This window comes from Arachis stenosperma, chromosome 2 (genome assembly GCF_014773155.1).
Source record: "Arachis stenosperma cultivar V10309 chromosome 2, arast.V10309.gnm1.PFL2, whole genome shotgun sequence".
Taxonomy (NCBI): Eukaryota; Viridiplantae; Streptophyta; class Magnoliopsida; order Fabales; family Fabaceae; genus Arachis; species Arachis stenosperma.
In genome coordinates, this window is record NC_080378.1 from 96,271,009 (window position 1) to 96,331,956 (window position 60,948).

The 60,948-nt window shown below is 36.5% G+C and overlaps 1 protein-coding gene and 1 pseudogene across 1 annotated transcript; one reads left to right on the plus strand and one right to left on the minus strand.

Annotated features, from left to right (window-relative positions):
* Positions 1-22,627: 22,627 nt before the first annotated feature.
* LOC130963217 (aldehyde oxidase GLOX-like) lies at positions 22,628-24,386 on the plus strand (annotated as a pseudogene).
* Positions 24,387-29,625: 5,239 nt separating this feature from the next.
* Positions 29,626-41,034, minus strand: LOC130963218 (uncharacterized). Its single transcript, XM_057889354.1, has 5 exons — positions 40,247-41,034; positions 40,099-40,126; positions 39,444-39,855; positions 29,918-30,552; positions 29,626-29,823 (listed from the first exon to the last, which is right to left on the minus strand). Exons 1-5 carry the CDS (start codon positions 41,032-41,034, stop codon positions 29,626-29,628), a joined length of 2,061 nt encoding a protein of 686 aa, XP_057745337.1.
* Positions 41,035-60,948: the final 19,914 nt, after the last annotated feature.

Below are 60,948 nucleotides of genomic sequence, written 5' to 3' on the forward strand. Positions count from 1 at the left end.
TACGCGAGTAAAGGTCGATCCACGGAGATTGTGGTATGAAGCAAGCTATGATCACCTTGTAAATCTCAGTCAAGAAAATTCAATGGTTATAGATGATATATGAATAAAGCATAAGATAAAGATAGGGATACTTATGTGATTCATTGGTGAGAATTTCAGATAAGCGTATAGAGATGCTTTGTCCCTTCAGTCTCTCTACTTTCCTACTGTCTTCATCCAATCTCTTACTCCTTTCCATGGCAAGCTGTATGTGGGCATCACCGTTGTCAGTGGCTACAGTCCCGTCCTCTCAGTGAAAATGTTCAACGCACCCTGTCACGGCATGGCTAATCATCTGTCGGTTCTCAATCAGGTTGGAATAGAATCATTGATTCTTTTGCGTCTGTCATAACGCCCAGCCTTCAGGAGTTTGAAGCTCGTTACAGTCATTCAATCATTGAATCCTACTTAGAATACCACAGATAAGGTTTAGACCTTCCGGATTCTCTTGAATGCCGCCATCAATTCTAGCTTATACCCACGAAGATTCTGATTAAGGAATCCAAGAGATAACATCAAGCCTTGTTTGCTTGTAGAACGGGAGTGGTGTTCAGGCACGCGTTCATAAGTGAGAATGATGATGAGCGTCACATAATCATCACATTCATCAAGTTCTTGAGTGCGAATGAATATCTTGGAATAAGAATAAGCTGAATTGAATAGAAGAAACAATAGTAATTGCATTAATACTCGAGGTACAGCAGAGCTCCACACCTTAATCTATGGTGTGTAAAAACTCCACCGTTGAAAATACATAAGAACAAGGTCTAGGCATGGCTGTGAGCCAGCCCCCAATGATCTAAGAACTAAACGTCCAAAGATGATCCTAAGATCTAAAGATCCAAAGATCCAAAGATGAAAATACAATAGCAAAAGGTCCTATTTGTAGAGAACTAGTAGCCTAGGGTCTACAGAAATGAGTAAATGACCTAAAAATCCACTTCGGGACCACTTGGTGTGTGCTTGGGTGAGCATTGAAGCTTTCATGTGTAGAGACTTTTCTTGGAGTTAAACGCCAGCTTTTGTACCAGTTGGGCATTTAACTCCATTCTTGTGCCAGTTCCGGCGTTTAACGCCAGGCAGTTTTGAGCTGATTTGGAACGCCAGTTTGGGCCATCAAATCTGGGCAAAGTATGGACTATTACATGCTGGAAAGCCAGGATGTCTACTTCCAACGCCGTTAAGAGCGTGCCAATTGGGCTTCTGTAGCTCCAAAAAAATCCACTTCGAGTGCAGGGAGGTCAGAATCCAACAGCATCTGCAGTCCTTTTCAGTCTCTGAATCAGATTTTTGCTCAGGTCCCTCAATTCCAGCCAGAAAATACCTGAAATCACAAAAAAAACACACAAACTCATAGTAAAGTCCAGAAAAGTGAATTTTAACTAAAAACTAATAAAAATATAATAAAACTAATTAAAAACATACTAAAAACATACTAAAAACAATGCCAAAAAGCGTATAAATTATCCGCTCATCATCAGCCGTGTTCTAAATGATGCGCAGAAGAACTACACAACAACAGAAAAGGAATTGCTTGCAGTGGTTTACACCATTGACAAGTTTAGATCCTATTAGTAGGATCAAAAGTGATTGTGTACTGACCATGCTGCTCTTAAAATCTACTCACAAAGCAGAATTCAAAATCCAGCCTCATAAGATGGGTGTTGCTTCTGCAAGAGTTTAATATAGAAATAAGAGACAGAAAAGGGACAGAGAATCAAGTAGCAGATCACTTGTCCCGAATAGAACCAGTAGAAGGGACGCCCTCCCTTTTACAGAGATCTCTGAAACCTTTTCGGATGAGCAATTTTTTGCCATTCCGGAAGCACCATGGTTTGAAGAACTTCATGATAGTGACTCTAACAAAAGTTCATTGTTAATGGGCAAAGTCAAGCATTATCTGAAGGTAATGTTGAGCAAGAATGCTCAAGACTGAGACTGGATTAAAGCTCAGTAATATTCCAGCTAAAGACAATAAAGAAGCGCTTATTGGGAGGCAACCCAATTTTATTTATCTATATTTCTATTGTTCTCTGATGTTTGTATTAGATTTAGATCATGTGGAGTCACAAAACAATTGCAAAATTAAAAACAGAATAAAAAATAGCAGAAAAAAAGTACACCCTGGAGGAAGAGATGTCTGGCGTTTAAACCAGAAACGTGCATCTGTCTGGCATTTAATGCCAGAAACAAGCACCAAGCTGGCATTTAATGCCAGAAATAAGAATCAGGCTGGTGTTTAAACGCCAGAAACAAGCTACATTGGCGTTTAACAAGAAACAAGCAGCAGTCTGGCGTTAAACGCCAGGATTGCACTAAGAGGGCGTTCTACACGCCTAAATGGTGCAAGGATGAGAAATCCTTGACACCTCAGGATCTGTGGATCCACAGGATCCCCACCTACCTCACCATTCAAATTCAAATTATTCCCTTCCCAAACCCACCTATTCACACACCTCCATCTCCTTCACTTCTCCTACTCCCTTCTTTCTTCTTTTGCTCGAGGGCGAGCAATATTCTAAGTTTGGTGTGGTAAAAGCATATCTTTTTTGTTTGTCCATAACCATTGATGGCACCTAAGGCCAGAGAAACCTCAAGAAAGAGGAAAGGGAGGGCAATTGCTTCCACCTCTGAGTCATGGGAGATGGAGAGATTCATCTCAAGGGTCCAAAGCTCAGTAGTAGAGTATTTGACTGCACATCAAGAGGGCCCACTCATGGACCTCAACAAGAGCATGAAAAATTCGTCATCAAGAAATCCCTGAGATACCTCAGGGGATACATTTTCCTCCACACGATTATTGGGAGCAACTAAAGATAGGAGCACCAAAATCACTAGGGATCAAGCAACAGAGGCAAGGAAGAGACATATAGGAGCTCAAAAACATAGAGGAGCTCAAGAACACCATTGGTCCTTCAAGAAAAAGGCGCCACCCTCACTAAGGTGGATTCATTCCTTAACTTTCTTGTTCTTTTCTCTGTTTTTCGGTTTTATGCTATATGTTGTTTATGTTTTGAGTCTTTACACATGATCATTAGTATTTAGTAACTATGTCTTAAGGCTATGAATAATTCCATGAATCCTTTACCTCTCTTAAATGAAAAATGTTTCTAATACAAAAGAACAAGAAGTACATGAGTTTCGAATTCATCCTTGAAATTAGTTAATTATATTGATGTGGTGGCAATACTTTTTGTTTTCTGAATGAATGCTTGAAACAGTGCATATTTTTTATCTTGTTGTTTATGAATGTTAAAATTGTTGGCTCTTGAAAGAATGATGAACAAAGAGAAATGTTATTGATAATCTGAAAAAATCATGAAATTGATTCTTGAAGCAAGAAAAAGCAGTGAATAAAAAAAAGCTTGTGAAAAAAAAAAAAACAAAAGAAAAAAAAATAAAAGAAAAGTAAAAGCAAGCAGAAAAAGCCAATAGCCCTTAAAACCAAAAGGCAAGGGTAAAAAGGATCCAAGGCTTTGAGCATCAATGGATAGGAGGGCCCAAGGAAATAAATCTAGGCCTAAGTGGCTAAATCAAGCTGTCCCTAACCATGTGCTTGTGGCATGTAGGTCAAAGTGAAAAGCTTGAGACTGAGTGGTTAAAGTCGTGATCCAAAGCGAAAGAGTGTGCTTAAGAACTCTGGACACTCTAATTGGGGACTTTAGCAAAGCTAAGTTGTAGAACTATGCACAATTATCAAGAGGGGGGTGAATTGAGTATTGCAACAACAATTAATCTTTTTACGAAAGTTAAAGACAATATACAAAAAGTGTTATTGTACTAGTATTTTTCCAAGAGCTTAACTCAATTGCTAAGCATTATAAGGAGCTTTTACTTTCAATAGGCACTAACTCAAATAAATTGATCAAGCTTTTCACCAATCGGACTTAAGCCACTCCTTAAGTACTTACGAAGCTACTTTTCGATCACAATTTATTTGCTCAAAGGTAAAAGACAATAATATGAAGAGATGAGTTTGGAGAGATGCAAACGCTTATTTAGAGTGGTTCGGCACAATCCTTGTCCTACGTCCACTTTCTTTCTCAATCGCAATTGAGAAGTTCCACTATTGCCAAGCTTCAAGGTGCTCGCGCAAAACCTTTTACAATCGGAGTCCTTAGTTTCTAACACCTCACGGTATATGATCACCACTCGTATACTAACCCACTCCACTTAGAGATACCTCTCTAAGATTTGCCTTGAGTACTTAGTATACCTCTTTGGTATCCTCACGACTATAGTGTTTATAACTCTTGACTCAACCTTGGAGATCACACTCCAATTACAAGGTGTACAAGAAAACAATTCTCAAAGAATTGTTGAGATGAAATGAGTATCTCTAGAAGAGTGTATGATTACAAGTTTGGCACTATTGAACCAATTGATATTGCTCTCACAAATTGTATTATATCACCTTAAAAAAGTGTAGAATGAAAGAATATGACAAGATAGTTCCAAATGCTCAAAATTAGTGAAATAAGGCTTCAATCCATCTATTATAGATTCCCCAAACTTTAGAAACGTTGGGGAATTAATGGGATGAAGCCTTATGTCAAAACTAGCGTTTTTTATGTTTTTGAATATTTGCATCGATGCATAACACTTTGCATCGATGCAAATGTGTCTTTGACGCTGAAATTTGAATTTTCAGCTAGGTTGCATCGATGCAAACATCTTTGCATCGATGCAACAAGTCGTTGCATGCTTGCATCGATGCAAGATGAGTGTGCATCGATGCAACCTTAAAGAATGGCTTAAAATCACTTCAAAATGCTTAGGATTGATCTCAAAAATTGTTTGGAGTCAATTCCATGCTTTGTACCTTTGAAAACAAGTTTTTAAACCTTTTGGCTAGCATCGAATTGCAAGATGCATCAAAACATTTGTGAGTGGTGTTGAGAGATTTAGCAATGGTTCTTAACAAGAAGTTACCTAAGTCCTAAGACACTATACTTGTCTTCAAATGTTGTGGACTTGAGTCTTGTTGTTGTTGTGTTGCTTTCAACTCTTCATTGTTCATTCAAGTTGTTTGTTGGTTTGTCTTTCATCTCGTTTGTTGGTTTGTCATTCATCAAAACCTACGAATACAAACTTCGCATACAAGCACATGATTTACAATTTCCCCCTTTTGATAATGACAAACCAATTTTGAGGATATGTATTTATAAATGATTTTGAAAGCAACAATAATGCACTTTGTTTATAGAAGCTTTGGAGAAGACTTTAAAAAATTTTTTGCAAGAGTTCCCCCTAAATATGTGCATTTGTTCCTTTAAAGGGCGTTATCAAAGAAAACGATTTAGATATCAAAGTTTTTGCTTAGCGGAAGTCTTTTTGAAATCATTGTTTCGCAAACTTATTTCTTCTTTTCAAATCCTCAAAAAAGTTCAAAACTTCAAATATTCTCAAACTTTTCTTCCTTTTTCAAAAGTTCAAAACTTCAAATATCCTCAAACTTTTCTTCCCCCTTTTGACATTATCAAAAAAAGGGAGTTTGAAATGTGTAGAAGCATGCATAATTCCCCCTAAATATATCAAGGCATGCACATTAACTTAAAATAGGGGTACCAAGCCTATTTTGAGTTATTCACCAAATAAGCATACAATCATTAATCATTAACAAAATTATGAAGGAAATATCAAAGTATTTGAACCATAATAAAATCCTTAACTTACTAGGAGTTAGTTTAACAATTCATATAATCAAATAAGCATAAAGCAATAAAAAGTGACTTGATGAAGAGGAGACAATCAATCTTGGTCTTCATCATCATCAGTATCCTCTTCATATGGTAGGTGGATGTCGAAATGCTCATATAAGTCATCAATACGACGATCCAAGCGACCCGTGCGATGATCTACACGAGAACACGATGATTAAGTGCTTCAAGTTGCCTACCATGCTCTACTTCAATCCTTTGGATGTTTTGGTTGATGGATTGTAATTCTCTCATTACATCAACCAAGGAGGGTGGTTCTTGAGCTTGAGGTGCTTCTGGAGGAGCTTGCTCTTGAGGATCTTGTTCATCAACATTTCTTCTTCCCATTTTATTGAGAAGATGAGTGTTGATACAAGATTGAGGTGGTACTTCCTTGGCAATCTCATTTGATACATCAATACCAACATAATCAAAGACTTTAGACCATAGGCAAAGGAATCCTAATCCACCATTCCTATCCTTCATCTTGAGCCTAATCATATGTTGTACTATAAAGTATGGCCAATTAATCTTAATCCCATTTATCATAGCCCACATGACAATCAAATCTTCATCATTTACATTCGCATGCCCGGATATTCTAGGTTGCAATACATAGGTGACTAGATATAACAAAGTTCTATGTTCCGCACTCATTGAATTGCAACTAATTTTGGAGTGAGCTCCTTGTACAAGGTTTAACAGATGCATGGCATTTTCCTTTGAATAACCCCATTCATCAATTGGGGTTTTACCACCTTGAAACACGTCACCTTGATTTGGTAACTCCCAAATGGTGGCTAACTCATCACCATCTAGCCTATAATCCTTTCTTCCTATCTTGAAGAATAATGTGAAATTTGATTCATCTTCCTCATCAATCTCAATCATGAGTGTACTATAGGCTATGGCAACTAAATCCGGATAATATTTACTCTTAATTTGAACAAAATCCATGAGGCCTTGTTGAACTAAATAGCCTTAAGAGTATCAAACTTATGAATGACAAGAAGGGTCGGATCCAAATACCTCGGAGGAATTTCCTTTCTTCCGGCGAGCCTTGCCTCATAGAATTGAAGATCTTCATTAGAAGCAAAGTACCTTGCCAAAGGATGATATTTGGAGGTGGAACCACACTGGAAGAGCCTTTTGACTTCTTCATGGTTCTCTTGATTCTAGGCATTGTGATGATTTTGTTTTATGGGTTTTGTAGAGGAGAATGTGGGGACTTCAAATATGTAGTTTGTTTGTAGTGGGTATCAAAGTTTTGTGAGTTGTATGAAGGATATGTGAGCTTGTTTTGGAGGTTATGGAGGTTTGAATGTGGGGATATGAGTTGTGAGGTTGAAGATGATGAAAAAGTGGGGTTTTGTTGCTCAAAAATGCTAAATTCACGTGTTTTTGTGCAATTTGGTCGAGTTTACATCGATGCAATAGGCTTTGCATCGATGCACATAGCACGTCGTGTGCTTTGCATCGATGCAAAGCTTGGTTGCATCGATGCAACATACATCATTTTGCCCAAAATCACCAAATTTTCATCCTTTGGTGGTTCTTTCTTCAATCCTTTGAGTTTATCATGTATATACTCACTTAAATCATTATAAACTTCAATTTGTTGATCCTCCATTGTTTATAATCTTCAAATTCTTCAATCTACCTCAAGATTAATCACTCATTCATCAACTCATAAACCTACAAAACAATGGCTAATTGGATATCTCCAATGCTTAAGTTAGTAAGAGATACAAAAGAAAAAAAAATAATATGAATACAATGAATTCAAACAAATCATATTAGATTAGAATCCAAGATACCAAGTTCATTTCGGATGTTAAAAAAACTTTCTTTACATAAAGGTTTAGTGAAGATGTCCGCTAGTTGTTTACTAGTTTCGACAAATTCAATAACCACATCACCCTTTTCAACATGGTCTCTTATGAAGTGATGTCTAATCTCAATATGCTTGGTTCTTGAATGTTGAACCGGATTCTTGGTTAAATTTATTGCACTAGTATTATCACATTTGATAGGAATGTGATCAAGCATGAGTCCATAGTCCATAAGTTGTTGTTTCATCCATAAAATTTGGGCGCAACAACTACCGGCGGCTACATACTCGGCTTCGGCGGTAGACAAGGCTACACTTACTTGTTTCTTACTATGCCATGAAACAAGAGAGTTTCCTAGCAAGTGACAAGTGCCGCTAGTGCTTTTCCTATCCAATTTGCACCCGGCAAAATCGGAATCGGAATAACCAATCAAGTCACAAGTGGATCCTTTCGGATACCACAATCCAACATTTAATGTTCCTATGAGATACTTCATAATCCTTTTTACCGCACTTAAGTGAGATTCCTTAGGATTAGCTTGGTATCTCGCACACATGCATACACTAAACATGATATCTGGCCTACTTGCCATTAGATAAACTATTCCTCATGCCTCTATCTTCCATCTATGCTTTACCTTGTTCTGTCAAGGTAGCAAGTAGTGCTCATTGGTGTGTCCATTGCCTTAGCATTGTCCATTCCAATCTTTTGAGCAGTTCCTTGCAATATTTGGTTTGGCTAACGAAAGTTCCTTCTTTTCCTTGTTTGATTTGAGACCAAGGAAGAAGTTGAGTTCGCCCATCATGACATTTCAAATTCACTTTGCATGAGGTTTGAGAAAAACTTGCAAAGTTAGTTGAACCAAATATTATGTCATCGACGTAAACTTGTACCAAAAGGATATTTTGTTTTCAATCAAGATAAATAAAGTTGTATCAACCTTCCCTCTTCTAAAACCCTTTTCTATTAAAAACTTGCTCAAACGTTCATACCAAGCTCTTGGAGCTTGTTTAAGACCATAAAGAGCTTTCTTGAGTTTAAAAACATGATTAGGATTTTCATAATCCTCAAACCGGGAGGTTGTTCAACATATACTTCTTCTTGAATGAAACCATTAAGAAAGGCACTCTTAACATCCATTTGATAAAGTTTGAAGTTATAAGAGGATGCAAAAGCAAGTAACATCCTAATTGCTTCTAATCTACTACGGGAGCATAAGTTTCGTCATAATCAATGCCTTCCTCTTGATTATAACCTTTGCTACTAATCTAGCTTTGTTTCTAACAATTGTACCATTTTCATCGAGTTTATTTCTAAAAACCCATTTTGTTCCTACAATTGTTTGATTACTTGGTTTAGGCACCAATTCCCAAACGTCATTTCGTTTGAATTGGTTAAGCTCCTCTTGCATTGCCATAGCCCAATGTTCATCATCAATTGCGACTCAATGGTAGATGGTTCAATTTAGAAACAAAAGCACTATATGCAAATAAATTTCTAAAAGTGGATCGAGTTGTTACCCCTTTCGAAACATCACCAATGACGTTGTCTAGAGGATGATCCTTTGAAGTACGCCAATCCTTTGGAAGTGCATTTATTTGTACTTGTGATGGTTCAATTTCTTCAACTTGAACACTATCCTTTGTTGAGCTTGTAGAGGCTTCATTTAAATCTTTTCTTGTCTTCACCATTCAAATTTAGTGAATCAAAGTTTTCTACATTTTCATCAAAATCTTTTCTAGCACAACAACGGTTAGTTTCATCAAAAGCGACATGAATACTTTCTTCCATAGTCATGATGCGTTTATTATATACTCTAAAAGCTTTGCTAGTTAAAGAGTAGCCTAAGAATTCCTTCATCAGCCTTAGCATCAATTTGCGTAAGTTATCTTTTCCATTATTTAGAATAAAGCATTTACAACCAAAGACGTGAAGGTGGGAAATATTTGGCTTTCTTCCTTTGTACAATTCGTACGGTGTTTTCTTAAGAATAGGTCGAATGATAATCCTATTCATAACATAACACGCGGTACTACCGCATCCGCCAAAAGTACTTAGGAATATTAGCCTCATTGAGCATAGTTTCGCCATTCTTCTAAATGACGATTTTCCTTTCAACCACACCATTTTGTTGTGGTGTTCTAGGAGAGGAAAAATTATGCTCAATGCCATTTTCTTCACAAAAAGTTTCAAAAAGATTGTTTTCAAATTCTCCACCATGATCACTTCTAATATGATATGCAAATTCTTTTCATTTGAAACTTTGGCTAATCTTTTGAATGCTCGAAATGCATCACTCTTGTTTGCTAGGAACAAGGTCCATGTAAATCGAGAGTAATCATCAACAATAACTAAAGCATAGTAATTGCCACCAAAGCTCATAGTCTAGAAGGACCAAATAAATCCATGTGCAAAAGTTGTAATGGCCTTGTTGTTGAAACAATGTTTTGGATTTAAAAGAGGCCTTTACTTGTTTTCCCTTTTGACATGCGTCGCAAAGGACGTCTTTTTCAAAACGTAGCTTTGGTAAGCCAATTACTAACTTTTAGAGACAATTGTAAGATGGTCATGTTAGCATGAGCTACTCTACGATGCCATAACCAAGTTTCATCATTTTTACTAACAAGGCATTTCATCATTTGAGAAACTTCATTTAGATTAATCATGTATACATTGTCAACACGGTGCCCAATTAGCATTTCATTAGTGTCTTGCCTTTTTATCAAAAACATTTTGAATCAAAGGTGACCAAGTTTCCTTTGTCACAAAGTTGGCTAACACTAATGAGATTATGTTTGAGACCTTTGACAAGTATAACATTATCTATGAGTGAAGATTTTTACCAACTTTTCCAACGCCGATTACTTTGCCGGTGTTGTTGTCTCCATAATCACGTTTCCTCCGTTTGTAGGCTCTATTGCGGTGAACTTTGATTCATCGCCGGTCATGTTTTGGAGCATCCACTATCACATACCAATTTGTATCCTTAGCTCCAACACGTACCTACAAAAATTAAAATTGGGATTTAGGTACCCAAGTGAATTTGGGTCCTTGATGGTTAGTATGAGCATAATGCCCATAAGGTGCCCATCTCGTATCTTGACTACGAAAGTTTATATGTTTAATTCTAGTAAAGCATACGGGTGCTATATGACCTACTTTATTACAATAATGACATATGACATTTGGATTATGCATCCTATGCATGTTTCTAAATGGTTGCCTAGGTTGTTTCCTAAATGCAACATCTTTTGATCTATATGCATTGTGATTATAATTTCTAAATGAAGCATGTTGAGGAGGATGTTTAAAGGCTTCATTCCTTTTAGGCATGCTTGCCTTTTGGGCTTGCGGTTGCCTAATAGGAGTTTTAGTATTTTTAAATTTTCCTTTTCAAAACCTAAACCTTCCTATTATGAACATGCTTTTGGTTTTTCAACATTTTATCTAAGTTCTTTGAAGATTCATTGAACTTAGCTAAAGTGTTCTTAAGATTTGTAATTTCATTTTCATGCATTTTACAAGATTTGTATGGATCACTACTTGTCTACACTTATCTTTTCCAAGATTGATATTCTCGTTTTCAACATCTCATTTGTTTTAAAAGTCCATATTCTTTTTCTTTAGGAGAGAATAATCTTGGGTAAGTTTTGTGTACACCTCAAGTAAGGCATCATATTCATCTTGTAAATTAAAAGAAGTGGAGTTGTCATCACTAACCTTTTCTTCGCTTGCCATTAAGCAAAGATTTGCAACCTCGTCGTCATCGGAGTCGGATTCATCCTCGTTCTCCCATGATATGTATGCTTTCTCCTTCTTCTTAAATTTCTTGTTTTGTCCTCCTTTTGAAGTTTTGGACAATTGGGTTTGATGTGTCCAACTTCTCCCACTCATAGCATTTTGGTACCTTTGTTTTGCTCTTGAAGTTTTTCTTCATTGCAAACTTATTGAATCTTTTTAATAAGAGTGCAAATTCTTCATCTCCTTCTTCTCATTATCATCACTCTCTTCTTGTAGTGATGTTGTTTTAAGGGCGAGATGAGCTTTTGTACGCTTTTTGGCATTGTTTTTAGTATGTTTTTAGTATCTTTTAGTTAGTTTTTAGTATATTTTTATTAGTTTTTTAATTAAATTCACTTTTCTGGACTTTACTATGAGTTTGTGTGTTTTTCTGTGATTTCAGGTATTTTCTGACTGAAATTGAGGGTCCTGAGCAAAAATCTGATCCAGAGACTGAAAAGGACTGCAGATGCTGTTGGATTCTGACCTCCCTGCACTCGAAGTGGATTTTCTGGAGCTACAGAAGCCCAATTGGCGCGCTCTCAACGGCATTGGAAAGTAGACATCCTGGGCTTTCCAGAAATATATAATATCCATACTTTGCCCAAGATTTGAGGGCCCAAACCGGCGCTCAAAGTCACCTACAGAAATTCCAGCGTTAAACGCCGGAACTGGCATAAAATTTGGAGTTAAACGCCCAAACTGGCATGAAAGCTGGCGTTTAACTCCAGAAAAGGTCTCTACACGAAATTCCTTCATTGCTCAGCCAAGCACACACCAAGTGGGCCCGGAAGTGGAGTTCTGTCATTTACTCATTTCTGTAAACCTTAGGACACTAGTTCACTATTAATAGGATCTTTTGACATTGTATCCGTACCTTATGACCTCATGACACTTTTTAGACGTTTCTTGTGTACTTTCCACAGCATGAGTCTCTAAACCCCATGGTTGGGGTGAGGAGCTCTGCTGTGTCTTGATGGATTAATGCAATCACTACTGTTTCTTATTCAATCATGCTTGCTTCCATTCTAAGATAATACTTGTTCTTAATCCGGATGAATGTGATCCGTGACAATCATCATCATTCTCAACCATGAACTGTGACTGACAACCACCTCCGTTCTACCTTAGATTAAGTAGTTATCTCTTGGATTCTTTAATCGGAATCTTCGTGGTATAAGCTAGGACTGATGGCGGCATTCAAGAGAATCCGGAAGGTCTAAACCTTGTCTGTGGTATTCTGAGTAGGATTCAATGATTGAATGACTGTGACGTGCTTCAATCTCCTGAAGGCGGGGCGTTAGTGACAGACGCAAAAGAATCACTGGATTCTATTCCGGCCTGATTGAGAACCGACAGATGAATTCCGCTATGCTGTGACAGAGCATATGCAATCGCTTTCACTGAGAGGATGGGAGGTAGCCACTGACAACGGTGAAACCCTACACACAGCTTGCCATGGAAGGAGACTTGCGTGTTTGAAGAAGAAGACAGTAGAAAGCAGAGATTCAGAAGATGGAGCATCTCCAAACCTCAACCTTCTCCATTACTGCAAAACAAGTAACCATTTCATGTTCTTTTGCTTTTCACAATCAATCCTGATAAATTCTGATATCCTGACTAAGATTTACAATATAACCATAGCTTGCTTCAAGCCGACAATCTCCGTGGGATCGACCCTTGCTCACGCAAGGTATTACTTGGACGACCCAGTGCACTTGCTGGTTAGTTGTGCGGAGTTGCAGAAGTGTGATTGCAATTTCGTGCACCAGCGAGACTTTTCTTCTTGCTTTCTTCACCTTTTTGTCTATTTAGCATAGTCATTTCATAGGTGAGAAGATTACCTCGTAGTTGATCAAATGTAAGTTGATCATAGAGCCTTCCTTCCATAATGGCGTTCACTTTGGAGTTCCATTTTGGTGTAAGGCTTGTAAGCACCTTGGTCACAATTTGTTTATCATTGTATTTTGTGCCAAGCATGCTTAGATTGTTGAAGATCTTGGAGAGTCTTTCAAGAGCTTCTTCAATGCTCTCTTCATCTTTCATTTTAAAATTTTCCCATTCATGAACCAACATAAATACCTTTGATTCTTTAACGTGGTCGGTTCCTTCGTAAGTGATTTGGAGTTTATCCCAAATCTCTTTAGCGGTTTCACATGTAGAGATCTTCATATAATCATGCTCGTTAAGTGCACAATGAATGAAGTTGATGGCTTTATCATTCATTGCCACTTTCTTCCAATCATCGTCACTATATTCATCTTCTCCTTTCGGTACTTGCTTTGAGACGGAGACTTCTCCTTCTTTAGCGCTTGTTGTCTTTGTTGGAATGTGATTTTCATTCTCAATCACTTTCCAAATTCTCACATCTTGAGAACGGATCCAAATTCTCATCTTATTTTTCCAATAAGAGTAATTTGTTCCGCTAAAAAGATGAGGTCTAGCGGTTGAGTTATCTTCACTAGTGTTGTTGTTGTTAAAGCTTGTGCTTGCCATCTTTTCCCTTAAACGGTTAAGTCTTTCAAAGGGTTAAGCTCTGATACCACTTGTAGAACCTATGCACAATTACTCAAGAGGGGGGGTGAATTGAGTATTGCAACAACAATGAATCTTTTTGCGAAAGTTAAAGACAATATACACAAGTGTTATTGTACTAGTATTTTTCCAAGAGCTTAACTCAATTGCTAAGCATTTATAAGGAGCTTTTAATTTCCAATAGACACCAACTCAAATAAATTGATCAAGCTTTTCACCAATCGGACTTAAGCTATTCCTTAAGTACTTACGAAGCTACTTTTCGATCACAATTTATTTGCTCAAAGGTAAAAGACAATAATATTGAAGAGATGAGTTTGGAGAGATGCAAACGCTATTTAGAGTGGTTCGGCACAATCCTTGTCCTACGTCCACTTTCTTTCTCAATCGCTATTGAGAAGTTCCACTATTGCCAAGCTTCAAGGTGCTCGCGCAAAACCTTTTACAATCCGAGTCCTTAGTTTCTAACACCTCACGGTATATGATCACCACTCCTATACTAACCCACTCCACTTAGAGATACCTTCTCTAAGATTTGCCTTGAGTACTTAGTATACCTCTTTGGTATCCTCACCGACTATAGTGTTTATAACTCTTGACTCAACCTTGGAGATCACACTCCAATTTACAAAGTGTACAAGAAAGCAATTCTCAAAGAATTGTTGAGACGAAATGAGTACTCTCTAGAAGAGTGTATGATTACAAGTTTAGCACTATTGAACCAATTGATATTGCTCTCTCAAATTGTGTATTATAACCCTAAAAAAATGTGCAGAATGAATATGAACAAGATAGTTTGCAAATACTCAAGTATTTGAAATAAGGCTTCAATCCATCTATTTATAGACTCCCCAAACCTTAGAAACGTTGGGGAGTTAATGGGATGGAGCCTTTTTGTCAAAACTAGCCGTTTTTTTTTTTTGAATCATTTGCATCGATGCATAACACTTTGCATCGATGCAAATGTGTCTTTGAAGCTGAAATTTGAATTTTCAGCTAGGTTGCATCGATGCAAACATCTTTGCATCGATGCAACAAGTCGTCGCATGCTTTGCATCGATGCAAGATGTGCATCGATGCAAACCTTAAAGAATGGGTTAAAATCACTTCAAAATACTTAGGATTGATCTCAAACTTGTTGGAGTCAATTCCTATGCTTTTGTACCTTTGAAAACAAGTTTTAAACCATTTGGCTAGCATCGAATTGCAAGATGTGCATCAAAACATTTTGTGAGTGTGTTGAGATTTTAGCAATTGGTTCTTAACAAGAAGTTACCTAAGTCCTAAGACACTATACTTGTCTTCAAATGTTGTGGACTTGAGTTTCTTGTTGTTGTTGTGTTGCTTTCAACTCTCTTCATTCCTCAACGTTGAATGTTGGTTGATCTTTCAACATTCTTGTTCATTCAAGTTGTTTGTTGGTTTGTCTTTCATGTCGTTTGTTGGTTTGTCATTCATCAAAACCTACGAATACAAACTTCGCATACAAGCAACATGATTTACATTAGAATCAGGAAAGGGAGGAGCATACATTTTGGAGAGACAGCAAGCATCACATGGAGAAGTAGCATCTTTATTTTGAACAAAAAGAATATTATAGGATTGTAAGATAGTCTTAACTATATTCATAGAGGGATGTCCAAACCTCTTATGCCATATTGAACTAGAAATATTAGATTAAGAAAGACAAGCTTGTTTAAGAATATTACAATCAAGATGAATTGAGCAACTAAATTAGTGAAGGTGTAAAGGCCATTTCTAAGGAACCCTCGAAGAAGAGTCTCGTGGTTGACCTGAGATTTAATAAAACAATCAAATGGGTAAAATTCAAAATACACATTATTATCTAGATAAAATTTTGAGACACTAAACAAATTTTTGACAATTTCAAGAACTTGTAAAATATTTTTCAAAACAATATTCTATTAATTTGAAATCAGATAATAGCATAAAACCAGTTTTATCAATAGACAAACCTCTGCCATTAGCAACATGAGTTGGTCTTGACCTTTATAATCAGTTGAAAAAAATTGGATGCATCACTAACGAGATGGTGGAAGGCTCCTGAATCAGCATACCAAGATACTTCAAAAACAGCTAAGGGAGTGGCCAAATAGAAATAAGTGGAGGGGCTGTGTTGGGAGGAGGAGGTGGTGGGTTCAGGTTTGCAAAAGAAGATGAAGCATGTTGTGAGTAAGGAATAAATGGCGATTTGAAGGATGAAGGACCTTGAAATTTCAGATCATAACGGTGTGTATAATGAAGAACAACATGTCCAAACCATCCACAAAATTGGCATTGAGGGAGATTTTCAAGTTGCCAAGAATTTTTTTCACCACGTGTGTAGCGTCCACCTCTGCCTCTTCTAGAATCAAATCTTTTCTGTCCAAAACTTTTAAAATTTAAAGAAGAAGGTTGGGCAAGGTGAGCCTGAGCCATGGCAATAGAATTTTGTTTGAACTTTTCTGACATGTCATCGTGGGAAATTAAAAGAGCCTCCACCTCTCTAATAGTCAAGGTTCTGAAAACCGAACCGGTCATTGAACCGGTCAAGTGACCGATTTAACGGTTTAATGGTTCAACCTCGGTTGAACCGTGGTTGAACCGGTTTAATTAAATATTAATAAATCTTTAAAAATTTAATTATTTCTAAATAAAATTTAAAATAAAAATTTTTAATTAACTTCTAACAAGTTCTTAACAAGTTCTTACTGAGATAATGAGCAACAATTCTCAAAACAAATACTCAGATCCAACCCACCAAACTAATTATGTAGAAACAAGTTTCTAGAGTTTCAGAAAACAAAGAAAAGAAGAGTACTTGAGAGTACTTGAAAAAAAATTAGAAACTAATTAATTGTGACTAATCAGTAACAAACAGAAAGTGAGAGAAGCCCACATCAAAATCACATACCCATAGGTCATAAAAATTAACAACAATACATTCAGGACACAATTGATAACCAAAGAACAAGTGCAAACAAATTAAGTTCTAGGGATTCCAATTTCCACAACAGCAAGAAAGAAAAGATTTCTCATACTGACAACAGCAGGAATTCAAATATTGAACTCTGCATTAAAAAAAATAAACAGATCTCAGATCGATGGAGTAGTGGGTGAACGGGAAGGAGGTAGATCTCAGATCTGGCCGCCGTGATAACGCTGGATTGGGAGAGGTAGATCTCAGATCTGGCCGCGAAGAATGGAGAGGCGAGCAGAGAGGCGATTTGGGCGGCGAGCCAGCGACAGAGACGAAGTAAACAAACCGGAGACAGAGGGATGTGGGTGGAGTAATCAACGCTAGTTGCGTCAACGAGAGAGGAGAAGCCGAGGATGCTTACCGTAGAAGTGAGTCGACAAGATGAGCAGAGGCCGGAGACTGAAGAGGCGAGACGACAAGATGAGCGACGTCCGACGGTAAAGTGGGCGGCGCGAGCGACGGCGATGTTCCACGATGAGGAGAGGGTGAGAAGCAGCTGTTGGTGGGGGTTGCTCTTGTCTGAGTTCTTTGATAGGGTTTAGGCTGTGTGAATTGTGAAAGTGAAGGGAGAGGGAGCCTTCTGTACTGCCCGTATGTTTTTTTTTTTTTTTTAGGAGACAAAACGACGCCGTTTAACATTTTTAATTTCAAACCAAAAACCGTTAAAAAACCGGACGGTTCTCCCAGTTCACCGGTTAACCGCTGGTTCGATCGGTTTTTTTACCGATTTTTGCTAAACGGTTTCTGACCTTACCGGACCGGTTAAGTGACTGGTTCCCAGTTTTTCCGGTTGAACCGGCCGGTCCGGTTCGGTTTTCAGAACCATGCTAATAGTGTACAAATATGATTTTGCACGTACAGTAATGATGAATGAAGAATATTCTCTGTGAGGCCATCGCACAAAGCTTCAATGTGATCATTTGTGGAAATTGGATCATCAATAACAGAAAAAAATTTACAAGATTTTTTATTTTTGTAACATATTGAGAGGCCGTAAGATTGAGTTTTTTGTAATTCATGAGCTGTGATTTGAATTGCTTGGACTTGGTCTTAATTGAAGAAGCAAAAGAGATTTGAAATTTTTCTCACATTTCATATGCAGAGGTGCAATGGATCATACAATTTTTTAAGTCCACATCTATGGATGCTAGGAGCTAGGAGTTGAGGTTGTAATCCTGAAGAACCCAATCAGATAGGTTTTAGAAACTGTACCTGTTGTTTTCTCTGCATCAGTTGCATATTGGGTGGTTTTTTTCCAGAAATAATATAATCATAAAGATTTTGGCCAAGAATTGTGAAGAGGACTTGTTGTTGCCACGTAAAAAAGTTTCTCGTGCAGCTTCTCTGGAATCGGATAAAGGAGAGGACGATTTTGCGCAGTATCATTGATGGTGAGAGCCATGAAAAAAAAAAAAGGCACAAAAAATCTTACGCTCTTGATACCATGTAAATCTTTAGAAGACTTGAAGTAATTCTACAATATTCTGCAGTAAGTAAGTAATACACACAAAGAGATATAAATTTGAACGAAAAATAAAATCATCTATTGTGACTCCTTATTCCTTTTTACAATAGATGCATAAGGCCTTTATAGGCTACCAAATAAATTAAGCCACACAATATACACACTCAAGATTCTAAACTTAAATTACCACTAATAGAATTATAATTACCACTTTATTCATTATCACTTATTGACCTTTTTTACAACTTATCTTTATCATTTACATATTGAACTAATCCTATTTATCAAAAAAATCCTAAACTAATTGGTATAACTTTGGACTTCAAGTAAATTATATTTTAAGTAGTATAAAATCTCAAATAAATTTAAATTTCAAGTAGTCTTGAATTTTAAATAAATTTAAACACTAAACATAAATAATTTAACCATTAAGTCTAGCTCATTTTTAATTTTTCAACCATAATATACTTTATATATATATATATATATATATATATATATATATTTTGGACAAGGATCTATCGACTAATTATACAGGTAGGAGCAAAATTAAATATTGTTAGGAAAAAAATGGTCAAAATTAGGTAAGTGAAGTTAATGGAGGTTGCTTGTATAATACTTTACTAAAAACAAGGGTTAATGATCAAATGCTCAATGAAGTTACTGGAGGGTTGCTTATTATGGCCGTTATATAGCAATACTTTTTTCATTCATCTTGATTTAATAATACATTATCCTTTCTAAAATAACCCTCTCTTTCATATTTTAGATTCATCAAAAAGTAAAACAGACTTATTTTAAAAAGGGTCATCTATTTATTTTTATTTTAATACAAAACGGTAATTTTTGTATCTAACTCTTTTATAGTTAAGAGATTTATCTATATTTTTTAAACTTGCAATGGTATTTAGAGGTTATCTGAGTGAACTTTTAAAAAAAGATTTTTTTTTAGTTATCTTTTTTTAAAAGATCTTATAAAAAAGTAAAGTAATTTTATATTTGGATATCTCATACAAAAAAAATTTTTACCTATCAATTATATTTGGATATAACGATATAAAAGTATTTTTTGTTTATTTATTACATAAAAACATCTTTTTTTAAAGAAAAAATCTTTAAAAAAAGATGTAAATTACAACTTTTTAAAAAGATATTTTTTAATTTTCTATTACTTTTATTTTTATTACCAGAAATTTGTCAAAACGCTAAAAAATAAAAAAAATATTTTTTATTAAAATTTTTTTTTATCAAAATAATAACGCCTAAACAAACACTTCAAATATAATTCTCATACTATACTAATAGATAGTTTCAACAAAGAATCAATTATTTTTTAACCAATAAATAGCCAACAATTTTAATAACTTGCAATTAGAGAAAAAGAAAAAAAAGATTAATTAAAAATTTGATTTAATTAGTTTTTTTATCTTTTATATATATATATATATATATATATATATATATATATATATATATATATCCTCTAAAATGAACAAGGTTTTAGGATAAGAAAATGAAAAGTGAATTATATTAACTTCTAATAGCATGGTGAAAAGTCCTACAAAATGATCTTCTGAACTATTAATTCTTAAAATTTTCACTTTACATATATACTTGCTCATTTAAAAGAATTTAAACACAAAATAAATCCCAAGATAACTATCATGCGGTTCATTTTAAATGAAGAAGTATGTGATTGGTGATTTGCTTTTAGTTTTTAGATAAATAAGAAAGAGTCACTTTTATCCCCTATCCAACATCATTAGAAACCAAAGAACATTAGTAGGCCTAAGAATAATACAGGGAGAGAGATGGTATATGGAGTAGTGGACATTAGACCTGCCATTGAAGAACCATGCCCCGTGTGAGTTTAGCCACATTTAAATGTGTCCAAATTCAACCAACTTACTTCATCTAATAATTAATTTATTAGTCTGGTTAAATAAGTGTCAAATTATAGGATTAACAAATAGTAATTTATTAATTAATAATAAATTTTTAAATTAAACTTAAATTTATGACGAATTAATCTTTAATTTATGAAATCAAACAATACCATAGAAATCCAAAAAAAAAAAAAAATTTGTCCAAATTCAACACCTTCGCTTTTCCCACACGTCACCCACCTTCTTTGGTTCTTCATGTATGCTAAAAACCAATCCTATCCATTTCAAAGCCCACAAACTCAAATCCAACATTGTACACATACCATACTTTATAGCTAGTTATCATTATTCAATTTTTATTTTTTAATCATAAAATTTTTATTTTTATAAAAAATTTAAAATTTAAAATTTAAAATTTAAAATTTAAAATATAATATTAAAGATTTATTATTTAAAGTATAAAATTTCAAATGAATAAATACCTTTTTAAAAAATTGATTAATATTAACTGAAAATAATTTCTTAGTATTACTCGTAATTTAAGTTAGACATCATTATATGAGGTTTGAGACTTTAGGAGTGGTTTACTCATTTATTTTTTCAAAAAAAAAAAAAAATCAGGTTTGCCTTTGCTTTTGCTTTTATTTGTTTTCAACCACTTAAATGAAATCGATTCTCTCACAAGCCAGAATTTTTTGCTTTTTCAGATACATATTATAACTATTTCAACATCATATACTTTGTTAAATCCACTCTTCAAAAAAAAAAATAAAATAATAATAATAATAATAAATGAAAAAAAATCATTATGTCATCTTTGTTAGTGGTATATTACTTGCTTCAAAATCACTTTAACTGAAATCAATTCTCGAGTTAATTTGAGCAGATATCAATTTTATTAAAAAGGGAAAATTAAGTAGAAAATATTTAATTCAATTTTGTTTCACATGTTTTTTTAATTGATTTTCATTCCAATACTATGGTACAGGATTTATCCATATGACCATATCCTCTCATATTTTAATATATTCTTTTACTTATGGATAGATTGTTTCACCCACTAATTAATATGTTTATACAATTATAAATCAACTTGAAATTAGTTACGCGTAGTCAATACCGTTATAAGGACGGAGTTACACCATATTTTTAAAGGGGGTCAAATTTAAAGAAAAATAATAATAATCATCATCAATTAGGGGCTGAAAGAAATGGTTAAAAAATATGTTCGAGTAATTAAATTTTAATTTTTTTAGTCACAAAAAAATTATTTTAAATTTTTAAAAATATATTGGTAAAAAAACTCTTGTATATAGCATATAACACTGTTATATGATAAATAAACAAGAAATTGATAATAAAAGCTTGTGGTCAAAATAATTTTTACTTATAAATTAGTTTACTTCTTATTTTTTAAAAATAAATAAGAATTTTATTCAAATTAAAAACTAACCAATGAATCAAAAGAGAGAGCATTATTTAAGCTTTTTAGAGTGACTAACTTTTAAGCTCTTTATCTTCACTAATGTTAAAAAAAAAGTTTATATATTCATCAATAGATTATAAAACTTGGTGAGGGAGGTCAAAGATAAAAAGAATAATCAAATTCAAAAACATATACATAAACATCTTTCACAAAAAAATAAAATAAAATTACATAACATCTATTCCAGAATTGACTACTAAATACTAACCAATGTCACTTAAACCCTAATTCTGTCATTTGCTCGGTTAGTCTTTTTCACTGGCTCAATGGACTTTTGGTCTTTTTCACTTGCATTTTGACTGGAACAAAATCTAGTATCCATAAATTATATATTTCAATTTTTTTCAAATCTTGATGTTATCTTTTTCATATAAGTTTTAAGTTTTGCATATGAAAAATAAAGAAAATGTTAAAGCTAATAATATTGTTACTTCTGTTTTTTGCAATATCATCCTTACATAATTTTTATTCATTATATATTTGCAAAAACTTATTAAAAAATTATATTACTAGAAATATATAATGATACCTATTTTTAAATGTTAAACACCAAAAATTTAATTTTAGCTCAAATTGGAAGGACATATCACCAAGACACCAGCGGTCCAACCAGATAATGAATGCATATCAAGAAATACTCAAATAGTCAATTAGCAGAAAATGAAATCATATATATATATTGCATCCCATCAATTGTCTACTCTCTACAACCATTATTGTTCTCTCATCCACAAATACAAACTAATAATTAATGGCAGTCCTAAAACTACAAAACCACTATCATAATAATGACAATAATACACCTTTTTCCCTCTGTACAATTCCCACTCCATTATCCATTTCTTTTTTTTTTTAACTTTTCAAACAAGAATATTTTTTTATAATAATAATAATAACAATAATCAGAATAGAAGCTTCACTTCACCTCACTTCATCACCCTTCAGTTTCTTATTTCCACTCACTAACACAAACACTATCTTCACCATGGACCAGACCAGTGTCCTTGCATCTCAACTATGCTGCTGCTTCATCATTCTTTTCCATTTAACTCACTCACGTGCCGATCTCCCTGGCACGTGGGAACTCCTCGTGGCCGACGCCGGCATCGCCTCAATGCACACGGCGGTGACCCGGTTCAACACGGTGGTCCTCTTAGACCGAACAAACATCGGTCCATCCCGCAAACTCCTCCCCAAAGGTCACTGCCGTTTCGACAAAAACGACGCCGTATTGAAGCTTGACTGCTACGCTCACTCCGTCCTCCTCGACCTCCACACCAACCAAATCCGACCGTTAAAAATCCTCACCGACACGTGGTGCTCATCGGGGCAGTTTTCTCCCAAACGGCACTCTCCTCCAAACCGGTGGCGACTTAGACGGCTTCAAAAGATCCGAAAAATAGACCCGTGTGACATAAATGGGTCATGCGATTGGGTTGAGCTAAACGACGTCGAATTAACGGAAGGTCGCTGGTACGCATCGAATCAGATCCTCCCTGACGGTTCCGTTATCATAGTTGGTGGACGTGGCTCCAACACCGTCGAATTCTACCCGAAACGCATAAACGGTGCCGTCTCGTTCCCGTTCCTTCTTGAAGCAGAAGACACGCAAATGGATAACCTCTATCCTTACGTTCATCTTCTCCCAAATGGTCACCTCTTCGTGTTTGCGAACACGAAGGCGGTGATGTACGACACCAAGAACATGTCCTTACGGTGTACCCGCAGCTAGACGGTGGTCCACGGAATTACCCCTCCGCGGGGTCCTCCGTCATGCTTGCGTTGCAAGGAGATTATTCCAATGTGGAGATTGTTATCTGCGGCGGAGCACAGTACGGTGCGTTTCTTGAGCGGAGTACGGATACTCCGGCTCACGGAAGCTGCGGCCGGATCTCTGCAACTCAAACTGATCCGGTTTGGGTCACGGAGGACATGCCGTATGGGAGGATAATGGGAGACATGGTAATGCTACCAAACGGCGACGTTTTGATCATTAACGGCGCTATGTCGGGTTCGCAGGGATTTGACATGGCCTCGAATCCCTGTTTGAACCCGGTTCTTTACCGGCCTAACGAACCGTTAGGCCTTCGGTTCATGGTTCTGAACCCGGGAACGGTTCCCAGGATGTACCATTCAACTGCGAATTTGTTACCCGATGGAAGGGTGCTTCTTGCAGGGAGCAACCCGCACGTGTTCTATACGTTCGATGCTGAATTTCCAACGGAATTGAGAATTGAAGCGTTTTCTCCCGAGTATTTGGGTCCGGATAAGGCGAATATCCGACCCGAGATTTTGGAGGTTCCCGAAACGGTGCTTTTTGGAGCGACGTTTAATGTGATTGTGTCGGTTGAGTTGCCTGTGGTGGAAATTGTGGAGGTGAATTTGGCGAGTGCGCCTTTTGCAACGCACTCATTTTCACAGGGTCAACGTTTGGTCAAACTAGCCGTTACTTCTGCTGTGCCGGACGGTGGTGTTGGTAGGTATAGGATTGGGTGTACGGCGCCGCCGAATGGGATGGTTGCGCCACCGGTTATTACATGGTGTTCGCCGTGAATCAAGGCGTGCCTAGCGTTGCACGTTGGGTCACGTGTCGTAGTAGCTTCGGCAATCTTTTAAAAAAAAAAATCATGTTGGGTTCTGATTTTTCGAAACTTGAAAAATTTGGAACATTGGATTGTATTTGATTACAGCAAAACATTTTAGTTTTGGATTCTGCAATTGTTAATAGTATTAAAAGGAACGGATAGTTTACGCAGTTGGTTGATTGTGTTCAGTAATGAATTATATGATCAAATGGAATATTATTGAATTATTGGTTTAGTTTTGTTTTGAAGTTTATTATTTAGTGTCATTGTTTAAACAAAGGTGGACAGTTCAATAGATCAAGTCTTCATGATTTTGTGTGCAGTCTTTCACTAAGATTGATTATTGTAACTTGTAAGGATCACAATTATTTGAGACACAGAGAAAGTTGGTGTGAAAGTTACACTTCATACTTTTGGTTCCTTGAGATGCTATTGCTGCATAATGTGACTTTTGGGACCCTAAAGTGTATTACTTTTAATACACTTATGAAATCAATGTAGTTAGTGGAATATTATGCTTAAAGAAATGAGATAATATAATATATGACTTTAGAAGAAAAAGGAATCACGGGTATGATTTTGATTAATATAACAACTGAAGTATAATTGTTATTCTTAATTATAAATCAATCAGCACTATAATACAAACTGGTGCCAGTATTATGATGTCGTGTATTAATACAACATAAGTGATGTTAAAGTGGGACATACTTAGTTCATAATTAATTTTTTTCACACTCAAAGCAAATAACCCAACTCTGAGACTCTGGTTATGGAAAGATGAGCTTCTTTAGTTCAACGACACTCCTTACTTTCATGGAGATTATAGATTATCTCTAATTAGTAGAAAGTACTAAACTACTAATGCAGATTGATTTGAGTGCTAGATTGAGGTATTTGAGTTGCAAGTCTCTTCTTTCTCAAGTGATTTCAAGTGGTGGGAGATGATGATGATAAGCGCCTAAGATGTAATCTCTTTTCTCTTGAGGTTGTCCCTCCACAAAATGCAAATAGACTAACATTAAAGTACATTATGTTTTAGCGTTGATCAAAATTAAAAGATTAAAATATGTTAAATAAATATTTAATTATCAAATGGGTAAATTATATTTTTTGTTTCTGACATTTTTAAAATTTTTTAAAATTATTCCTAATGTTTAATTTGATTCAATTTTATCCTTAACGTTTCAAATAAGTTTCAATTCTATCCCTACAGTCAATTTTTTAACCGTCAATAGTTAATGAATATTTTTTTCCAATTTTACCTTTATTCAAAATTTTAATTTTAACTCCAATCTACTTAAAAATTATTGTTCTGTGTTACTTGAAACTGGATTATATTTGGGTTGGAAATGTGAATCCCAAATACTTAGTGGAGTGGTCTCCAATTTGATATGTTTCAAAGAGCCGCCGTCCGAGTTGTATGTTTGAAGAGGTGGGGATAGTACTTAAGGACTTTTATTAATAGCAACTTATAAATAAGTTATTTTTGTATTTGGATTTTTAGTTATAGAAGTACTTATTTTAAAGTTGTAGCGTTTGAATAAGAACTTAAAAAATAATATTTTTTTACAAAAGAGAATGAATATTAAAATAACTATGATAACAAATACTTTTCAATATTGAATGTTGATTTTACATAACCTAATCACTAATATTATGTATGATATGGTAAGTGAAAATAAAAAATAAATATAAAATGTGTGTCAATGTATATTTTTTATTTTTTTTACTCCTATTAGAACTCTCTTCTCTTTTATTGAGATCAAGAACTTGCTATAATTAACTATGAAAATAATAGCAAGGTATAAAATCACATATGAAAAAAATAAAATTAAAACTGAAATTTCATACCACAGTTAAATATAAATTTAATAATAAAAAATAGAATGATAAAATGATAAAAAAATACTTAAAAGGAATATATGTAGTATGTTGTTCAAATGTAATATTGTGAAAATAGTGGTGGATGATCAATACTTCCATCAGATGAATCATTCCGTGAAAATTGTGAGGTTTAAAACATTGTGTGAAAATGGTGGTGAATGGTCAGTATTTTTTACAGAATAAAAAAAGAAAATAGATTTTTTTGTTTTGAAATTAAATTTTTTTGAAGTAAGTAGTAGAATGACTTATGAAAAAATAGAGATTAGAGAAGTCATATATTTTTACTTTTTCAAAAATTTGTAAATTAACCTTTTTAAAAGTTAAAAATTTTTTCTAAAATAGTGCCAAACACAAATTTTAACTTTTTATAATGCAAAAATAAAAAAATAGCTCCTGCTACTTCTCAAACTGAGTTCATAGTAACTTATGAAATATTCACGTGGTTTATATGTTTTTATGTTTTCTTTATATATTTTGCCAATAATTTTTTAAATAATTGTATGGTCTCCTTAAGATGTTTATTTTTGTACAATCCATTTAACAAGATATTGTGAGTATTTATATATTGTATCAGATTTGCGTTATATGAATTTATTTTAATAAATTATATTACTATATTATATCAATTTCAATTTAAAGTAGAATATGAGTAAAAGATAATAATAAATAAAATAATAATTTTATCAAAATAGGGATGGATCCAAAAATAGGATCATGGGGCCAATAATATATATAATATTAAAAAATTATACAAAAAAATTTATAATGTAAAATGCATTATAAAAATATACTGATAGAGAATATATTTTAAAGTACAAAAATGTATGTACTGCTTATTTACGAAGTGGTCAATACCTCGTTTCATAAAATTCATCGATAATAAAATTTGTGTCAAATTTTTCAACAATTTTTTCAATATAATTAAAAGACAATTAGCAAGAAATTTATCTTTCATTTTATTTCTGAATTATTCCTCACAATATTCATAGTTGGAAAAAAAACTCTCAATTGTAGTAGTAGAAACAGAGAAAATTAATACCAAATGAATCAAGAAAGACGCTCATAAGAAGAAAAAACTAATTTATGAGATTTGAAGAATTTTTTTAATTAAAAAATATTAGTAATAATATTTTTTTCATATTTTTTAATATTATTACTTATTTTTTAGATATTAGGAATCATTAATATTTAGGTTAAATTGGACTTTTATTTATATTAAACAAAATATAAATAAATTTTTAAAAAATTAAATCGTACTTAATAACTTATTACTATTAATCTTTCTTTAAAAAAGTTCGGGCCCGAGGTCTCCACTTGCCCCGTAAGTCCGTCCCTGTCATTGAGTACTGTAAATTTATACGCACTTTGATCAAATAACGACTCTACTTCTTAAATTCTTGATAGCATATACTGGATGGATGTTACAATTATTTGGAGTTCTAAAACTCCTTTACATTATCAATATTATAATGTGTGTTTGCACAATTTTTTAACAGGTATTCTATTAATAAGACTTTTATTATATATTAACATCATCAAATAATTAATGCCAATAAATTATATTTTTTAAAAAAGTTAATATTTAAAAATTAACATTAACATAAAATTATACTTTAAAATAAAACCATAAAATAATAATAAAATATTAATCTCCTATCTTTATTTATTAAGCAACGCTTTTTTTAATTAGAGTTTTATTAGTGTTAATCTTTTTTATTGAAATAAAATAAAAAAATTATTATTTTCCATAAAAATTTTTTATTTTTATCTTTTAAGATTTATTTTATTTTATAATTTTATAAACTCATTATAATACGGTCTAAATCATATTGGTATATTTTATTTTTATTTAATCTAATTTTATTCACATAATTTAAAATTATAAAATTTTTAAATTAAAATTTAAATAAATATAATTTAATTAATAACTTAATTTAATTTAATAAAAATAAACGTATTCATATTATTATATTTATATGATTAATTATATTTATCGCACAAAAACATGAAAAACCCCGTAGCCCAAATGGATTTGTTTTTAGTATACTAGCCCAATAGCCCAACACAAAAATAAATGCAAATAATAATGATAAAAACAAATAAAATACAACTTTTTTACTTACTTTGTTTATAGAATTTCGATACTCCAAAAGTTGCAAGAAGTATTTAATCGGGACTTTAAAAGTTGAAAGGAGGGATGAGAATTTTATATAGTTATCCGGCGCCTGAGACTAAAACCCCAAAGTGGTCCCTGAGATTGGGCGAGTTACCCATACTTGTTTTTGACTTTCGAAATTCACTAAAAGTATCCCTGACATTTTGCTCCGGGACCCATAGTTGCCCTGCAACCCTTTCCGGCGTCAAGTCAGCAAACGGAGGGGTGATCTGGCACCACCAATGCCACGCTGGAGCCAGCAACGGCTAGCTGATGTGGCAAATCTGAATTTTGTACCTAATGTGGTCCCTGGTCCCATTAAAACCCTAAAAGCTAAGAATCATTATTATAACTAGTATCTCTTCTTCTCTCCTTCGTAATATAATTCTGGTCCACCATTGAAGCTCTGAAGCAATGTTTGGAGGTGAAGGGCAAGCCAGTGGGAGCTCGATACGGTCAACAAGCAATGGATACAGGGCGAAGACCCAAAATCGTAGTAGGGCTACGCGTGTACCAGAATGGTGTGGTTGCGGCTGCCGACCTGTGCTCCGGTGGTCTGGGACACATTCCAACCCAAATAAGCCCTTTTTTGGATGTCCAAATTATAATGTTAGCTGTAATTGTTGATTTTTTCTGATTTTTCATTCCTTCTCCAACTTCTAATTTGGTTATTGAAACATTCGTTGACTGCAGACAATTGGTAAACGATGGTGTGGTTTGTTTGTTTGGGCAGATGTTGGGCAAGAGGTTGTCCTTGCAAAATCAGAAAGTCTTAACTATAATGAAGATCAGAAGATGACAGAAGGTTGGAGGCTGGAAAAATTAGAATCGGATGTTAGGAGTCAAAGTTTATGATCAAATTATTGTTTGTGGTTATTTCTGTAATGCTGTTGTTCTTACTAATGGTATTTTGCAAACTTTGATCTCAATGTTGAGTAATGATGCAATTGAGTTCATATGTGTAATATTTGCATGAATAAAAAAAAGTTGTTCAACATGTAACTGTGTTAGCCAACCTGTTGGAGATACTAACTATTTTGGTATCACTAAAGAAAATCTGGATATATAGCAATAGCAAAATATAGCAATAGCAAAATATATTAATGATTTTAATATAACAAAGTCATGATTCATAAGTTTTGACTGCCTTACAAAGCCATAAGAAGGTGCTGCTAACAAAATAAACATAACCATATGTCTGGTAACAAAGTAAACCTAACCAAACAAGCATGGTATATAAAATTACTTTCAAATTGTCTTATACAAAATAACTCCCAATACAACAAGCAAGAGTCTTCAATTTTTCTTCTTAGGTGCCTTGAATCCCGGAGTGGGAATGAACTTGAGGATACTGCCAAGTCTTGCAGCTGTTCCTGAGCTAGCACCTTGCATGGGATTAACTGGCTCATGGGCAGAAGTTGGTGAGATAGATGATTTTCTCTTTGGTGGGAGCTTATCCGGTCTTGACTTAGTGATGGTACAAACTTCAGCAGCCTACAAGAATTGTAGTATATCAGATGATGCGGTTATAATTACATAACACTAAACAATTTACAAGTTGTCATTAGATGAAAAATAAGTTGATTACCTGCTGAGACTCCTCTGGTTCAGAGTAAATTGGTTGAGAAAGCTCAACTTCAACTGGTTGGACATTAGTGTCATCATCATCAGCCGGAGCATCTTTACCAACGTTGACATCAGCAGTGGCATTCGGATCAGGTTTAGCATTGGGGTCAGGTTCAGCAGCATTCTGACCATCCTCAACAACATTAGTTTCAGCTCTAGCTGTATTCTTAGCAGCAGCTTTTGCTTGTGCAGCAGCAGCAGCTTTGGCTTTTGCAGCAGCATCTGCTAGTTTTTTCTTTTTACAATCCCTCTTTGTGTGTCGTTTTTCCCCACAATAGCTGCATGTGAATGGTGCAAGCTGCCTCTTTAGGTTTGTGTTGTCCTTGGTGAAAGTGGGTTTGGATTTCTTCGAGCCACCCTTAGCTTCATCTGTGCCTATTCGCCTTTTTTGTTGTAACTTACCTGGCCCCCTCTTAATCTTTGGAGGTTGGGGCTTAAGAGATTCTGAAACCTCCCAGAAAGTCTGCCCAGGAATGGGATTAATATGATGCTGATATGTCTCCTTGTATGAGTCTATAGTAACTAGTTTGTGGCAAAAATCCTCTGGATTTTTGTTCACCCTAGCTAGTGCAGCACAGGCATGCACACATGGTATTCCTACATCCGAAACAGGAATGAATCAAGTTAGTACTTAGTGTTAGGTAGTAATATATGAATGAATGTTACATTGGACAAAATAAAATCCACCTGTCAGCATCCAAAATTGACATGTGCATAGGTGTTTTCCTAGATCAACAACATGGTTGGCTGGGTAGCCGTGTACCTCAAATTTCTCATAACCAGTATCACCTGTCCATATTGGGTGCCAATGTTTTGACTCTTTTCTCACTTTCTCCAGACGACTGTGAATTACTGGCGGTAACTTACTGATGAGCGGATATTTTGTACGCTTTTTGGGGGTAATTTCATGTAGATTTTAGCATGTTTCAGTTAGTTTTTAGTAAAATAATATTAGTTTTTAGGCAAAAATTATATTTCTGGACTTTACTATGAGTTTGTGTGTTTTTCTGTGATTTCAGGTATTTTCTGGCTGAAATTGAGGGAGCTGAGCAAAATGACTTAGGCTGAAAAAGGATTGCTGATGCTGTTGGATCCTGACCTCCCTGCACTCGAAATGGATTTTCTGGAGCTACAGGAGTCCAATTGGCGCGCTCTCAATGGCGTTGGAAAGTAGACATCCAGGGCTTTCCAGCAATATATAATAGTCCATACTTTGCGCGAAGATTGACGACGTAACTTGGCGTTGAACGCCAAGTACACGCTGCTGTCTGGAGTTAAACGCCAGAAAAACGTCATGATCCGGAGTTGAACGCCCAAAACACGTCAAAACTTGGAGTTTGACGCCAAGAAAGGCCTCCACACGTGGAAAGCATTAGTCTCAGCCCCAGCACACACCAAGTGGGCCCCAGAAGTGGATTTCTGCACCAATTATCTTAGTTTATTCACTTTTCTGTAAACCTAGGTTACTAGTTTACTATTTAAACAACTTTTACAGACTTATCTTGTACCTCATGACATTTTCAGATCTGAATTACATACTTTGACGGCATGAGTCTCTAAACTCCATTGTTGGGGTGAGGAGCTCTGCAGCGTCTCGATGATTTAATACAATTCCTTTGTTTTCCATTCAAACACGCTTGTTCTTATCTAAGATGTTTATTCACGCCTAACTGTGGAGAAGGTGATGATCCGTGACACTCATCACCTTCCTCAACCCATGAACGTGTGCCTGACAACCACCTCTGTTCTACATCAGATTGAATGAATATCTCTTAGGTTCCCCAACAGAATCTTCGTGGTATAAGCCGGATTGATGGCGGCATTCATGAGAATCCGGAAAGTCTAAACCTTGTCTGTGGTATTCCGAGTAGGATTCCGGGATTGAATGACTGTGACGTGCTTCAAACTTTAACCTGCTGGGCGTTAGTGACAGACGCAAAAGAGGGATTCTATTCCAGTAGGAGCGGGAACCAACCGGTGATTGGCCGTACTGTGACAGAGTGCGTGCATAGCTTTCACTGCGAGGATGGGAAGTAGCCACTGACAACGGTGACACCCTACATAGAGCTTGCCATGGAAGGAACCTGCGTGTGAGAAGAGGATTCCAAGGAAGAGTTGAAGTCAAAGGACAAAGCATCTCCAAAACTCCAACATATTCCCCAGTACTGCAATTCAAAGTAACATTGTTCCCTCTTTTATTTTTATAATGAAATCTAGTAATTTCACTTTTAATCCAAATAATCCTTGTTGACATCCTAACTAAGATTAATAAAATAACATTGATTGCTTCAAACCAATAATCTCTGTGGATTCGACCCTTACTCACGTAAGGTATTACTTGGACGACCCAGTACACTTGCTGGTCAGTTGAACGAAGTTGATCTTGGACCATATTCTATTATCATATTCTATAAAGAGATACAATTTCGTCCACCAAGTTTTTGGCGCCGTTGCCGGGGATTATTGAGTTTGGACAATTGAAGGCTTATTTTATTTCTTAGATTAGGAATAATTTATTTTTATTTTTGTTCTTATTTTTTATAGAGTCATTAAATCAATATTGATGGGATAGTTTCTTTTCAAAAATTTCTTTTCAAAATTTATTATTTTTCTCTTAATTAATTGCTAATTTTCGTGAGTCTAGTGTCTTGTTCTAAGTTTGGTGTCACTTGCATATTTTATATTTTTCTTTGAAATTTTCGTGTTATTGTTCTTTGTTTCTCCTTAATCTTCAAGTTGTTCTTGTCTATTTTTCTTGCTTGATCTTTAATTTTTCTTGTTTTGTGGCTTTTCTTGTTTTTCTTATACTAATCCAAAGTATTAGTCTTCTAAGAGGAATATACCCATTCATAACAATTTGTTACCTTTTTTGGCCATTTGGCTAGAATAGAAGGGTCATATTCTTGATAAGGGAGCACCAATACTTTGAGAATCTTTTTCAAAAATAATTTTTCTTGATTTAATCTTGTGCCAAACTCTAAGTTTGGTGTTTTATTGTTAATCTTTTTATAATTTTCGAAAATTTACTTTGATTTTCTAAAAATTTTAAGTTTGGTGTTCTTTCTTTTGTTCTTGGTGTTCTTGTGAATCTTCAAAGTATTCTTGAGTTTTTCTTGTGTCTTGATCTTAAAATTTTTAAGTTTGGTGTTCCTTGGTGTTTTCCCTCCAAAAATTTTCGAAAAATAAGGAACATTAGATCTAAAAATTTTAAGTCTTGTGCCTTTTGTGTGTTTTTCTCTTTCATCAAAAAATTTAAAATTCAAAAAAATTTTTGTTTTTCTAACTAATTTTAAAGTTTATTTTCGAAATTTTTCTTAATTTTCAATTTTAATTTTTCGAAAATAAAAAAAAAAATTATTATTTTCAATTTCTTTTAGTTATTTGTTTCGTTTATATTTTATTTTATAAAATAAATTTTTATAAAATAAATAATATCAACATATACCCTCTCTTTTATTCCAACACGGAAGCACCTATGAATGAACAGTCCAAGAGGACTTTGGGGTCATATGCCAACCCCACTACTGCTTCATATGGAAATAGTATCTGTATACCCTCCATTGGAGTTAGTAGCTTTGAGCTGAATCCTCAGCTCATTATCATGGTGCAGCAAAACTGCCAGTATTCCGGTCTTCCACATGAAGAACCTACAGAGTTTCTGGCACAATTTCTGCAAATTGCTGATACAGTACATGATAAGGAAGTAGATCAGGATGTCTACAGATTACTACTGTTTCCATTTGCTGTAAAAGATCAAGCTAAGAGGTGGTTAAATAACCAGCCTAAAAACAGCATAAAAACATGGAAACAGCTGTCAGAAAAATTCCTGAATCACTATTTCCCTCCCAAACGGATGACACAGCTAAGGCTAAACATCCAAGGCTTCAAACAAGGAGATAATGAATCCCTTTATGATGCTTGGGAGAGATACAGAGAGATGCTAAGAAAATGCCCCTCTGAAATGTTTTCAGAATGGGTGCAATTAGACATCTTCTACTATGGGCTTACAGAAAAAGCTCAGATTTCTCTAGACCACTCAGCTGGTGGATCTATACATATGAGAAAAACAATTGAAGAAGCTCAAGAGCTTATTGATACAGTTGCCAGAAATCAGCATCTGTACCTAAGCAATGAATCTTTCATGAAAGAAGAAGCTAAACAGTAACTGCAGAACTCAGTCCAGTGGATCAGGCTAATGAATTCAATCAGCAATTGGACTTTCTAACTCAACAGCTAGCCGAATTCAAGGAAATATTACAGGAAACAAGAATGGCTAACAGGAACATGGAAGTACAATTAAAGCAGACAGAAAAACAACTGTCAAGACAAATAACAGAAGAATGTCAAGCAGTTCAATTAAGAAGTGGGAAAACATTAAATACCTCACTTCAAAGCAGCAGGAAACCAAGAAATGAACAAGTGGATACTCAAAATCCTCCTGAAGACAGTCCGAGCCCAGAAAGGGACAAAGCTGGCGTTCAAACGCCAGTAACAAACAAGGAAGGGGCGTCTAACGCCACTCCAGCTCCACTGGCATTCAATACCAGTGGGGAATCAGTCACATACAAGTGCTGATAACAACCCTTCTAAAAGGCTTCCCAACCCACTTCTGTAGGTAATAAACCTGCAGCAACTAAGGTTGAGGAATACAAAGCCAAAATGCCTTATCCTCAAAACTCCGCCAAGCGGAACAGGATAAGCAATTTGCCCGCTTTGCAGACTACCTCAGGACTCTTGAAATAAAGATTCCGTTTGCAGAAGCACTTGAGCAAATACCCTCTTATGCTAAGTTCATGAAAGAGATCTTAAGTCATAAGAAGGATTGGAGGGAAACTGAAAAAGTTTACCTCACTGAAGAATGCAGTGCAGTCATTCTGAAAAGCTTACCTGAGAAGCTTAAAGATCCTGGGAGCTTTATGATACCATGCACATTAGAGGGCACTTGCACCAAGCAAGCTTTATGTGATCTTGGAGCAAGTATCAACCTAATGCCTGCATCTACTATCAGAAAGCTTGGTTTAACTGAAGAAATCAAACCAACCAGGATATGTCTTCAACTTGCTGATGGCTCCATTAAATACCCATCAGGCGTGATTGAGGACATGATAGTCAAGGTTGGGCCATTTGCCTTTCCTACTGACTTTGTGGTGCTGGAAATGGAGGAGCACAAGAATGCAACTCTCATTCTAGGAAGACCTTTCCTAGCAACTGGCCGAACCCTCATTGATGTCCAAAAAGGGGAAGTAACCTTGAGAGTCAATGAGGAAGAGTTCAAGCTGAATGTTGTTAAAGCCATGCAACATCCAGACACCCCAAATGACTGCATGAGTGTTGATATAATTGACTCTCTGGTAAGAGAGGTCAATATGGCTGAGAGTCTCGAATCAGAGCTAGAAGAATTTAGACTCAATGCTTTCGAAAATGTAAAGATTTACAAAGAGAAAGCGAAAAGATGGCATGATAAGAAATTGTCATCCAGAGTCTTTGATCCGGGGCAAAAAGTTCCGCTATTCAATTCTAGGCTCAAATTATTCCCTGGGAAATTAAAATCCCGGTGGAGAGGCCCATATGTCATTACAAACGTATCACCATATGGATACATAGAGCTTCAGGATAATGACTCTAACAAAAAGTTCATTGTTAATGGACAAAGAGTCAAACATTATCTTGAAGGCAATTTTGAGCAAGAATGCTCAAAACTGAGACTTGATTAAAACTCAGTCCAGCTAAAAGACATTAAAGAAGCGCTTGCTGGGAGGCAACCCAGCCAATCACAAAATTTAATTTTATTCATATTGATTTTCTTTACAGGTTTAAGTCCAAGTATCTTCAAAAGGTGAAATAGCAATTGGTTGAAGTCACAGAGTTACAGGGAAATTTGGAAGCTTACTGGCATGAAAAAGCCAGTAAGAAATACTTTGGGCGTTAAACACCCAAAAGAAGCACCCACTGGGCGTTCAACGCCAGTAAGGGTAGCCTTCTGGGCGTTAAACGCCAAGAAGAAGCATCTTCTGGGCGTTAAACGCCAGAAAGATGCACCTTCTGGGCGTTTAACGCCAATCTGCTAGCATTCTGGGCGTTTAGAAAAACGCCCAGTAAAGAAGGACCTCCTTGCGTTCAACGCCAGGAAGAAGCATCACATGGGCGTTGAACGCCCAGGAGAAGCAACATGTGGGCGTTAAACGCCCAAACCATGCACCATGTGGGCGTTTAACGCCAGGATGGTGGGAGGAGGTACAATTTCGTTTTTCTTTGCAATTTTTCAAAATTTTTATGTTTCAATTCATGATTTCTTGCATAAACATATTTTAAATTATCACTTTCAATTCCAAAAAGTTTATCCTAATTTCTAAAATCCAATGATTGCAAATTTTTTTAGATTTATCTTAACCCAAAAGAATAAATGGCTTTCCAATTCAATCCATCATCTTTTCAAATTTGTTTCCAACACATCTTTAACTCCTTTTAAAAATCCTTTTCAAAATTAAAATTCAATTCTATCTTTTAAATTTTGATTCATATCTTTTCTTTTTTTAAATTATATCTTTTTCTAATCCAATTCTTTTTCAAATATTTTTAATTTCTTCTCATATCTTTTAACTCATCTTATCTTTATGTGAAATGCCTTTCCTTCTTCTCCTCTCCTTTCCTTTCTTTTGCTTGAGGACAAGCAAACCTCTAAGTTTGGTGTGATTTGCCATGATCACTGAGCTAAAACTCATTAAGATCATGGCACCTAAGAGAACAGGAAGAGCAAGGATGTGAACTTAAGGGAGCTGAAGCATCAGAAATTAATTCTTGAAGGCATCCCACAGACTAAAGGAACATCCACTTCCCAAAATACAGGTTGTTAAGTTCTAATTCCAGCTTTAACTCTGTGATAGTATTATTATAAGATTTTACCTTAGAAGTTATATAGGAATAGTAGTACTTAGCATATCTATTTTGATTTTATTTCCAATTAAGCTATAATTTATTTTTCTCATCATCATCAGGCATGAATAAAGTAGTAGATTTTTTTAGAATATAGAAGTAATTTATATTTTTGAGTTCTTAGTAATAAAGACTATAATTAATTATATGTGGTGGCAATACTTGTTGTTCTCTGAATGAATGCTTGAACAGTGCATAAATTGTACTTTAAATTTGATGAATATTGGCTCCTGAAAGGATGAGGAACACGAAAAATATTATTGATGATCTGAAAAATCATGAAATTGATTCTTGAAGCAAGAAAAAGCAGTTCAAAAAAAAAAATATTTACAATCAAAAGGAATAAAAGCCAAGCAGCCCTTAAAACCAAAAGGCAAGGGTAAAAAGGATCCAAGGCTTTGAGCATTAATGGATAGGAGGGCCCAAGGAAATAAAATCCAGGCCTAAGCGGCTAAACCAAGCTGTCCCTAACCATGTGCTTGTGTCATGAAGGTCCAAGTGAAAAGCTTGAGACTGAGTGGTTAAAGTCGTGATCCAAAGCAAAAGAGTGTGCTTAAGAGCTCTGGACACCACTAATTGGGGACTCTAGCAAAGCTGAGTCACAATCTGAAAAGGTTCACCCAGTTATGTGTCTGTGGCATTTTTTGTATTCGGTGGTAATACTGGAAAACAAAGTGCTTAGGGCCACAGCCAAGACTCATAAAATAACTGTGTTCAAGAATCAACATACTACACTAGGAGAGTCAATGATACTATCTGAATTCTGAGTTCCTAAGGATGCCAATCATTCCGAAATTTAAAAGATACAGGGAGATGCCAAAACTGTTCAGAAACAAAAAGCTACAAGCCCCGCTCATCTAATAAGAATCTAAGCTTCATTTAAAACTCTAAAATATTATTACTTCTTTATTTCTGTTAAAACCTACTTTATTTATCTAGTTGCTTGAGGACAAGCAACAGTTTAAGTTTGGTGTTGTGATGAGCGGATATTTTGTACGCTTTTTGGGGGTAATTTCATGTAGATTTTAGCATGTTTCAGTTAGTTTTTAGTAAAATAATATTATTTTTTAGGCAAAAATCATATTTCTGGACTTTACTATGAGTTTGTGTGTTTTTCTGTGATTTCAGGTATTTTCTGGCTGAAATTGAGGGAGCTGAGCAAAAATCTGACTTAGGCTGAAAAAGGACTGCTGATGCTGTTGGATCCTGACCTCCCTGCACTCGAAATGGATTTTCTGGAGCTACAAGAGTCCAATTGGCGCGCTCTCAACGGCGTTGGAAAGTAGACATCCAGGGCTTTCCAGCAATATATAATAGTCCATACTTTGCGCGAAGATTGACGACGTAACTTGGCGTTGAACGCCAAGTACACGCTGCTGTCTGGAGTTAAACGCCAGAAAAACGTCATGATCCGGAGTTGAACGCCCAAAACACGTCAAAACTTGGAGTTTGACGCCAAGAAAGGCCTCCACACGTGGAAAGCATTAGTCTCAGCCCCAGCACACACCAAGTGGGCCCCAGAAGTGGATTTCTGCACCAATTATCTTAGTTTATTCACTTTTCTGTAAACCTAGGTTACTAGTTTACTATTTAAACAACTTTTACAGACTTATCTTGTACCTCATGACATTTTCAGATCTGAATTACATACTTTTGACGGCATGAGTCTCTAAACTCCATTGTTGGGGGTGAGGAGCTCTGCAGCGTCTCGATGATTTAATACAATTCCTTTGTTTTCCATTCAAACACGCTTGTTCTTATCTAAGATGTTTATTCGCGCCTAACTGTGGAGAAGGTGATGATCCGTGACACTCATCACCTTCCTCAACCCATGAACGTGTGCCTGACAACCACCTCCGTTCTACATCAGATTGAATGAATATCTCTTAGGTTCCCCAACAGAATCTTCGTGGTATAAGCCGGATTGATGGCGGCATTCATGAGAATCCGGAAAGTCTAAACCTTGTCTGTGGTATTCCGAGTAGGATTCCGGGATTGAATGACTGTGACGTGCTTCAAACTTTAACCTGCTGGGCGTTAGTGACAGACGCAAAAGAGGGATTCTATTCCAGTAGGAGCGGGAACCAACCGGTGATTGGCCGTACTGTGACAGAGTGCGTGCATAGCTTTCACTGCGAGGATGGGAAGTAGCCACTGACAACGGTGACACCCTACATAGAGCTTGCCATGGAAGGAACCTGCGTGTGAGAAGAGGATTCCAAGGAAGAGTTGAAGTCAAAGGACAAAGCATCTCCAAAACTCCAACATATTCCCCAGTACTGCAATTCAAAGTAACATTGTTCCCTCTTTTATTTTTATAATGAAATCTAGTAATTTCACTTTTAATCCAAATAATCCTTGTTGACATCCTAACTAAGATTAATAAAATAACATTGATTGCTTCAAACCAATAATCTCTGTGGATTCGACCCTTACTCACGTAAGGTATTACTTGGACGACCCAGTACACTTGCTGGTCAGTTGAACGAAGTTGATCTTGGACCATATTCTATTATCATATTCTATAAAGAGATACAATTTCGTCCACCACTTACCCACATGATTAGCTAATTTTACCTTGTTCTTAGCTATTGTTCTCATGACAAACATTCTCACACCTTCAAGCAAAGTAATGATTGGCTTGGCCCTGGCCTCTTTAATTTTTGAGTTGAATACCTCGCACGCATTATTACATATGCTATCCAATTTAGGCCTGTGACTGAATTGACTCCTGGTCCAGTGTTCTCCTCCCCACTTTGATAGATACGCCCATGCATCCTCGTTGATAATCTTGATCTTGTTCATATTATCTCTGAACTCTTGATACGTGGTGGCCCGTGCACACTCCCACAGCAAGGATCTTAGCTGTAAATCCTTCCATTGCTTGTTAAAATTCTGCCACAAGTGCCAAACACAAAAGCGGTGATGAACACGGGGCATCACCTCTTCCATTGCCGGCAACAAACCCTGTGCACAAAACCAAATACAATATCACCATAATAGACCATGACTCTCATTGACGCTCACCATAACAGTCCCTGACTTCTAACAATTTACACATAATAGTCCCTGACTTCCAACAATTTACACATATTAGTCCCTGTTTTTGAGAGACGATACGCATATAAGTCCATCATATCTATCGGGGCTTATCCTCATTAATAAAATTCAGCATAGAAATAGCAGACAGTTTTCATCTCTACTCATAACTAATAATATACACAATGCATACAATTCCCTGATGAATAAACAGCACAGATGTTCAACGCATGGAACATATAACAAAGCATACAATTTTCATATCCACTCATGACTAACAATCCACTATTTTCTAAGATACTCATGAATTAGAGAATACCTTCTGCATTCAGAGATAAAGCACCACCCATTTTGCCTATAGTCTCCAAGGTCCTGGTGTAGCAACTCAAGAAACCACTTCCAATTCTCCTTGTTTTCTACGCCAACAATTGCCCACGCTATGATGTAGATATGGTGATTAGCATCCTGACCCACTGCTGATAGAATTTGTCCACCAAATTGAGTTTTCAAGAAAGCACCATCCAGTCCAATCAACGGTCGACATCCGGCTTTGAAACCACTCTTGCAACCAATCAAGCACACATACATTTTATCAAATACTGGATCAGACTCAGGTTGGGGAGTGCAACAAATTTCAACTGTTGATCCAGGATTAGTCTTGAGAAGTGTAAGACCATAATCCCTCAGCATTTTGTATTGTTCCTTTTCATCCCCAAACACAGCATTTCGTGCATCAAAGAGGGCCCTTGATATTGAGTTCTTATTCAAGGTCAAGTCAAACCTTGACTTGAAGTAAGTGGCAGCATCACAATGCTTAAAATTGGGGTACTTCCTAACCTTCTTGACTAGTTTACTTGCCACCCAATTTCTGTTAGCTGCCCTGTTCTTATCTTCCCTTGGGCATGTATGATCATTAACAAATGTCTTTAATTGCCAACAAGTATCTTCATGATCCCTTGATGCATACACCACCCATGGACATCCTTTCACCTGACATGTAGCCCTCATCCTCACGTTGTCATTCTTCCTGAACCTAATCCGTCTACCCTCTTGGATTGTGAACTCCCTTACAGCCTCCTTAAAGTCCCATTTTGTGTTGAATTTCATGCCAACTTCCAATTGCAGTTCTCCAAACCTTATACCTTCTCTGAACACAGGACAAAATCTTCGGAATCCTCATCTGCCCCCTCATCCTCTGAATTGGGGGGAGTTTTCATTTCTTCAGAATGCCATGAATTTGCCCCGTCTGAGTCAGCCCTTGGATCATATGCATTATATGCATCATCCCCTGTTCCACCCACAAAGCATAGGTCCACATCCCCATCTGAGACCTCCTCAACAAATGCATCATCCTCACTCATAACTTGCTCTTTATCCTTAGCAAATGCAGCAGCAGGAGAATGTTTAAATTTGATGTCTTCCTTAACAGTCTTAGCCTTACAAATATCATTGTCATAATCATCATCATCAGATGAAGAACTATCTTCGATCCTTGGCTTATACAAACTATCTTCGTCACTATCATATGAATCAGACGATAGTGCATCACCTCCCTCCTGTCGTGCTTGCAACACCGCCTTTCCCTTAGCAACACTCCTCGTACAAGGCCTAAAATTAGGGGTGGTTGTTGTCGTTTTCTTCTTGAAGGTGGATTTTAGTGTTGAGTTGGATGTTGCTGTTGACACACTTTTAGGGAGAATAGGCTTTGTAGGAGGATTTGACTTTGAATTGGTAGGAGGCTTTGGCTTTTGATTAGTAGGAGGCTTCGGCTGTGGATTAGTAGGAGGCTTTGCAAATTGATTAGTAGGAGGCTTCGGCTGTGGATTAGTGGGAGGTTTTGGCTTCTGATAAGTAGCAAGCTTTGCCTGTGATTGATCATTTTGGTTGGGAAGAGACCTCTCCTGACTTGGAGGTTTTGGATTCGTGACAGATTCTGGCATAGTTGGAGGTGTTGGATTACTAGGAGGAGTCGGATTAATTGGAGGGTTCGGAATGTCAATGGTGTTGACAGGCGTTGCCTTGTCTTGGGGGAATTCACTGTTGGGGTTCCTCACTTTGTCATTAGGAGTGACCATGGCACCTTCTTCTTTTGCATCCATGCCAGCATTTTCCTCCTCATCTTGTAAATAATCTGGAGATGACACCCCATGCTCAAAATACACATCCACCAACCCATTATTCTTGTGAGCAAGGAAACACATCTCCCTAAGCTCGTTGTCACTGTTTAGATTCCTTAATCCTGTTTCTAACGTCCTCCCGGGAACTAGCCACCAACAATGAAGGATCTTGTCATAGCCTAACTCCTTGTAATAATTCCTTATGAAGAAAACGTTCAAGGTATCCTCATCCAGATCACCTAGGCATGTTAAGTTATCAGGGGTATATCTCAAATTTCCTTCATCATCTTTCTCAAAGTTTCCTCCATGATGAAACATTATATCCAACAACACATCCATCTGCACCAAAAAATCAAACCCATTAAATCTCCCACAATCGTCCCAGAGGACTTCAACATCATATAAAAATCCTATACATTAATATCACAGTCACCAACATGCATTAACCCACTATTGAAAAAATCTCTGTTTCATTGCCAAAAAACAGAGCATATATACACCAAACCCTTTGCCCTAACAAAAGTCCTTAAACACAATCTATTAAGGTAATGCAGCCATAAAACTCTAGGACAACCAAACACACAGTGACAAGACAATCATACACCTTCATCATATATTGATTCATGAAATAAATTCGAAAATTATTTCAACCAACACATACCTTCAACGACGCAGAAGATAGAGAAACCACTTGCCTCCAAAGGAACAACAAACTATTCAAACAAAGTGTGATAGTGGAGGAGACGGGAAAGAGGAGGCTAAGTCGCTGCCATTGATGAGAGAATGGGAAGACAAAGACTGAGCGTGGAGGAGAGGAGACGAAGTCTGAGAGTTTTCGATCAAATATGCTGAAGGCAAACCGTTTTCAAGGGCTCCAACTTAGGAACGACGTCGTTTCCTTTTTCATTGGGCGCCAAATTGATACTGCGTCATTTCACTGGACTCCAGCGTGGCATTGGTGGTGCCAGATCACCCCTCCGTTTGTTGACTTTGCGCCGGAAAGGGTTGCAGGGCAACTATGGGTCCCGGAACAAAATGTCAGGGATGCTTTTAGTGAATTTTGAAAGTCAAGGACAAGTATGGGTAACTCGTCCAATCTCAGGGACCACTTTGGGGTTTTAGTCGGCGCCTGATTCAATACTTTTGAAAAGTTTGGAGTATTAAATTTTTTATTAAAGAGTCGTAATTGGAGTTTTAGTATTTCTTAATTAAGAAGAGAGAGAAAAATCATCATTTAATTATTAAAGAAAGAGAAAAGAATTAACATTAAATTTTATTTGGGTTAAATTTTTTGTTTTAATTTAAATTTATTTTATTTTTAGATTGATATTAAATTATTATAAAATTATGATAAAAATAAAAATTTAAAAGAATTAAAAAGATATAATACTCTTATTATTCTAAAATTTTTTTATTTAAACAAACATATTCATATTTTTTAAAATTAATACGAATAAATTTATTTAAAATTTTTAAATTTTAAATAAATATATTCATCTTATTTTAAATAAATGTTCTCGTATTATTTTTTTAAAGCGGTTAAACATAGTTTTTAAATATCTCAACAAAAGAGATAGATATATGTAATCTTTCAAATTAATAATATTAGAGTGTATATATAAGTACATAATATCTGAAAAGATTAATAAATCTTACCTAAAAAATATAGTTAGAGATATTTTTGCTTAAGATAATAAAAATAATATGAATACAATTATTTTTATTAAATTAAATTATTAATTTAAATGATATCTATCTAAATTTTAAATAAAAATTTTAAAAATTTAAAATTCAAATATGTGAATAAAATTAGATTAATAAAAAAAATAAAAATATACGAATATGATTCAAATTGTACCGAAATAGGAATAAATTTGTCGGTAAACAAATTCATTATTTTTAATGAACAAAAGACGATAGTATATTAAATAAACTTTATGAAATAAATTATCATTTTAAATAAATAATTAAAATAAATAAAATATAAAATTATTAATTAATTAGATTTTATTAACTAATTAAATAACTTATATACTAATAGAGCATATTAAATTTCTTATAATAATTATAATTATCATTTATTAAAAATATATTTTATAAGTTGTAATTAATATGTTTGTAGTTTTTCAAAAAAAATATTAATTGTTTATTGATTTTATCAGTATGCATTAAATGTTAACCTAAATCAATGCAAAATAAATTAAATTTTAATTTTTAATAGTGTTTTTTTATTAAAATTAGAGTAATTATCCAAATCAGTCCCCGAGGATTTTAAAATCGGACGTTTTAGTCCCCGAAGAAAATTAATACCCAAATCAGTCCCCATGGTTTATCTCCGGCGGCCAAAACAATCCCCAGACCCATTTCTCCATTTTATGCCACCGAAAAAAGCTGAAGTGGCACAGTTACTATCCAGCGTGTCCAGCAATAAGAACAGGTGTCATAGAAGGACAAATTAGTCCCCAGCCACCTCATCAAAATGGCGTCGTTTAGGGCTTGAAACCAAACGTACGTTGAGTTTTAGTGGGAGACACAAGGTCAGGCTTCTTCTTCTCAACTTCAACCCCTTTCTATTCAAATAGAAACCAAACCCCACACATTCTTCAAACTGTTACAGAGAAGGTGGCTGTCAATCACTCGCACCTAATCTCTCAGAGCAGTTGAAGAATTCGATCATCAACGCTAACATTGGGTGACTCTGTTGACACGTCGCTCCCGAAACAGAAGCAACAATTGGCGAGCAAGACGAAGGGAAGTGGATGTTACAATCGTTGAACACGCTCATTGAGGTAGGTGAGCTTGTATTCTCTTTCTTATGTTGATTAGATTTATGGAATTTTGAATTAGTTAACTACAATGCTGAATGTCACCATTACAGAGTATGTTGGATTTTGAGTTTCTGTTCTGTGATAATTATGGAGTATAATTGTTTAGTTGTTATGTTGTGACTGTATAGTGTTTGGTTAGGGTTCAGTTACCAAAATTCTCAAAATAGAGTAGTTTAGGGTTTAATGATTCTGTTTGTTGATTTCAAGTATGTTGTACTTGCAGTTAGATGGAGGATTATGTAGTTCCTGTTTTCCACCATGGTGGACATTTTGTAAGGGATAACCAGGGAGTTCTTCTATATATTGATGAAAAAGTTGACAAATTTCCTAAGATGGATATTGACCTCATATGCTTCTTTGACCTGGAAACTCTGTTCAAAGGTTTAGGCTATTTAGATTACAAGGCTATGTACTGGTTTGATCCTAAGGCTCCTGACTTGGAGAGGGGGCTGCACCCTATAAAAGGAGATTTGGAGATTAATCATTTGCGTGAAAATAAACAAATGAACCAGGAGACTGACGAGTTTTATCTATATTTCGATCACCCAATAATAGTTACTCCACCAGAGGACATCAATTTGGACTTTGATGCTGATGCAGATGTTGAGGAGGAGTCTAGTGATGACGGATATGAAACGACAGAGGATGAACCATATAGACCACCCCTAGCAGGATTTGAGGATGAAGATAGTGACTCAGATTGTTTGATTATGAAGAGAAATACTAGAAAAGTTGGCAAAAAAATAGAGGGTGGTGTAGGAATGCAGAGTTTAGAGAGGAATATAGGTGCAAGAAGAAAGGCTTTAAAAGAGAATAAGAAAGCTACAGATGGGCCAAGTACAATCAAGACAAACACTAATGGAGCTACTGGTTCTAGATCAAAGTATGCAGGCCCAAACATGTCAAGGGCTGCTGTTGCTGCTAGGCCCAACATTAGGACTCCAAAAAATGCTAGACAAAAAGGTCATGGGTCAACTTCATCTAGGCTGCCAATGCTGCTGAAGCTACTAACAGCAGTGGTGAAGATGAGGCTGAGGAAAATATTGAAGAAGAAGATCCAATTTTTGAGTATGAATCAGAGACATTATTGTCTCCGGAAAGCTCTGAAGATGAGAGAGATAGGTATGAATTCCCTCAATTTAATGAAGGTGTTGGATTTGGGGAGGTAAACTTTAAGTTGGGAATGGAGTTTGTCACAATTGAAAGTTTTAAGAATGCTCTTAAGGATCATGTAATTTTTGAGGGGAGAAAAATTAGGTACATAAAGAATGATCAAAGGAGGGTTAGATGCGATTGTGAACATGGGGTGGAGAGGATTAAAAAGCCAAGAAAGCCAAAGGAGCAAAGTAATGTTTCAGGTGAGCACAATGTGAATGAAGCTGCTATGACTGAAGAGACTGTGACAACTGAGGCTACCAAAGTTGACGTTGGGGATATGAATGCTGGAACTAAGGATTGTGTTAAAAATGGAACTGGTAGTGCCAAATTGAATCCTTGTCCATGGCTAATTTATTGTGCATGGAATAATCAGCTTAAGAGTTACCAAATCAAGACTTATACTCCTAATCACACTTGTGCCAGAGAATTTGGAAGCAACATGGCAGATCAGAAGTGGGTAGTTAAGAAGCTGGAGAAGAAGCTTCGAACTCAGCCTCACATGACCCTGAGTGAGGTTTATGAGCACATCAAGATTGACTACAACGTTATGATTAATGGGAAGATGGTATATAGGACCCTCAAGGAAGCAAGGGAGCGTGTGATTGGCAACGAGAGAGCACAATACAGCAAGTTGAGGGACTATCTAACAGAGATACACAGGAGTAACCCAGGGAGCTCCACCATTCTTGATGTGACACCCATCCCTCAGTCCCTTCTACTGTTTAACAGACTATACATCTCTCTAGATACATGTAAAAGGGGTTTTAAAGTTGGATGTAGAAAACTAATCGGTCTTGATTGTTGCTTCTTGAAGGGATACTTTGGGGGCCAGTTATTGTCCGCTGTAAGTCAAGATGCGAACAATCACTTCTATGTGATAGCATTCACTGTTGTTGACAGTGAAACAAAGGAGAGTTGGAAGTGGTTCCTCACCTTGTTACAAGAAGATCTTGGAGATCAATGCATTCATGGGTGGAATTTTATCTTAAACTAACAAAAGGTATTCTTTTAACTTAGTTGTTTTCGGGTTAATGTATAAGTTAATTTAGTTGTGATTAATTATCTTACTTGATGGATATAAACTAACAAGCAATTGATTAATTATCTTGCTTTGCACATTTTTTTAATTAACATTGTTAGTTCTATTAGTTTTAATTAAGTTATAGTTAAGTTGATGATTATGTTACATTGTTGGGACTGTATATAGTTGCTGATTAAGTTATAAGTTAATTTAGTTGTTTTTGAGTTAACGTATAAGTTAATTTAGTTGTGATTAATGATCTTACTTGATGGATATAAACTAACAAGCAATTGATTAACTATCTTGCTCTGCACTATTTTTTAATTAACATTGTTAGTTCTATTAGTTTTGATTAAGTTATAGTTAAGTTGCTGTTTATGTTACATTGTTGGGATTGTTTATAGTTGCTGATTAAGTTATAAGTTAATTTAGTTGTTTTTGGGTTAACGTATAAGTTAATTTAGTTGTAATTAATTATCTTACTTGATGGATATAAACAAACAAGCAATTGATTAATTATCTTGCTCTGCATTAGAAGAAATTTTCCCATTCTTTCAATAGTTATTTAGAATATATATAAAAGGGAACACATTCTGTTAATGCAGCTTCCAAAATACTAGTTCAATGTATTGAGACTAATATATTGCTCTTAAGATTCAATCAAACATAATCATGACCTACACACCTAGAAACCTGGCAACCTTATATAATTAATGCAAAGATCACTATAAAGTAATATTTTCAGAGTACTAACAATAAAAAAAATGGACATTACTAATTGATTTAGTCATAAGAGAATTTGAAGTAGAATTTCAATACCAGACTTGGTTTTAAGTGTTTTCTCTCTTTCTACCAAAACCTCTTTAAGTTTTTAATATGAAAACTGATGATACATTTTGTTAGGACTAGATGTCTTCGAGTTGATTGCTCTAATGATGTTATCAATATATTGTTTATTATTGCCTGCTATTTTCAAATTAAGTTGTATTTATATAATTGCTCTTAGGGATTGTTGCCGGCACTAAAGGAGGTGATGCTGCATGCTCATCACCGAAATTGTGTCAGGCATATTTGGAAAAATTTTACCAATCGATACAAGGACAAGCAAGTCAAAAATGTTGTGTGGGAATGTGCTAAATGCACTACTGATACTGAATTCCAAGCAAGTATGAAGAAGTTGAAAAGGATCAATGAAGAAGCATGGAGTTATCTAGAAAAATTTGAGCCTGCTTGCTGGACCAAAGCTCACTTCAGTCACGAACCAAAGTGTGACAACCTCACCAATAACATGTGTGAGGTTTGGAATGCAAAAATAGTGACCTACCGATCAAAACCAATTTTGACAATGTGTGAGGAGCTTCGGTGCTATATCATGCGATGGATGACCAAGTACAAACAAGTATTGGAGACACACATCGGAACTGAGATCGCACCCACTCAACAAAAAAAGGCTTGATGACATTATGAAGGATGTTAGATATTGGCAGCCAGTTTGGGTTGGTGACGATGAAAGGAGAGTCTTCGAGGTTCAACAAGGCTCCAAGAAGCTTTCTGTCAACCTGTCTACAAACAAATGTACATGCAATACTTGGCAATTAACCGGTATACTCAATATATTTTGTGTGTTAATTTACAATTGTTAAATTACACTTGTATGTAGCTAAAAACATTGCAATTGTAGGTCTTCCTTGCGTTCATGCACTTGCTGCTATAGCTAGAAGGGGTGATAGACCTGAGACATATGTCCACCCTCTGCTTAAGATTGGGGCAGCAATAACAACGTACCAATATTGCATACAACCTGTTAATTCTGAGGAATACTGGGAGAAGACAAATTATCTGAAACCTATTCCCCCAAAGCTAAAGAGGCCAGTTGGCAGACCTGTCAAGAGAAGAAGAAAAGAGTCATCCGAGACTGAAGTGGGCAGAACTGACGGCAACAAAGTTAAGAAGACATTTCGAGTTACTTGTAGCAAGTGTGGAGAGATTGGCCATAATTACAAGACTTGCAAAGGACCTCCAGCAGCAACAACTAGACGTCCAACTAATCCAAATAGAAGAAAGACAAAGGCTGGTGCAAATCCTGGAACATCAAACCAACCTGCAGAGGAGATACATTTCTCACAATCAGCACCCCAGGTACAGGTAAACCACCATAAATAACCTGTTAATTGTTGCTCGCGATTGTTAAATTGAGTTTTTAAGGCTTTTATAGGGACTTAGGTGGATACTTTAGAAAGCATTGAATACTTATATGTCTTTTTTTAAATTCCACAAGGACCAATATTGATTTTTATTTGGCTAATTTTTTCATTATTTTAGAATATGGTCGATCATCCTAATTCAACTCAGCCCGCAGCTAATGCACCAGGTTTTGTGTCTAGTATGGTGAGTGAAACACTAAATGTAAAGATATGTAATTTGTGTTACTGCACTGTTAGATTTGCTACCATAAATTTGTTTACTCTATGCATATGCTATCTTTTTTATCACAGGGTGCAGCAAATTCTAGAGCGACAATTCTCCAAAGTGTAAGGGCCAAGCAGCCTATTATTAGACCACAATATCCTACACCAGTCCAGTCTAGCACTCCACCTCCTATTCCACCACCTAGACCAAGTCAAGGCGTCTCAATAGAAATAATTGCAGCGGCAAGTGAGGGTACTACATCAAGGATGTTCCAGTTTATTCCTAATCCTGGGTTCAAGCATCCGAGACAGAAATGAATGAAGATAAATGTTTATACTTTTTGATGTAATAGTTCGGTTTGTATTTTGGTAGTGAGCTTTCAAGTTGATGGACCTAAACTTGAAATACTCTTAATTTAGATATTGATGATAGAGTAATGTGGATGAAACTTTTTTAGTGAATTATGTTTCGGCTCATGTATGGCCGAATTCTCGAATTCTGACTTTAGTTTAAGTTGCTACTATGACATTTATGTTGTTTTGATTAGGTCGAATCTGTGACTTGCATTCTATGATTTGAAGTTGCTATTTGACATTAAAGCAATATATTTGCTGTTATAAGTAACGGTGCTGTTGTTTTTTTCCATTATTCATTTCATGCTACTTGTTACTGAACTTATAAGTAATGGTGCTGTTGCTTTTTTTTTTCATTATTCATTTTACTACATGACATAGCAATATGATTTTCTGTTTGGATTCATAAAGGTCATCAACCAAACAATTTTGGAAGAAAACATTAAAGCTGATATATTGCATAAATTTTCTTCTTCTCACAAGTATTTAGATCACAAAAAAGTATACAAATTTGCATACAGGTTTCAGTGAACTCTTAATACTAAGATATAACTTACAAAATAGCTATTGTTACTGACAAAATCAACACTAACATGCAAAGAACTTGCAATGAGATAACTTTTTCTGCTCATCACACAAAAATAGCTCTTCAACACAATTCTTATAGAATGTAAATTATTCGAAATCCTACAATTGTTTACCTTATATAGTGGGCATCCAAAAAACAGTCTACCCAGATTTTCATGAGTCCTTGAAGTGGAGTGATGATTGGATTTTTGACGGTTTAGAATTTCACTAATAAAATCTTGTTGTAAAGTATAGTTTCTAAACCAAACAATAATCATTTCAAACAAAAAGTTGTTTGTCACTAGTACAAACCCCTAAAATTTATAAACCGAAGTATTCAAACCTCGGGTCGTTCTCCCTAGGAATTACAATAAAGTGTCTTGTTATTGATTATGAGTTATTTTGGGGTTTTGGATAAGAGGCATGAAAGTAAATGACAATGAAAATAAACTAACAACTAACAAAGCTCTTGGCAAGATGTGAGAACTAGAAATCCTATCCTAGTTACCTTTCTCAATTGTAATGAGAATTGTTCATTGCTACCACTTAGTTAACCTCTAACTATGGAGGGAAGTCAAGTGGATGAATCAATTTGATTCCTCAAGCCCTAATCATCTCCTAAAGGAATGACTAGCTTTAGAGATATTCAAATTAATTAGCAACTTCTAATTATCAATCAACAAAGGAATTAGATAACTCAAGAGTCACTAATTACTCTCCCTAGGCCAAGAGGAACAAAACCTACACTATATCTAGAAGAGACATTTCATCAAACACATAGAGTGCAATACAAGTAAACATTATTAAATGCAAGGATTAAAGGAATCTACAACTACAAAAACAAGAGATCAACAATAGAAAAGCAATGAAGAACAATTATTATGAATTACCTCTTATTGAATTGAAAGAAAATGGAAGTAGCAATAGTAGATCTACAACAAAGTATAAGAGCAATATAAAGGAAATTACAACAAAGGAGTAGAAGAATGATGACTGTAACAACAATGAATTGGGAAGTAGAAGTAGAAGGAAACTAAGATAAAAACCTAGATCTAAGAACTAAACCTAATCCTAATTCTAGAGAGAAGTGAGAGCTTATCTCTCTAAAACTCTAAACTAATCCTAAGTATATTCTATATTAGACTTAGATGATTGATTCCTTCATTGATTAATGCCTTCCCCTTAATCCTTCATCCTTTTATTCCTTTCCCTTAGCAATTGGCGCCAAAAATGGGTTCAGAAACCCTCTCAAATTTCTAGGCACGTTGGTGCACGAAATTGCAATAACACTTTTGCAATCCCGCACAACTAACCAGCAAGTGCACTGGGTCGTCCAAGTAATACCTTGCGTGAGCAAGGGTCGATCCCACGGAGATTGTCGGCTTGAAGCAAGCTATGGTTATTTTGTAAATCTTAGTCAGGATATCAGAAATTATCAGGATTGATTGTAAAAAGCAAAAGAACATGTAATGGTTACTTGTACTGCAGTAATGGAGAATGGGTTGAGGTTTGGAGATGCTCCATCTTCCGAATCTCTGCTTTCCTACTGTCCTCTTCATCAAACACGCATGTCTCCTTCCATGGCAAGCTCGTGTAGGGTCTCACTGTTGTCAGCAGCTACCTCCCATCCGCGCAGTGAAAGCTAATGCAAAGCACTCTGTCACAGTGCCGCCAATCACCGGTTTGGTTCCCTCCCCTACTGGAATAGAATCACTCTTTTGCGTCTGTCACTAACGCCCAGTAGGTTACAGGTTTGAAGCACATCACAGTCATTCAATCATTGAATCCTACTCAGAATACCACAGACAAGGTTTAGACCTTCCGGATTCTCTTGAATGCTGCCATCAGGTCCTGCCTATACCACGAAGATTCCGATTAAAGAACCCAAGAGATAACTACTCAATCTAAGATAGAACAGAGGTGCTTGTCAGGCACGTGTTCATGGTTGAGAATGATGATGATTGTCACGGATCATCACATTCATCCGGATTAAGAACAAGTGTTATCTTAGAACGGAAGCAAGCATGATTGAATAAGAAACAGTAGTAATTGCATTAATCCATCAAGACACAGCAGAGCTCCTCACCCCCAACCATGGGGTTTAGAGGCTCATACTGTGGAAAGAACGTGTATGAAATGTTATGAGGTCATAAGGTTCTGATTACAATGTCAAAAGGTCCTATAAGTAGTAAACTAGTATCCTAAGGTTTACAGAAATGAGTAAATGACAGAAAAATCCACTTCCGGGCCCACTTGGTGTGTGCTTGGGCTGAGCATTGAAGCTTTTATGTGTAGAGACGTTTTCTGGAGTTAAACGCCAGTTCTCATGCCAGTTTGGGCGTTTAACTCCAACTTTTAATCCAGTTCCGGCGTTTAACGCTGGAATTTCTGAGGCCGGATTGCTACGCGGGTTTGGGCCATCAAATCTTGGACAAAGTATGGACTATTATATATTGCTGGAAAGCCCAGGATGTCTACTTTCCAACGCCGTTGAGAGCGCGCCAATTGGGCTTCTGTAGCTCCAGAAAATCCACTTCGAGTGCAGGGAGGTCAGAATCCAACAGCATCTGCAGTCCTTTTCAGTCTCTGGATCAGATTTTTGCTCAGGACCCTCAATTTCAGTCAGAAAATACCTGAAATCACAGAAAACACACAAACTCATAGTAAAGTCCAGAAAAGTGAATTTTAATTAAAAACTAATAAAAATATACTAAAAACTAACTAAAAGATACTAAAAACATACTAAAAACAATGCCAAAAAGCATACAAATTATCCGCTCATCACAACACCAAACTTAAATTGTTGCTTGTCCCCAAGCAACTGAAAATCAAAATAGGATAAAAAGAAGAGAATATACTATAGATTCCAAAATATCAAAGAAACACAGCTCCAATTAGATGAGCGGGACTAGTAGCTTTTTGCCTCCGAACAGTTTTGGCATCTCACTCTATCCTTTGAAGTTCAGAATGATTGGCATCTATAAGAACTCAGAACTCAGATAGTGTTATTGATTCTCTTAGTGAAGTACATTGATTCTTGAACATAGCCAGTGTATGAGTCTTGGCTGTGGCCCAAAGCACTCTGTCTTCCAGTATTACCACCGGATACATACATGCCACAGACACATAATTGGGTGAACCTTTTTAGATTGTGACTCAGCTTTGCTAAAGTCCCCAATTAGAGGTGTCCAGGGTTCTTAAGCACACTCTTGTTGCTTTGGATCACAACTCTATTTCCTTCTCTTTTTTTTTTTCTTTTCTTTTCTTTTTCTTTTTCTTTCCCTTTTTTTTCGAAAAATTTTTTTTTTTTTTTCACTGCTTTTCTTGCTTCAAGAATCAATTTGATGATTTTTCAGATCCTCAATAACAGTTCTCTTTCTCCTCATTCTTTCAAGAGCCAACAATTTTAACATTCTTAAAACAACAAATTCAAAAGACATATGCACTGTTCAAGCATTCATTCAGAAAACAAAAAGTATTGCCACCACATCAAACTAATTCAACTAGTTTCAGAGATAAATTTCGGAATCCTGTACTTCTTGTTCTTTTGTGATTAAAGCATTTTTCTTTTAAGAGAGGTGATGGATTCATAGGACATTCATAGCTTTAAAGCATAAACTTTATTAATTTTATTAATTAAGAACAAGACTCAATTATAGATATAAGATGAGACTAAAAATAAAGGAAAGAGATAAAAAAAAACGAAAAACAGAGGCCTCTAATGATAGAGGTTTCACAGAGTTAGGACTCAACAACCTTGATTTTGAGAAGTGGATGCTCCCCCTGCTTGAGAGGAGAGCTTTTGGCGTTTCAGTTCCTTGATATCACGCCCCTGCTTCTCTTGTTCTTTCAGCAATTTGCAGATCATGCAGTTCTGATTCTGCTGTTCTTCCTTCAGTTGCTCCATAGTCTCTTGCAGCTTGTTGATGGATGCTTCTAGGCTGGCCCAGTAGCCAATTTCAGGGAATTCAGGGAGGAACTCACGCGCCCTCCTTTTGATGGAGTTGTCTTGCACTTGTCCTTCCATTGACTTCTTGGTGATTGGGTGTTCAATGGGTATGAACTCATCTACTCCCATCTTTACCCCAGCCTCTTTACAGAGCAAGGAGATCAAGCTTGGGTAAGCCAGCTTGGCTTCAGTGGAATTCTTGTTTGCAATTGTGTAGATCTCACAAGCAATCACATGATGCACCTCCACTGCTTTTCCAAGCATAATACAGTGAATCATCACTGCTCTCTTGATGGTGACCTCAGAACGGTTGCTAGTGGGCAATATGGAACGCCCAATAAAGTCTAGCCAACCTCTTGCAATTGGCTTGAGGTCTCCCTCTTGAGTTGGTTTGGGACACCCTTAGAATTGGTTATCCACTTAGTTCCAGGGAGGCATATGTCCTCTAGAACTTGATCCAACCCCTTATCTACTCTCACCATCCTCCTATTGAAGGAATCAGGATCATCTTGTAGTTGAGGTAACTTGAAGATTTCTCTTATTTTGTCCAGATGGAAGTACATAACTTTCCCTCTGACCATGGTTCTGTGGGTAGGAAAAGCGGTTCCAGTCATTCTTTGCTTATCTGTGAGCCACAGATTTGAGTAGAATTCCTGAACCATGTTCCTTCCAACCTTTGTCTCAGGATTGGTCAGAACTTCCCAACCTCTGTTTCGAATTTGCTCTTGGATCTCCGGATATTCATCTTCTTTCAGATCAAATTTAACTTCCGGGATCACTGACCTCAGTCCCATTATTTTGTGATAATGGTCCTCATGTTCTTTGGTTAAGAACTTCTCTTCATTCCAAAGATTCTTTGGATTGGTCTCTTTCCTTCCTCTTGAGTTGGTTTGTTTTCCCTTGGGAGCCATGATATTGATGAATCTTGGCTTAGTGATCACGGAAAAGCACACCAAACTTAGAGGTTTTGCTTGTCCTCAAGCAAAAAGAAAAGAAATAAGAGAAGAGAGAGAGAGGGAGAGAAAATTCGAATGGTGTGAGGAAGGAGGGGTGAGGAACGTTCATTTATAGAGTGGGGGAGGAGAATTTCGAAAACAAAAGAGATTTGAAAGGAAATTTGAAAAGATATGAAAGATTTTTGAGAAAAGGGTGAGTTTTGAAGAAGATTTGGGATTATTTTGAAATAGATTTGAAAAATGTTTTGATTTTTGAAGATTTGAAAGTGAATGATGAATGATTGAAGTGTGATTTTGTAGAAAAGTATGGGTGAGAAAAGGAAAGTTTGAGAAAATCTGAGTTGAAAACAAAAATGTGGTCCCCCCACCAAGCTGGCGTTAAACGCCCAGAATGGCACCCATTCTGGCGTTTAACGCCCATTTGTTGCCCCTTTTGGGCGTTTAACGCCCAGCCAGGTACCCTGGCTGGCGTTAAACGCCAGAAAACCTTCCTCACTGGGCGTTTTTCTGAACGCCCAGTGATGCTGCACACCTGGCGTTAAACGCCCAGAATGGTGCCCATTCTGGCGTTTAACGCCCAGAATGGTACCATTACTGGCGTTAAACGCCCAGAATGGTGCCCATTCTGGCGTTTAACGCCCAAAATGCCCCTTACTGGCGTTTTTTTCGCCAGTAAGCTCATTTTCTCTGCTTTTTGAGCTGAATCCTTCTGTAACTCTGTGAATTCCTTCATTTTTGATACTTGCCTCTGTAAGAACTAATCGTACAACTTCCTAATGACTGGGTTGCCTCCCAGCAAGCGCTTCTTTACTGTCTTTAGCTGGACTTTCACTGAGAATCACTCAAGTCTCAGTTTTGAGCATTCCTGCTCAAAATTTCCTTCAAGATAGTGTTTGATCCTCTGTCCATTAACAATGAACTTACTGTCAGAATCAATATCCTGAAGCTCAACATACCCATATGGTGACACTTTTGTAATCACATATGGACCCCTCCACCGGGATTTGAGTTTTCCTGGAAACAGTCTGAGCCTAGAGTTGAAGAGCAGAACTTTTTGTCCTGGTTCAAAGACTCTGGTTGACAATCTCTTGTCATGCCACTTCTTTGCCTTTTCCTTATAGATCTTAGCATTTTCAAAGGCATTGAGTCTGAACTCCTCTAGCTCATTTAGCTGGAGCAGTCTTTTCTCACCAGCTAACTGTGCATCCATGTTTAGGAATCTGGTTGCCCAGTAGGCTTTATGTTCCAGTTCCACAGGCAAATGACAGGCCTTTCCATACACCAATTGGTATGGGGAGGTCCCTATAGGAGTCTTGAATGCTGTTCTGTATGCCCACAGAGCATCATCCAAGCTCTTTGCCCAATCCTTTCTTCGGGACATCACAGTCCGTTCCAGGATTCTTTTTAGCTCTCTGTTAGAGACTTCAGCTTGCCCATTTGTCTGTGGATGATACGGAGTTGCCACTTTATGGCTGATTCCATATCTAACCATAGCAGAGTATAGCTGTTTATTGCAGAAATGAGTACCCCCATCACTGATTAGTACTCTAGGGACGCCAAACCTGCTGAAAATGTTTTTCTGGAGGAATTTCAGCACGGTTTTGGTATCATTAGTGGGTGTAGCAATTGCTTCTACCCACTTAGATACATAGTCCACTGCCACCAGAATGTAAGTGTTTGAGTATGATGGTGGGAATGGCCCCATGAAGTCAATTCCCCATACATCAAACAGCTCTATCTCTAATATCCTTGTTGAGGCATGGCATATCCGTGAGGCAGGTTACCAGCTCTTTGGCAACTGTCACAGTTACGCACAAACTCTCGGGAATCTTTATAGAGAGTAGGCCAGTAGAAGCCGCACTGGAGAACTTTAGTGGCTGTTCGCTCACTTCCAAAGTGTCCTCCATACTGTGATCCATGGCAGTGCCATAGGATCCTTCGTGCTTCCTCTCTGGGTATACACCTGCGGATCACTCCGTCAGCACATCTCTTAAAGAGATATGGTTCATCCCAAAGGTAGTACTTGGCATCTGAAATTAGTTTCTTTCTTTGCACATGACTGTACTCCTTGGGTATGAACCTCACAGCTTTATAATTTGCAATGTCTGCAAACCATGGAGCTTCCTGGATGGCAAAGAGTTGCTCATCTGGGAAAGTCTCAGAGATCTCAGTAGAAGGGAGGGACGCCCCAGCTACTGGCTCTATTCTGGACAGATGATCTGCCACTTGGTTCTCTGTCCCTTTTCTGTCTCTTATTTCTATATCAAACTCTTGCAGAAGCAACACCCATCTGATAAGCCTGGGTTTTGAATCCTGCTTTGTGAGTAAGTATTTAAGAGCAGCATGGTCAGTGTACACAATCACCTTTGATCCCACTAAGTATGATCTAAACTTGTCAATGGCATAGACCACTGCAAGTAATTCTTTTTCTGTGGTTGTGTAATTCTTCTGTGCATCATTAGAACACGGCTGGCATAATAAATGACATGCAGAAGTTTGTTATGCCTCTGTCCCAACACTGCACCAATGGCATGATCACTGGCATCACACATTAATTCAAATGGTAATGCCCAATCTGGTGCAGAGATGACTGGTGCTGTGACCAGCTTAGCTTTCAGGGTCTCAAATGCCTGCAGACACTGTGTGTCAAACACAAATGGTGTGTCAGCAGCTAACAGGTTACTCAGAGGTTTAGCAATTTTCGAAAAATCCTTGATAAACCTTCTGTAGAATCCTGCATGCCCCAGAAAGCTTCTGATTGCCTTAACATTGGCAGGTGGTGGTAATTTTTCAATTACTTCCACCTTTGCCTTATCCACCTCTATTCCCCTGCTTGAAATTTTGTGCCCAAGGACAATTCCTTCAGTCACCATAAAGTGACATTTCTCCCAGTTTAAAACCAGGTTGGTCTCTTGGCATCTTTCAGGACAAGTGATAGGTGGTTAAGACAGGAGCTAAATGAGTCTCCATATACTGAAAAGTCATCCATGAAGACTTCCAGAAATTTCTCTACCATATCTGAGAAGATAGAGAGCATGCACCTCTGAAAGGTTGCAGGTGCATTGCACAGACCAAAAGGCATTCTCCTATAGGCAAACACGCCTGAAGGGCAGGTGAATGCTGTCTTCTCTTGGTCCTGAGGGTCTACTGCAATTTGGTTGTAGCCTGAATAGCCATCCAAAAAGCAGTAATAATCATGGCCAGCTAGTCTTTCTAGCATTTGGTCTATGAATGGTAAAGGAAAATGATCCTTTCTGGTGGCTGTATTGAGCCTTCTGTAGTCAATACACATGCGCCACCCTGTGACTGTCCTTGTAGGAACCAGTTCATTTTTTCATTATGAACCACTGTCATGCCTCCCTTTTTGGGAACAACTTGGACAGGGCTCACCCAGGGGCTATCAGAAATAGGATAAATAATCCCAGCCTCCAGTAATTTAGTGACCTCTTTCTGCACCACCTCCTTCATGGCAGGATTTAGCCTCCTCTGTGGTTGAACCACTGGTTTGGCATTATCCTCCAACAGGATCTTGTGCATGCATCTGGCTGGGCTAATGCCCTTGAGATCACTTATGGACCACCCAAGAGCTGTCTTGTGTGTCCTTAGCACTTTAATCAGTGCTTCCTCTTCCTGTGAATTTAAAGCAGAGCTTATAATCACTGGAAAAGTATCACCCTCTCCCAGAAATGCATATTTCAGGGATGGTGGTAATGGCTTGAGTTCAGGCTTAGGAGGCTTATCTTCCTCCTGAGGAATTTTCGAAAATTCCATTGCCTCCTCTGGCGCTTCCTGATCAGTTTGAGCATCCTTGAGGATGTTCTCAAGTTCTGATTCTAGGCTTTCAGCCATATTGATCTCTTCTACCAGAGAGTCAATAATGTCAGCGCCCATGCAGTCCTCTGGTGTGTCTGGATGCTGCATAGCTTTTACAGCATTCAACTTGAACTCATCCTCATTGACTCTCAAGGTTACTTCCCCCTTTTGTACATCAATGAGAGTTCGTCCAGTTGCTAGGAAAGGTCTTCCTAGAATGAGAGTTGCATTTTTATGCTCCTCCATTTCCAGCACCACAAAGTCAGTTGGAAAGGCAAACGGCCCAACCTTGACAATCATGTCCTCTATTATGCCTGATGGTGTTTAATGGAGCCATCAGCAAGTTGGAGGCATATCCTGGTTGGTTTGACTTCTCCAATCAACCCAAGCTTTCTGATAGTGGATGCAGGTATTAAGTTAATACTTGCTCCAAGATCACATAAGGCTACCTTGGTGTAAGTGCCTTCCAATGTGCATGGTATCAGAAAGCTTCCAGGATCTTGAAGCTTTTCTGGTAAGCTTTTTAGAATGACTGCACTGCATTCTTCAGTGAGAAATACTTTTTCAGTTTCTCTCCAATCCTTCTTATGACTTAAGATCTCTTTCATGAACTTAGCATAAGAGGGTATTTGCTCAAGTGCCTCTGCAAAAGGAATCTTTATTTCAAGAGTCCTTAAATAGTCTGCAAAGCGGGCAAATTGCTTATCCTGTTCCGCTTTGCGGAGTTTCTGAGGATAAGGCATCTTGGCTTGATATTCTTCAACCTTAGATGCTGCAGGTTTATTCCTTACAGAAGTGGTTGAAGAAGCCTTGTTAGAGGGATTACTGTCAGCACTCTCAGGTGTCTGATTCTCCTGGGGCGTTTGAACGCCAGGAGTGGATGAAGTTTGGGCGTTAAACGCCAACTTCTCCCCCTTTTCTGGCGTTTGAACGCCAGAACTGGGCAGGGAATGGGCGTTTAACGCCAGCTTTCCTCCCTGTTCTGGCGTTTGAACGCCAATATTGGGCAAGGAATGGGCGTTTAACGCCAATTTCCTCCCCTTTCTGGCGTTTGAACGCCAATAATATTCCTCTCTGGGCTCTTACTGTCCTCAGAGGGATTTTGAACAGTGGCTTGGTCATCCTCTGTCAACTGTTCCTTAATTGACTTCTTGCTCTTTTGAGCAGTGGCATTCAGTGTTTTCCCACTCCTCAGTTGAACTGCTTGACATTCTTCTGTTATTTGTTTAGATATTTGCTGTTTTGCTTGATTCAACTGCAGTTCTATGCTCTTGTTAGCAACCTTAGTATCATGGAGCATTTCTTTAAATTCTGCTAACTGTTCAGTCATCAGGAGTAGTTGTTGATTAAGCTCATTCATCTGTTCTTGAGGATCAGGATCAGTGACTACTGCCATGACCTCTTCTTGTGGAACGAATTCCTTGCTAGAATATAAGTATTGGTTTCTAGCAACAATGTCTATAAGCTCTTGAGCTTCTTCAATTGTCTTCCTCATGTGTATAGATCCACCAGCTGAGTGATCTAAAGACATCTGAGCTTTTTCTGTGAGCCCATAGTAGAAAATGTCTAACTGTACCCACTCTGAAAACATTTCAGAGGGACATTTTCTTAGCATACCTCTATACCTCTCCCAGGCATTATAAAGGGATTCATTATCCTCTTGTTTAAAGCCTTGGATGTCCAGCCTTAGCTGTGTCATCCTTTTTGGAGGGTAAAAATGATTCAGGAATTTTTCTGATAACTGTTTCCATGTCTTTATGCTTGCTGTAGGTTGGTTATTTAACCACCTTTTTGCTTGATCTTTTACAGCAAATGGAAACAGTAACAGTCTGTAGACATCCTGATCTACC

Excerpts from the sequence above, each read along its gene's own strand:
- LOC130963218 (XM_057889354.1), bottom strand. The coding sequence starts at position 41,034 with ATGAAATTCAACACAAAATGGGACTTTAAGGAGGCTGTAAGGGAGTTC. Across the intron at positions 40,127-40,246 it reads TTTATCTCTGAATGCAGAAG|GGAATTGTATGCATTGTGTA; the intron begins GTATTCTCTAAT and ends TTTATTCATCAG. Across the intron at positions 29,824-29,917 it reads AACCAGAGGAGTCTCAGCAG|GCTGCTGAAGTTTGTACCAT; the intron begins GTAATCAACTTA and ends CAATTCTTGTAG.